Source organism: Hibiscus syriacus, unplaced genomic scaffold, assembly GCF_006381635.1.
Source record: "Hibiscus syriacus cultivar Baekdansim isolate YM2019G1 unplaced genomic scaffold, ASM638163v2 tig00001777_pilon, whole genome shotgun sequence".
NCBI classification, from domain to species: domain Eukaryota; kingdom Viridiplantae; phylum Streptophyta; class Magnoliopsida; order Malvales; family Malvaceae; genus Hibiscus; species Hibiscus syriacus.
The window spans coordinates 42,098-114,186 of NW_024061889.1; the positions used below are offsets into that span (position 1 = coordinate 42,098).

Below are 72,089 nucleotides of genomic sequence, written 5' to 3' on the forward strand. Positions count from 1 at the left end.
TAACCACACCGACCGACTCAAATTCTCAAGAAACCGCTTCAAAATTCAAACTAAAAATGCTTACCTTTCTTGCTTGAAAGTGTCGTCCCTTGGAGGAAGAAGAAGCTGAAATGTTCCCCCAATATTGTTATTCTAATATTAATTATATCTATCACATGCTAATATAATATCCTAATGGAATTTTTTATTCCATTCCATAAGAATTTCTATTTTTTCCCTTAATGAATCTCCATAATCACCATAAAACCAAGCCATCTTATCATTATTATATTACAAAGTCAAACATGAATTATTTTGACTTTTATTTCCTAAATTCACCTTGAACTTTCAAAATTTGTGTTTTAGTCACTAAATTACACTATTTCGATTAAATCTGAAAAATTGCATATTTCCAAACCAAATTTCTCTGATCCAAAATATTAAAATAATATTTCCAACCATATTATAACATCCTTCAAATTTTCGTAAAATTCCAACTCGATCTGAAATACCGATTTTCTTAATGGCTTTGTCCCTTTTAATTTTTCTTTACTAAAAATTCCAAATCCAAAAATATGATTTCTATAAAAACTCCATTCTCAAGAGTAAACCATCTATTTATGGAATAAAATTCTTTTTAGGAAATTATCACTTAATTCCCTAAAAGTTTTCCAAAATTTCTACTTTGACCATCAAACTTTCCAAATTTTCATTTTGGTCATTGTCTAAATTTTTTGGGGTATTACAATTCTCCCCTCCTTAAGAAAATTCGTCCTCGAATTTATAACTTTCCATGAAAACACTAACTCCCGTTTTATAAAGAAGTTTATCCAATATGAATCCCACCAAAATAGGAATTTTTTTAAACTCTCATCTTTCTCTAAAGATAAGAATAATTCAATAGTCTTTTAATCATCACTAAATTATTTTTCCCTTGAAAATTCATAACCTTAACATTATAATTTTGCTAAATCACTATGACTAGTGAAATCGTCTTGTTATGCAATTCTTTGATTTCTCGAGCTAAGATCTAAATTGATTATTCTTCATAAATCAAATATATTCAAATCCTAATTTCCTCTATTGAAATGACATATAAAAGCTCTGGTCGATACTTTCCAAGAATCGACACATGAAAAATATTGTGTACTTTTTCCAACTCTAGATCTCAATTACCTCCATAGTTAATGCTAACTGATAAGCCATCAGTCCAATTCTTTTTAATATCTCATAAGGTCCAATAAATCTTAAACTTATTTTTCCTTAGCGTTTTGGGCGCAAAATATTTTTTTTCAAGGAAATACTTTAAGAAAATTTTATCACCTCTATAAAATTCAATCTCTTTTCACTTCAAGTCTGCATAAGACTTTTGTCGATCAGATATCATCTTGAGATTATCTTTACTTTATCTTCAACCTATTTCAATAAATCTGGCCAACAAGATTTCGATCTTTTAACTCGAACCAATTTAATGGTGTTTGACATCTTCTCCCATATAAAGCTTCATACGGATCCATCTTATTACTCAATTGATAACCATCATTATAGAAATATTTTACCAAAATCAAATATTTTTTCCATGATTCCTTGGAATCCATCACAACTGCACTCAACATATCTTCTAATACCAGAATAGTACTTTTTGATTTACCATCCGTCTATGGTTGAAAAATCGTACTGAAATTTAATCAAGTACCCAAAACTTTATGCAAATATTTCCAAAATCTTAAAGTGAACTTTGGATCCCTGTCAGATATAATGGATATTGATACTCCTTGTAATCGAACTATTTTCTTGATATACAACTCTATGTATTTATCCAATACATAATCTATTCACCTCTGAATGAAATATATCGATTTAATTAACTGGGCACTGTCACCTTACTGGAATCCTTTTTATTTGATGTCAAAGGTAGTCTAGTAACAAAATCCATAGTAACTCTTTACTATTTCCACTCTGGAATAGAAATCAATTGCAACAATTACGAAAGCACTTTATGCTCAGCTTTTACTTGTTGACATGTCAAACATGTAGCAACAACTCAGCAATGTTTCTTTTCATTCCTGACCACCAAAATGACTCTTTACATTCTGATACATTTTATCCCCACTTGTATGCATAGTTAGTGGACAATAATGTGCCTGGGAAAGAATATCTATCTTCAACTCATCATTATGAGGAATACACACTCTTCCTCGATAAAATAGACATTCATCAGACTTGACTTCAAAGTCTATAGTCTCACAAAGCTACAAAAATTTTTCGACTAAGTGCATTTGCTATAACATTTGTCTTACCTGAATTATAATCAATGATCAAATCAAAGTCCTTTAAAAGTTCTATCCATCTTCGTTGTCTCAAATTGAGCTCTTTTTGAGTCAACAAATATTTCAAACTCTTATGATTTATGTAGATGTGGCATCTCTCACCATACAAATAATGCCGCCAAATCTTTAAAGCAAAAACAACCGATGCTAACTCAAGATCATGAGTAGGATAATTCCTCTCATGCATCTTTAATTGTTACAAAAACATATGATACCACCTTACCTTTTTGCAAAAGTACACAACCCAAACCATTATGAGATGTATCATTATACACCACATACTCTTTGTCCGATTCCGGTTATACCAACATTGGTGCTTCCGTTAAAAACTTCTTTAAAGTTTCAAAATTCTCTTGACATTTCTCAGTCCAAGTAAATGAAACATTCTTTCGCAAGAGCTTGGTCAAAGGAGAAGCAACCATCGAAAAGTTTTTTTTCACAAACCTTCGATAATAACCAACAAGTCCCAAAAACTTCGGAATTCTCTGGAGGTTTTCACTCCAATATTGCTTGATTGTTTTTCATACCTTCTATCGAGACAACATAACTAAGAAAAGCAACTTCTGATAGCCAAAATTCACACTTTGACATTTTGGCATATAATCATTTTACCTTTAAGTATCTCGAGCACAATACGAATATGAACATCATGCTCTATCGTTGTATTCGAGTATACTCGAATGTCATCAATACAAACCACCTCAAATTGATCTAAGTAAGGTTGAAATACTCGATTCATCAAAATCCATGAATGCTACCTGAGCATTTTTCAAACCAAACGACATTACTACGAACTCGTAGTGTCTATACCGTGTTCTGAAAACTATCCTTGGAACATCTTCCACTTTAATCATTAATTGATGATATCCCATTCGAATATCAATTTTAGAGAACATTGCTTCTCCTTTTTAAGTTGATCAAACAAGTCATAAATCCTCAAAATAGGATATTTGTTCTTGATAGTTATTCTATTTAACCATCGATAATTTATGCATAATCGCACATATCCAATTTTTTTAAACAATACCGGTTTACCCCAATGTGAACTAGTCGGTCTAATGTGTCCTCAATCTTTCAATTCTTACAATTGGTTCTTTATTCTCTTATCTCAATTGCAACCATTCGATACGAACCCATAGATACATGATTAATGCCTTGATAATCATTAATATTGAATTCCACCTCTCAATCTGGAGGTAACCCATAATAATAAATCTAAAAAGACATATGGAAATTCCCAAGTTATGGAAATATCATTTGATCTTACTTCAGATACTTAAGTATCTCTCACCTTAGCTACAAAAGCTATTCTTCCTTTTTATATCATCTAAATCGCAACCATTGCTTATATCACGTTAGTGATAATTTCACTTTTTCATCAATTATTAAAATTATTAACTTCTCCGCATTTTTATAAATTAATCGCTTCTTGTGACCATTAACCCAACCTTAATGAAGAGACAACCAACTCATGATTAAAATGATCCTAAAACTTTTTAATGATAATCCCATTGGATTCATCAGAAACATAAGCTCTTGAATCTTTATCGAACCTTTACTATTTGTCCGTCTAACACTTGTATCATGACCGTGACCTATAGGTCTTCCGCTATAATATCACTCGATATCAAGTAGAATTGAATATTTCTCCTTTAGAATTCCTTATTTTCTTCTTAAGGAAATCTATATAAGTTTTCCAGATCCATAGAAATTATTCTCAAGCAATTGAAACATTTTTCATCTCAAATAAAAGTCTAAATGTCCATGTCATTTAAAGAAGACTTGAGAAAATGTAGCAATAAATTCATATTAGTTAATGCTAAATTCACACTAGTAAACAAATTTACTCTTTTTTTTTCTTATCATTTCGGAATCGACAATTTTCAAGTTCTTGAGAATCCATCTCAATCTATACAATAATTCATTGCAGCATGAAATGGTTAGACAACTCATTTCCGCATATTTACCTTTCCAAGATAACTTTATCCAATTTTATGGAATTGATATCCATTCTCAAACCAACTCATAACCATTTGATTCACTAATAATTCAACTTTCTTTAAACTTTTAGCGGAAATCATATTTACCGCTTACTCAATTTCTCGTACTCAATCAACAATGCTTTAAACAATTTAATGCTTAGCTTAAATATTTCTCACTTATTTAAGCTTACCTGGAGAAACCTTAAAATCGTCACTAGATTTATTAATCTCCTCTGGATTCGTATCCGATTCGACTTTTCTTGTAAGTCGTTCAAACTTTTTAATCAATTCTTCCACAAAATGGAGAAATATCCCTTACAACAATCCACCCTTCTAAGGTGTTTTACATAAGTCATATCAGGTCCCTTTTTGTCGATTTCAATCTGAACCTTCTTTTCAACAATTTTGACTTTCTTACCTTTGTCTTTAATTCCAACATCTGAACATAGTCAGAATCATCATACTTTAGTAAAGAGTAACTTTACTCCCTATAACATCATCACAGTATATATACAAATATCAGTAACTCTTGACATCCTAGTGGCATGTATACACTTTTTAACTCAAAATAACCTCGGTTTAGTCCTAGAATCGGCTAAACCTGTAGCTATGATGCCAATAAATGTAACACCCATAACCCGTATAATTATACCTATACAGATTATAGATGTCACCCGAATTATTAAAACCCATTTTCCAAATCAAAAGCGAGTTAATTTTTTTTTAAAAATAGTAAATGATATTATAAAAATATCAAATCATATAAATTATGTTTCGTTGTAACCAATTTAATTCAAAAGATTTTTTTAAATGAATAGTGAACAGTATCCGTTAATAGTGAATAGTGTACAGTGGAGATGAACAGTAGGGAATCAGTTCCCTGTTGGGGGAATCGGAACCCCAAATGCATTCTAGAAAATTTTGCTTAAAACCGTGTTTACTGTTCATGCTACAGTATTGGTACAGCAACTTCCAAAAATACATATAAATTCATAAAAATTAACCTTTCATCACTATAAAAATTTCCAAAATTTATTCAATAAATAAATTGAACATTTTCAAATTACATGCCACTATCTAAAATCAAATTCCATTGTAGGATGTCTTACTGATATTGAAATATACCTCTCAATGCTTGATGTCACTTTGAACACTTTAATCCAATATTGGCTTTTTACCTACGCGTGAAAATCATCACACGCTAAGTATATACTTAGTGAGGTAATTAAAACAATAACAATGCAATACAACTCATGCATGATTTTCAATGTCAAAAATCGAGTTTCCATAAAATCAATTTACTAACATAAACAATATTTTACCATGATCAAAATAATATAAAATCCCTTACCATTTATCCCATAAGCTCGTAAGCTTATTTTACCAAAATACTTACCATTTAAATCCCATAAGCTCATAAGATTATTTTATCAATATACTTGCCATTATTCCATAACCATATACCATAGAAAATAATCATAAACAATAGACAATAGCCCAATACACAACCCTGAGGACCCTGGGTACACGAGTCAAATATAAACACCGTAGTGATATCCCGAGTATGACACATAAGGTCGTGTCCACCATCTGTACTAGGTATCCTTAAGTACATTCACGTATGGCACATAAGGTCGTACCCACCATATACACTAGGTATCCTTTAGTGTATTCCCGAATATGCAGTCTGCTGTTGGACTCTATGGCATGCCAACTATACCTTGTCCCTCAATGACTTACTTGGACATACAGTCTATTTTATTTGATCCATCCATGGCAAAGTATATTATCAATATTTAACAATGGGACAGTTCATAACCGAAATAACATTCATGGTAAAAATCATATGCAAAAATCAGTGATCAATGCATTTTAATTTCATACTCTGACATATCAATCTCAATTTATAAAAAAATGATATAAAATCATGCCGATATAAACAATGTCGACGTATCGCAAATCTTCCTGATGATGTATAAAACATCCATGTATAATTTCATTCATGTATTGCACTCACCTTGACACTTTATAATTTTTCCAAATTTGTGCCTCACTATTGTCCACAATAAACCTTTCCTTCTATACTCAAATCGCTTTGAACACCGAGTAAATCATGATCTGTACAAAATATAGATTCATACCTATATATATGTTAGTATTGTACTAACATAAATATATTTCTAAAATAAATTCCATAATCATACTTCAAACTATTCACCACCAAATACTTTAACACTTATTAATTCTTTTTAGTATTGGAATTAACTTTTCCAATTTACTCAAAATAATCCTTCACCATTTTACCACTTAAATTCTTAATACCAATAATTCCCTCATTGAAATTATTTCCATTCAAATGCTTTCACAAAAGCCTAATTATCTTTAAGTACCCCAACTATACAAATGTTGTACTTAAACCACAAATCTTTTTAAACTTCCAAAACATTCATATATCACATCTAACTCTCATTTTAATTCCAAAACAACATTTTCCAGCATAGTATATCAATTATACAACACTTACACAACAACCTATCAATTTTTCATATTCAGACAATTCGCACTACCTTTAAAGAATCAATACTCTGTATTGATATACACACTGGAATTCAATTCCGTTTTTTTCATTAGAAACTAGACTCGAATATGAATCTATCCATATAAATAACTTCTTCTAATTCATTCTGTACAATTTATGGTGAATTTTCAAAGTTGACCAACAGAATCTGTTTTGCAGAATCTGCTGTCCGATTTTTCTGACCTTTCCTTGGTTAAAAATTCATATTTTTTGTGTACAACTTGAAATTGATCCCCGTTTATTTTAAACAAAACTAGATCGATATATGAAAATAATAAATACAAATAATCCCCAAATTATTTTTATATAATTTCTGGTGAATTTTCGAACCTACTGCCAGATTCAAAATCCAAACTGTTTTCTTTAACTTCATTCTTAGTGATACGATCCAAACAAGCTCCAACTTTCTCCATGACTTGAACACACCATGGATGTTCTTCAAAGCTGTTTCTAAGGGAGTTCTTCATTACCCTATCTTATACTATATCATTTATACATTCTATTCTATCATAAGCATGCATTCACATGTTAGTATAAATTATCATATTATTATCCTATGCTTATTCGATCATGTTTTTCATATTATTCAAATATATGTTATGATTACATATCATTTCTTAGGATATTATTATTACATGTTTCCATTTATCATTTATGAATACCATATTATATGATATTCATGCATTCACATCTTTATAATTGATGCACAATGTTATTTCAAGTATGTTAAGTATGTTATATTAGTCTTGCATTCATTTAAGCATGATTAAATTCATTCGTGAAATGGCAGAATGCTTAATCATTCATTTGTTAGCTCACGTGCATTCATTCTAGCTCCTAGGTCTTATACATTAGCTTACATATGTTATATCATTATGTACTTAGCTCATGACATGCATTCATAGCTCATATCACTCAAACACCTCAAGGCAACATGCATTTTACCTTAAATGAGCTCACACATTGCTTATTTTATTTGTTTGGTGATTCCTATAGGTGAAACACAAAACAAGGCATATTATGGTAGCTTGGCTAGATAAAAGGACAAGCACATCAGCTCACACTAGCTCATGAACATTATGGCAGCTCATTTCATCACATAAGGAGCTTAAACTTAGCTAGAGGAGCTAGCATGTAGCTAAACTTAGCTGGAGGAGAGCTTTAGACCAAATTACTGAAAAGTGGACTAGAGGTAGCTTGAAGTAGCTGGGAGAGTAGCTAAGGAGTTGAGAAGACCAAAGCTAACTAGCTTGCGTTCATCAAGCTATAACTCACCTAGTTAGCTACCAAGACACTCACCTAGCTTACCTTGAAGCTAGTTCATCTCTAGGCTGCCCAATGGATGCCATGTCACCTAGATGCATGTTGGAAGCTAATTGACGCCTAGTTGTTGCCTATCTTCATTCCATGGACTTCAAGACATCATCCTATGGTTGCAACCTCATCAAAGCATAGTAAGAAGACCCATGTGCAGGCTGCCATGTGCATCATTCAAGCATGTGCACTCCATGTGACATCAAATTGGCGCCAAAACACCAAGGGATGCTTCCTATTCGGCCAAAGACTCTTTCCTCTTCATTTTGGCACCCCAAATAACTTCCAAATACATTCAAATCATCCTTAGGGCCGAACCAACACATAACCATTCGGCCAAGAGCATGTATTTTCATTAAAGTCTTGTTTTTTCATTAAAAATCATGTAATTTTAGGAAGGTACAAGGGCTGGCCGAACCAACATGTACCTATTCGGCCAAGTCTTTTCAAAAACTATAAATAGGCCATTATATTTCATTTGTAATCAGACCTTTTATTTTAATTGAAGTGAGATTATTCTCTTTCTTAAGTCCTGATGACTTTTTATCGACTTATCAAGTATTTTATACTTGTGGCGTCAAACCTCTTCTTTCATCTTGATACTTCTGGTTCCTAGTTCATATAACTAGTGGGTCAAAGTACTTAACACCACCCCTTGAAGAAACAATATAAAGATTGGGTCTTTGCTCTCTATAGCATTGGTTCTTCTTTGAGCATTCTTCAAGATACTATCCTCACCACCATCCTTTTGTTTCATCGCCATAACCATAACCATTCAATCATCTTCTGTTTCCATCTCTCATTTATTAAATAGCCTACCTATTAAACCATACGTTTACCACCCTTATCCATTCTGCTTTGAGCCATTCACTTGTGCAGGTTGTTTTGCTTCCTTCCTAGATCCACAATCAAACGAGAAGGTAGAATTACCTTACATCACTTAGGTTCTTCATCAATTCTTACAACCAATTCTTTAAAATCACTTAACTCATCAAAACCCATAAAACACAAGAATCAAAAGCCCCTTCATCAACTCAAGATGAACTTGAACATGAAACCCTAGTAATATTCATGTCAAAATGTAGAGAATTGAACGTAGAACATTTTTCCTAACCACACCGACTCAAATTCTCAAGAAATCGCTTCAAAATTCAAACTAAAAATGCTTACCTTTCTTGCTTGAAAGTGTCGGCCCTTGGAGGAAGAAGAAGCTGAAATATTCCCCCAATATTGTTATTCTAATATTAATTATATCTTTCACATGCTAATATAATATCCTAATGGAATTTTTTATTCCATTCCATAAGAATTTCTATTTTTACCCTTAATGAATCTCCATAATCACCATAAAACCAAGCCAACTGATCATTATCATATTACAAAGTCAAACTTGAATTATTTTTACTTTTATTTCCGAAATTCACCTTGAATTTTCAAAATTTGTGTTTTAGTCACTAAATTCCACTGTTTCGATTAAATCTGAAAAATTGCATATTTCCAAACCAAATTTCTCTGATCCAAAATATTAAAATAATATTTATAACCATATTGTAACATCCTTCAAATTTTCTTAACGGCTTTGTCCCTTTTAATTTTTCTTTACCAAAATGTCAAATCCAAAAATATGATTTCTATAAAAACTCCATTCTCAAGAGTAAACCATCTATTTATGGAATAAAATTCTTTTTAGGAAATTATCACTTAATTCCCTAAACTTTTTCCAAATTTTCTACTTTGAAAATCAAACTTTCCAAATTTTCATTTTGGTCATTGTCTAAATTTTTGGGGTATTACACTCAAAGTCATCGCTCCCACTCGAATCTAGCTTCTTTTGAATCGCTTATGACAATTTACGAGAACCACCGTGTATTAGAACCCCTCCGTCGACAAATTCGTATCGCCGACCAAATTTCACTATTCACGTGAATAGTGACCTCAAAGAAAAATTGACAAAATTCACAATCAAAAGCTCTAATATCAGTTGTTGGGAAATGACCGAGTAATTTCCTTATAACCAGATTAGTGAGAATGCGAAATAAAAGCGGAAAAATAATACTCGAAATTGATAACGGAGTTCAGCCAATTTTGCCTACGTCTCCGGACTGCTGCAGATCTTTTACTAAAGAGAGAAAATTTACAGGTGTTTACAAAACACTCACAACTCACAAGAAAGCTCTCTAGTATTGGGTGAAAGAAATGATTTGGGATGATTTTGAAGCTAAATGAGTAAGGATATTTATAGTTGAAGCTTAAGGACTAACTTTGTAAATACTCTAAAAATATAGGGACTAAAGTACAATATTCCTATTTTTATTTTCAACAAAAATAACACCGAAATCGGTTCATTAATTTACCGAACATTTTCAGCCAAAATTGTTGAAAGTTTTGGCTCATGCTTGACTTTTCAACAGTTTGTCACCTCTTCGTCCATGCAGATTTTCTAGAATGGATCTCCGACAGAAAAAATTTAAACCTTCTAGAGGAATCCGACAGTGATGCCCCCACTCACCTTATATCTTTGTTCTCTGCATGGAGAGATTGGTCCACAGTATTCATAACACCATGGACTCTGGTTTATGGGAACCAATGGGGAATGGAATTTCAACATGATGCCTCAAGCCCTTGATGAGGACCTCGTCAATTAGATAGCTAGCATACCCAAGCCTTGTGATGGCATAGGAGAAGATATACCGAATTGGCGTTGGAATCCGAATGGAACCTACACTGTCAAGTCAACCTTCAATGTTTTTCAACAAGATCGATGGGAACCGCAAGCAAAACCTGGTCTTTGGCTTGGAATTTCGATGGCCCTCAACGTATTAAACAATTTATTTGGATTGTGCTTCGCCAACGTATAATGACCAATGTGGAACACACTAGAAGGGGAACCACTTTAGAAAACGCTGTCATCTTTGTGGCTTGGAGGACGAAACTATTATCCATGCTCATCGAGATTGCCACCATTCCCGTTTGATTTGGACTCACATAATCCCTACTCATTTGCATTCGGGTTTTTTTTTCTCTACCCCTTTAATGGAATAGTTGGAGTCTAATCTTGTCAATAATGCAGGTCTTAATCAGACAGACTATTTATGGCACCACTTGTTTGACGTTCTTATCTGGAAGCTGTGGAAACATCAGAACAATTTCATAATTAACAGTTGAATATGGTCCTCGATGGAAATCATCCTAGTGGCAAAAGCTTGGGCGAGCTCCATCAAGGCTAATCAACAAAACACTCGGACACACCTCACTACTAAACGCTTTACCCAACGCTGGAGATCCCCCAGCAATGGAGTCATTAAGCTTAACACTGATGGTGCAGTTAATTCCGTGACAATGCTGGTTTCAAGTGGTGGAGCTATCAGAGACAAGAAGGGCGATTGGATTATTGGCCACACTAGGAAAATAGGATGTTTCTCCGATCTTCAAGCTGAATATTGGATCATTCTGGATGGCCTCGAGATAACATGGAACCGATGGATTCACGACCTTACAATGGAAGTGGACAACAATGAAGTTGTTCGATGTCTAACTATCCCCCAATATTATGAATCAGCTTTGGTCAGGAGAATCCACGAGCTTCTTAGCCGGTTCTGGCATCTCATGATCAACTACACTCCAAGGGAAACCAACAACTGGCAGACATCCTCACGAAGCTAGAACGCCACCCTAGCCTGGGATTTTCCCTGATCTAGCATCCCCCTCATGTTGCTCAGGATATTGTCAATCTGGATCAAGCTCCCCTGAAAGCTCGGCCTATCCACTGTTAATCAGTGTTTTAATTGTAACCAAGAAATAAGAATGATAAGATTTGATCAACCATATTTAATCGACTAGTCAATTTGGTCATTTTTATTTCCTCATATTCTCTTAAGTCGTAAGTCCTAAAACTACTAGTAGTACTCCCCTTCCTTCAGCAGGAATTCTCCATTTCTCTTATATAGTATTAGGATTTTATTTAAAATTTGTAAAAAGAAAAAGAATAATAAAACATTTATTAGGAAAGAATAATATTAAAGATATTAAAGATGTGTTTATTTTGGACAGTTTTGAACTATATTCATAAAAGTTTCGTTTGAACTGATACTGAATCCAAACGATATTAAAACTTACATAAACCAATATATTTTGAACTTGCAATTCGTCCACAACTTAATTCAAAATCATGCAACTAGTGACGGAACTGTGAAGGAATCGATGGGGTCGTGACGCCCTCTCGAAAAAAAATAATATTATATATATATATGGTTTCCTTCAATACATACACACATTTGGTTTCCTTCAATAATAAATTGGTAATGATAATTAATGCCAACATAGGAAAGAAAACTCTTTATTAAATTGAATCTTAGGGTCAAATTACCTCGCATCATCTTTATGTTTTGAGGCCGCACTCCAAAATGCATTTTACATGATCATAAAATAAGATTATATTTTACAAGTGTTCTCATCAAGTTCCAATGTTACCTGTAGTCAGCTCAGCGGGTTTTTCATCTGAACCAGCATCAGTTCCGTCATGGCCAACGTGTTTTCCAGCAATCACGGGTGCAGTAGTGGTCGAGCCACGAATCTGCCATTTCCAGTCCACAAGCACAAGGCTTTGTAAGGTTAGAGAAACGAGAGATTTCTTCAAGCTCAAAGGAAAACGAGTGACAGGCAAATGCTTACCGTCCCATGAGACTTTAAAGATGTTGTTTTGGTAGCAGGCCTTAGAGATGGATCCGAAGGCCGGTGAAATAGCAAGTGTGCTATGGATCTATCTATAGGGTTTGTGTCAGTTTCTATATCCATAAATCTAGTGCACCTGAAAAAGAAAACAAACAAAATATTCGAGATGTAACAGTTCGAAAACGGATTCTTATCATGTTTACATCTATATGGTCCTTTCTACAGAGGAACAAAAACATACTTGCTTGTTTCTTCGGCCTCAAAAGGTCCACTTGCATCTTTATCATCTCTACTTTCCCTTGTATTTGCACAGTTATGCCTCTGTTCAGAACTCCTAGCCAGACGATACAGACTATCCCGTATGCACAGTTTTGTCCTGATATCCAACTGAAAATTCGATAACTTGATCAATTACCTGTTTACTGATTATCTATAAGGAACATGTGATTCTGCGCATCACAAAATCTTGTCATCTACCATACCTTTTCCATGACTTGTTGAAGCTGTCGAAAACTAGATGCTTCTAGTGAGACTTCAGCCAATGTCGAACTTACACTAGAGCTTTCCTGCCCGTTTGAAGAACCTAGTTCTGCTTGCTTTCCTACACTAAATCCTTCACCTTCACTATGACCTTCATCCCGTTCCGACTGACAGATCTGCTTTTGAGAAGTGAATGGATCATTAAATGCAACCTGTCTTTCCATTCTTGCTTGGTCGACAACACTATTGAGTGGGACTTGTGTAACCTGTTGGTGGTTCAGCTTTCCTCTCTTCTCATTCGTTACATTGTCAGGAACCTCAAATGAATGACCACGATCTATGGACTGTACCTGATTTGATGCATAAGATGAACCATTTGTCAAAGTAGGATGTCCGTCTCTTTCAGATTTGTTACTAGCTAGAGTTGGACATCTTGAAATTTGGTTCGAAGGACTGCTGTAGTTGAGATGCATAAAAGGAACATTTGCCTGTACATAACTTACAGAATCAGGTCCGATGTTTTGCTTCAGCTGCTGAAGATCCAGTGAGGAAAAGAGCTGACAGGATGCATCACTAGAGAGATGCTTCACGTCTGCAAACTGCTTGATGTTACCATATTGGTGACAATAGTCTCCATTTTTAAGACGATGATCTATTCTTTCTCCCGATGCACTCAGCTGCTTTGACTGATTATTTTGTGGACTAATCTGTAATTTGGAAATACAAATAGGACAACATAGCAAAAATTTCACATGGCAACAACACGTCGAAGGAAAACTTACAGCAAACCTTTTCATCTGAAACGAGCTTAAGAGTGGATTATATCAATCACTATCCAAATCTAGATTGCGGATTTTATATCCATTATGAACATGCACTATCAAAACGGAGTATTATTTCTACTTATCATCCTAATTTACTGTAGCTTGAAATATATCCTTGGAAAGAAAATGTGCCTAAAAGATACTAGGAGGATGACAAATTTCTGGGTGCCAAAATTAGATAGTGGGATATTCCTAAATAAAATGTGGATTTCAAAAGATTGAGAAAGGAGAAGAAAGATTTTACTAACCTGCTCCTTAGGTGTCAAGCCATCCTTACTTCCAGATTTGTTATTGGATGCATTCAAAGATGACATGTGAGCAAGGCCAGGATTTCTACTGCTCATACCAAGGGAACTTATTTTGTCATCAAGGAGAACACTTTTCTTGTCGGAATCAATAGTTGAAGTACCTGCATCTGGACTAGAAGTTGCACAATTCTCTGGTAAACTATTTAATTTAGCATCAGCCTTGAACACATCTTGAGATCCTTCAGTTGCTTGTGAAGATGAAACCCAGCACAAATCATCTTCATTACTGCAACTCCCCAATCCAAACGTTGAATCACAATTTCTGTGTGACCAATAAGAAAAGCTAAGTACTGATAGTACTTGGTAAACCCCATGTACATGCACGGATACAAATATGGTGCAGTTACATTATGTGGATACTTATGGATGTTTGAATGTATATACTTGAAGTTATAATCAAAGCAAAGGTCCCAGTGAACCTCAGGTTTTACATGGTAGAGCATAACATGAAAGTTATAAAGGGATTTCAAGAACTACCTGAACATCCTGTCAACATCCTCAAAATTCCCAATGTCCCCCCAACCATAACATAGAAGATCACCGTTTTCTTTGTCTTCATGGTTATTATTAAAAAATCTGATATCATCATTGGCTTCAGATATATGATTTAGTGGAAAAAGGTAGATGTTATTGTACACTGTAGCACAGTTGTCAACCAAGACAGGATCATCTGCACAGAAATCATTGCTAACTGAATCTATATCGCCAGTTTTGAGACCATGGCTAGACATCATTGGATCATCAGAAACCATGCCTGTTACTTCTTTGAGTGAGTCATTGTCACCTGAAGTGGGAAATATTCCATCAGGTCTGTCAGACCATGAATCCTTTTCTAACATTCTGTTCTTGGTCAGAATATGAAAGCTTTTTCCCTTCTCCCCGAAAATACCATATTTAATCGAATTATCTGCATTTCTAGCAACTCCAGTCACTTCATGTTGTGGTTTCGTTTGACCATCCCTTTGAACTTTGAATTGAGCCCCATATTCATCAACAGGATGAGGAACTATATGATCATCGGTAGTACTAGCACTGAATTCATCCCAAACATTATCTTCAAGCTGTAACATCAATTACTTAAAGTTTAGTCATACTCATTCATTCATTCATTATCAAAGGAAATGAAAACAGAGTAGATCAAGTAAAAGATACTTCTAGAAGGATGAACTGAGTTACATCCCTTAACTAGCACAAAGCATTCCATAAAAAGGTACTGCAACCAAAAACAAGGTGGTCGCTAAGGCGGTTCAAGGCGAATCTGAACAGCAATCTTCAAAAGAATACCCATCCAATTATTATCCCACTAGCATAAATACCATTACAAGGTATTTTTTTATAAAGCAGTCATCTCGTGCCTATGCCTTTGCTCATGCTCCTGCACACTTCAACCCCAAAGATTTTTTACCATCGCACTAGATGGTAATGGCTCTATTGTACCAAAAATCGGCATTAATCTAACATTGGCCTATCAAGTCTGTAAAATGAATAAAATCATATATATAAAACAACTCACCAAGAAGACAGAACAATGATTCCTGCTAACAAAATCCAGTTTGGGTTGAATCATTGAAAACAACTTAAACTAAAAGAATAAACTCCATTTTAGGGTTAAATTCATCGAAGCTTATCAGGATGTCCAACTTCTAATGAAAAGAGGAGAATTGCACAATCATTCCTAGAACACAGATGTAATATATAATATGATATAACCTAACTTGACAACCAGACTTAACAAATACACACAGAAAGTACCACCTCCATCGCTAACAGAGAAAGAAATACCAAAATATGACTTGAGCTTAGCATGTTCCAATATAGACAATGGGAAAACTGACCCATAATCCTAACTTATAAACAGAATCCAAAAAGAAACAGAAAACCCACAAAAAATGGAACAACAAGCTTCAAACTACAGTACTTGAGATTTTCTTCAAAACAAATCCATCACCCTCAAGTTTTCAATAAATCCCTCCACTATTATCATAACCAAAGAGTTGTTATTCCATGTTCTAAAACTTCAAGTTGACACGGGATATTATATTATTATAATATTTATTTATTCTCAGTTTTATTAAATATTAGATATATTTTGGATGACTAGGATTATAAATTTCCTTTATGCTTTAAATCTAGGGCTAAGATTAACTTATCTTTGTAACCCTAGCATAAATAAAGTAGTAAAAATATTACATCAACTTATTATTATTTTCTTTGAATAAAACGAAAACTAGAGGTTTCCTTAACCCTAAGTTTTTTCTTGAGTCACATCTTCTTTCCTACTTGTTTGTTTGGCCTTATTTCTTTTGATTACTGTTGTTTTTCTTCTTACCCACAACACAAGTTCTATTGGCTTGAAAAATCTAGTGAACAACTGAGTAAAACCAATCTCAAGTTGAATTAATAAGCAAAAAAATATTCCATCCTACGAGATCCTAAAAAATATTCCATTACTAGAAAATGGAAGTAAACTGAAACAAAAGTAAAAGATAAACAAGAGACACTTACCTCATACATAAGGTCAGACATTCCTATGAGATCCTTATCCACCACTAAACTCAAATTCCATCCTTTAGTCGGTTGTCGCGTTTATGGAAGACGGTTATTGTCTGGTTAAGCTTTCTGACCGAGAAAACAGAAAAATTGACAAATTAGAAAAATCCTAAAGAAAAAATAAACTTCAATTTCTTTAACAATAACCAAATCTAAAACTTAAAACTATGAATACACATAAAACAAAAAGTATTTACTTTTCAGCATCAAAGCACGAAACGCAATCCGCATCTATTTACCAGTAAACAAATAGCGAAAAAATTATTATTCTCTAGTGTAAATCTAGGTCCAAATCATTTTGTTCTCATCAACCAAACAACAGAATAACCCTATTAACAGCAAAAATACTATTGCAATCGGAAATAATAGTATCAGATTTAACTTAACTTCTAGTCTGCAGTTTACAATTTAAAAAAAAAAATCTAAAGTTCTGTTTCATTTCAAGAATTTGTCAGCAACTAAACAAAAATAAAAATCAACGACCAAGCGGAATCTAAACAGATAGACTAAAACAAAACTTCCGCAGAAAAAAAAATAAAACAAAAACGATCTGCAAACAAAATCTCACCTGAAACTGACAAATTTCACCAAAGAAATCAAATTCTCCAGAGACAAACAATTTGTTTACAAGTAAACGCACAACTTCACAAACAAAAGAAAGCTCCAAAATCTACAGTACAAAGTTATTCACCAGCCCTAAATCCAAAAGATGATATTTCAAAAAATAAAAAGTCCAAAAGATGAGATTCCGGGACTGTAGAGAGAACAAATAGATCAATGAATTTTAATATTTTATTAATTATTAAGAGTGCGTGGCGAGGAGGTGAAAACAACGGCGGAGCTAAAAGGGATGTGCATCAGAATTCGTGGATGAGAGTGGGGGCGATGAGATCCGATCTGTTTCGTTTACGTGATTGGTCCACGTCCTTAATATCGACACGTGTCCCTAGAATCTTCAGACATGGTTAACCCCACCCCCCCCCCCCACCAAACCCACTTGTAGGAGCTTCTGGTTTTCTTTTTTATTTTATTCCGTTCGCCCACCCCCTTAAAGGTTGCTTTGTAACTTTTGGATCCTTTTTCTTTTTCAAGTTGATAAAGTATTTATGTAGACTCACAATTTGTACTAAAAATTAGACTATTTATGATATTTAGTATGAATATACGTAGGATTATATATTAGAAATGTAAATTTTTAAAAAATTATATTAAAATTTTAAAAATACAAATTTTAAGAAATTATATTAAAATTTTAGAAGATATAAAGTTAAATCATTACTATAAAATATAAAAAAATACATACACTATATGAGAATTTGAAATTTTCAAAATTGTGACTACCGTAATACCTCTCAACCCATTCATGAGTTTGAATATTATTATTATCATCGGAATTCCAATACATTTTGTAAGACGCGATATCTTAGAAAATGTTTTCTAACACCATGATCAACGGGATGATCATTTCACTCAAACCCGACAAGTTTCAATTTGATTCGATTCGATTAGATCAACTATTTATTTTAACAATTCAAGTTTAGATTAAGTTTTTTGAAAGATGTGATCGAATTGGAATGAATTTGATTTTAATTTTAGGTTAAAAACTCAACCTAACATAATGTTATAATTATCCTTTATATACTTTATAGACAATTACAACAAGACCTCTTTCTATATTATTTTTTTACAATTAGACCCTCCGAAACCCGAGTAGGGTTAAGTGCAAATAAAGAGATTTAATTTAATTCGGGTGGGGCAAAAACCCAACCCAGCATGCTGTTTAAAATGGCATCCACCCACGGACCACATTGGGGGAACCCTAACAACTTGTATACATTGCACAATGTTCAAAATAAACAAAGATATTTTGATATACAATGAATGCATAGATACAAATAAAGACAACAGAATAATACAATGCTCAAAACTTAAAGCAACTCTGAAACAAAATTGCTTTATTCTTTACAGTCTCTTCAGAGAAGATGGGCGACAACACATGTTCACCGTGCCTTTTTATGGTTAAATCCACCAGAACAACAAAAACAAGGAAAAAGCATTGCTTCTTACAGAGAGAGACAAGGGGCATTTACATCACTTCTTCATAAGCTTCTGAGAGAAAATCCTCTTGGAATATGGGCTGCTCCGCGAGATTGCTTTCCTGGATCCGATTGCATCGACGAGTGAGTTGTGCATAGGTCCCTGACATAGAAAACAAGAGGCGAATCATTGACGGAGACGCCGAAAGAAACCAATGAGAACATTAACCCTGTCTCTAATATGAATATTTACTAAGACATGATCCTAACGTGGAATCGAGTTTGCACTATTGTATGAGCATATATTTTCAACCAAAACTATGTGTTGTACATGTTGCAGGTACTCGGTAGTCGGTACCAAAAAAACTGAGTGTGGTTCTCTTTTGCGGTATCGATCATTGTTATGCAGAAAAATATCTATGCTTTAAGTGCCACAGGGACGCAAAATAATGTTCATTGAGGGATTATTCCGTTAATGAAAGGAAAAGTATTGACTTTAGAACCTCGGACACACGGAGAGCAGTTTGCACAACATAGTTTGCATGCGGATCTTGTAGTAATCGTTCGAAGTGAGTAGCAGAAAGCAATTCACGAATGATTCTTGCCCGGCTTTCGTCATTTAATACCACAAGACACCTTTCAACCACATGACTGCTGAACTTTTGCGATGAGAGGTGCACATAGTTCCCTTCGAATTGAGAAATCAAAGTTGAAGTGGCAGATGGGATTTTTAACTCCAAGATAAACTGAACAACATAATTTCTGCAAAATGAAAAAACATAAATCTTCTGTGAAAAGAATGTGATAAATTTTATACCATAAAAGAAAAAGTATCTATCATAAACTTCATTGCAGGGGCCACTGGTCCCCAATTATACATAATAGACAAACCAGTCTTATGCCAATGAAGTATTCCACAAATGATAAAAGCAGCAAACCAGATCCCATTTCAACAAATACAAAGCTTTCACAGTTTCTACGACTTATTTTTGCCATCTTTTTTGTAATGTTGACAAACAAAAGATGGCACCCGTGGACCAAACCAACTGTTTAGGCCACCTAGAGGCGAAAAAGAAAAAGTTTCCTTGAGATGCCAAAAAAAGGGGAAAGGAAGAAGTGATTCATTAACATTAGTGATCAACATTGAAGGACCTAGAGATGATAAAAAATTGTTTTTGAACTTCAATATGAGCACTAGACCAATTGGCAACAGCTTATTCAGCATGCTTCAAGCCTGAATTTTAAATAACTCTTAACTAGCCGCTAATTCGCTTTATGAAATCAATCTTTGCCATCAGCACATTCTAATATCACACAAGGACCAAATAGCAAAGGATTACCACCATCCCACATGCCAAAACGATTTTTTAGCTTCCACGCCTTCTGTATTTCCAGTTGACCAATAAGTTTGGCTATTCGGCAAACTAGAAATTCTTATAATTACGTACATATCTATACATCCCTTATAAGATTTTTTTTCCAGAATTAATCAATTATAGACTAAGAATATAGTACTAATACTTACCCATATGCATCCTGTGCAAGTAGAAGCCCATTGGTGGATATTTCTTCAACCAACTTTTCTCGATATTCCCCAGTTGAGTGGCTAATGCATCGTTGCAAGACGCAACAGCCATGTTGATGGGTTGCAATATCAACACAGTACTTTGCAGCGTCAACAAAGATAAACTGTCACAGTTGGAAGATAATTGTGAAATATCTGTAGAGTAACGAGACCGGGAAAAAGCTGAACGGTCAAAATGCAACGAGCACTTGTGCATCATTATCTTAATTGAATTTTAGATAAAACTACCAAGTTACATAAAAGGACACCCTAATAAATCAAGTAGTTTGGCACCAACTACAACATCTGCAAGAAATAGCTAACAAGCAGCACGATGTATTCTGACAGCAAAGATAAACACAGCACTATTTCGCATTAAGTTTGCACTTTTCATGGTTCCAAAGAGACTAGATGCTGTCATATTGCCAGATTAATTTTCAGCCCTCTTAAGCTTAAGACATCTAACCCTTTATCAAAAAAAGGAAAAAGCATAGTCAGATATTATCAAGGACTATTAATGTTTTGACTTCGGAGTTCAGAAACCAATTAATGATTAACCAAAGAATGCGACATCTACGGGACAGCCCACATGACTTGCAGTTATGAAGCAAGTGACTTGCAATGCATTGCCTCTAAAGGGGAAGCAAACAAATGTCCTTCTGTCAAACTAACGCTCAATCTACTTGTGATTAAAGGGATGCTATCCATTATGGCGTGTATTCATGCAGACCCCTAAAACAGACATTCCGGTATGGAACTTGTACAAGAAAAATAACACATCATAAATTAATGTTCAGCAACTCAGCATATAGAAGGCTTACCTTGTTATCTTCACTAGTAAGACATTGCAAGCAACGCTGCAGAACATGATTTCCATTAAGGTCCTTTATGAGAGATAGGAACCCAGGCTCAAGGGCTGATATAACCAGTGAAATTTGCTGCCTGGTTTTGAGACTCTCGATCAACTTTTGAACTACACGAGTGCTAAAAGAACGAAAAACAATTTGAGAACCTGTGGATATGAAAATATTATCCATACATATATATATATATATTGCAGTGTGTCAGACATACCCATGAGTGTTCAGAGATATTTTGACAAGTTGCCCTGGTTCTTCCGTAACCATTAATAGAATCTGCATTCTCTGTTCTTCATCACATACTTCTAATAACTTCTGCATGAGATAGTTCCCACAAGGGTTCATCATAAGTTCAACTACATGATCAATGATCTCCTTAAATATTATTTGCACATCCAGCTGGGAACCCTCATCAAATACCCGCTGTAAGAACCGACAGCCATGTTGATCTTTTGCTATTAAGTATATGTATCCATGAGCTTCTGCCAAAGAGTTACACTTCGGTGGCAAAGAGAAATGGCTATATAACTTAGAATTCTTAGCATTTCCACCAGCTGCTGCCATTTGAGACCAACCATCCAGCTGCGAGCTTCTCTCTTGAGGCTTACTCGCACAGATCTCCTGCAGAAAACCCTTGTTTTGCTCCCTTGGACAATCAAGTCCCTTATGGATCATATAATTTAAACTCTCCCCTTGAATAACAAAACTATCTTCTCTAGTAAAATCCTCGAGACCTTCGAGTGGGATTCTAGCATTTGAGTGTCCCCTAGCCATCCCATTGGCTTGTGGCAGCCCACGATGTAGCAGATTTTCGGCGCTTGCACGAGGGGTTGCTTGAATCAACCTGGGACAAGCATGACCTCCATTCCAATTCAGACCGTTTCGTTTTCCATGGACTAAAGCATCGTTCACCGAAAGCTTACTCATAGAAGCCCTTAAGTTCGATACAGAATCTCCATTCTGGTGGTGACAATTACATGCATGTTCGTTTTTATGCCAAGGAGATCCCATTGCACCATTCCAACAACCCATTCCCTGATCAGAAATCAAAGCATCATTTGGAAACGCCATATTCATCCTACCATTGAAATTCAATGGAGCATTCATTGGAAAAGTGGGCTGAATTCCTATAAAACCAGGAAACCCCTTCCTTATTTCGTCACCGAGCTTGTACTTCTCGACATTGATCGGATTATCGAGTAGAATCGCATCGGATTCGAATGAAAAATCTCTAAAACTGGAACCAACCTTCTCTTGATCATTGCTAATATACATTTTACTACGATTTCTACGAAGACCCAATTCACCATTCAAGCCATCACAACTGGCCCTGGTCCTAACAGCCGAATCCATGATCAGTGAAGTAGGCAAGTGCTGCGGCTTAAGGTCTTGTAATGGAGGTGATCCATTGTCAGAAAACAGACTCGAGGAAGAACCATCCGAGTGTAAAGAGAAACCGCTTACAGGGGAAACACATGTATGCTTATGATAACGACTTGATGTGCCCTCATACATAAGACCATACATGCCATGAAATGACCCATTCACATGATTATCATCACGTTTTTGATGCAGGTGATGTTGATGATGTGATGTTGCATGAGTGATCTCACCTAACAACATTTCAAACTCCTCATCATCCTTCATGTTTCCTCTCTTCTTCTTCCCAATCTCAGATATTGCTTCCAACACACATAAAAGAGAACACCAGGAAACAATCAAGACGCCCACATCAGATACAAATTGAAAAAACACTTAAATAACAAATACCCAGAAAGAATTTCGCTTCAGATTTTGAAAACAAACATCAACAGAGGAAATGGAAAACAAGTTGCAGTTCATTGATATGAAAAATAATTTAAATTTGGGTTTTGGGTTTTCTTCTTTGAAGAGTTGGTGAAGCATGCGAAGATTAAAGGAGATCACATCACCATACGGTTACTCTAACAACCGTAGAAATATATACATACACTCTCCCTATTCTACTCTCTTACGCCATTAAAGCTGGGCTTGTAGATAATAACAAAACAAAACGCTATTTATATTTTGCTCCCATTCCCCTCTCATCAACTATACATATAATATTAAAGTAATATATATGATTCTGTAAATAAAACTTATTTACAAATTTATAAATAAACAAAGACTTAATGAAAAAATACTTTTATCTTTAACCTATTAAATGGTCTCGTCGATAAAAATAAAATTATCATTTTTTAAGAAATTGTATTCAAACAATTATGTTTGTACGATATATGTATAGTCAATGACAAAAAATTATTATAAACATATATTCACTTGTAATTATACTATACTATTTAAAAAATGTATTTAATCTTTTAATCATAACAACTTTGAGTACATTAACTGAGAAATCTATTAAGTTACCCTTGTGATAAAGTTGAATGTTATTTGTTTAATAGAAAAAATGTTATTTTTTGTAAAACAGATGAATTTGAGTAAATGTGGAGTGTGAGTGTATTGTCGATAGATTAAAAAAAATTTGAATATAAAATATCTTATAATCACTCTATATTATTTAAAATAGTTAAAAAAATTAATATTTATATTATCATAAAGTCACATAAAACTATGAATTTAAGTTTAAAATATTAATATTTAATTTAAAATAATTTAAAATAATAAGTAAAATTGGTCCAATTTATTGCTTAAAATATCAGGGGCAGTTGTTTAGTTATATTTTAGTATTTTCATATATGCAATGCCTAATTTACTAATATAAATGCAACTTTTAACTTCCAAAAATAGCCTACTACCATTTTTTTAAAAAAATTGTATTAAATTTGAATTTTTTTTCTAAAAAGAATCCAAGTCATAAGATTATAAGCTACAAAATTTTAATAAAAAATTAATAAAAAAATTAATTATTTTAATAAAAATTATTATTATTGATCTACAACATAATATCTGTTTAAAGATAACTCTTAACAATTTGACATTAAACCTCACATCTTTGGTATTCTTAGTACTCGAACTTAATATATCAAAAAATAAAAATAATTCTTTTATTATTAATATCACTCGATTCATGATTTTGATAAAAATTAGAATTTAAAATTTGATATTATTTTTATTAAAAATTTTAAAATTATTATTTTTAAAACGTGAATTTAACATTAAAAAAAGAGAAAATAACCTCATTGACCAAAAATGCCTTATAATATACGATTTTAACCAACTTTGTTTGGATTTGCCAAAATGACCAACTATCGCAATGCGAACTTGGACTATCGCAATGCGAACTTTGACTATCGCAATGCGAATATGTAAATCGCAATGCGATAGTCGACAATCACAATTCGAATATGTAAATCGCAATGCGAATATGTAAATCGCAATGCGATAGTCGACTATCGCAATGCGAACTTGGACTATCGCAATGCGAATATGTAATCGCATTGTGATTTACATATTCGCATTGCGATAGTCGAAGTTCGCGTTGCGATTTATTCCAAATTCGTTGCGATAGTCCAAAATCGCAACGACTGGTGGTATTGCATTTGTTTCTTAAGAATTTTCTCTAAAAAGATAGTATTCGCGCGGACCTGTCGAAGACACGTATTACCACGACCACGACCACGACACGACACGACACGACACGACCCGACCCGACCCGACCCGACCCGAGACGAGACGGACGTCGGCGGCGACGGTGCGCGAGAGTCCCCCTTGTTCTCTATCACTCAACAAGGAAGTGGGAAAGCCAAGCCTTACATACCATTCCCAATAGTGTTTCCAATACTATGTGGGATTGAGCATTACCAACACTTGTTTCCAATACAATGTGATTATTCAGGAAACAATTAACAATCATGCACCTTAAAACAACTAAATCAACAACCAATTGCATTAGTATTATACGATTAAATATGTCATAATTAAAAGTCAATCTACAATCAATCGCGATTATTGCAATTTTAAGCAAAACATTCAAAAATAATATCACTATTTAAGGCTCAATCCCACATAGTATTGTGAACAAGTGTTGGTAATGCTCAATCCCACATAGTATTGGAAATACTATTGGAATGGTATTTAAGGCTTGGCTTTCCCACTTCCTTGTTGAGTGATAGAGAACAAGGGGGACTCTCGCGCGAATACTATCTTTTTAGAGAAAATTCTTAAGAAACAAATGCAATACCGTCATTGCGATTTTGGAATATCACAACGAACTTGGAATAAATCGCAACGCGAACTTGGACTATCGCAACGAATTTGGAATAAATCGCAACACAAACTTCGACTATCGCAACGAATTTGGAATAAATTACAACGCGAACTTCGACTATCGCAACGAATTTGGAATAAATCGCAACGTAAACTTGGAATAAATCGCAACGAATTTGGAATAAATCGCAACGCGAACTTCGACTATCGCAACGAACTCGGAATAAATCGCAACGTGAACTTGGACTATCGCAATGCGAATATGTAAATCGTAATGTGATAGTCGAAGTTCGCGTTACGAATATGGAAACTGATTTGCGATACAGGAGATCGCGTTGCGAATTATCGATCGCATTGTGATTTAGTTGGTCATTTTGGCAAATCCAAAAAAAGTTGGTTAAAATCGTATATTATAAGTCATTTTTAGTCACTGAGGTTATTTTCTCTTAAAAAAAGACATGGCATATGCTCCCAGCTCTCTCAGGCTTCTTTCTTTACAAGTAATTTTTCAGTTGAGCGACCTTTTCGCTACTACTTAAATAGGCAATAAATTACTTAGCTTACGCTCTCACTCGTTTACGTGAAGTACACGCTCTTCCCAGAACGTAATTAAAACAAATATGATTAAAGGAGAAATCATACACAGAAAAATGGCAATTTTCTCAATAAATTACCGGTGATCGGTATATTTATCGATATAACATCGGTTAGATTATATTTCTCGATCTAACACCTGTAACAGTAAAGCGCGCCCCCTGAATCGTGTTATACGCTGATTTGGCACCACGTGGGTATAGCGCGCCCCCTGCCTCACGATATACGGTGATCTGGCGCCACATTGGTATAGCGCGCCCCCAGATCCGCGCTATACCTGGGTATCTGACACATGGGGTATAGCGCGGTGCAGGGGGCGCGCTATACCCCTAAATACACGTCCCCATCTTCCCTATAAATACCCCCATCCTCAATCACTTTTATCACACCAAATTCTCTCAAATTGTCTAAATTTCTATCAAATACTCTATCTTTTTAAGGTATATTTTATAATATTTTTACTATTATGTATTTACTTTATTTAATATTTTACTAATATAATTCTTTTGCAGATATATAATAGAAGGCAGTCTACTTCGCTCGGATGAAAATCATATATCTCTACACTTTGCTGATACGGTAACATTTTAACGTTTTAATTTAATTTAAATTATTAGTAATATTTAGTTGATTTATTTAATGCATGATTATTTGATTAAGAATTAAATATCTCGACACTTTGCTGATACGGTAACATTTTAACATTTTAATTTAATTTAAATTATTAGTAATAATTAGTTGATTTATTTAATGCATGATTATTAGATTAAGAATTAAATATCTCGACACTTTGCTGATACGGTAACATTTTAACCTTTTAATTTAATTTAAATTATTAGTAATAATTAGTTGATTTATTTAATGCATGATTATTAAAGTAAAAATTAATTTTTGTAATTATTTATTTTTAGGAGAAGGACCATGTATTAGATCCTTTTATTAAGAATCTTAAGTTAGTGATACCCAGCCGTGTCTTGCCGTATTTAGTAGGTTGGATTCGGTTACATAGGTAGATATAAGGGTCACTGTAAGATAGAGCCAGACCTGATTTCTGCCTTAGTAGAGCGGTGGAGGTCGGAGACCACACATTTCATCTTATGTGCGGAGAGTGCACAATCACGCTTGAGGATGTTTCTATGCACCTAGGGCTTCCGATGGATGGAGATGTGATATCGGGGATAGCTTTCGGTTCTTGGACTACTTTGTGTCGGGATAGTCTAGGACGTGTCCCGGAAAATTTTATCGGAGGTAGGATACCGTTAAATTGGTTAGATGCCAATTTTCGGGAGTTGAGCGCAGACGCCTCTGAGGATGAGGTTAAGATGTATGCACAGGCATGCATACTGCAGTTGATAGGAGGGTTGCTGATGCCGGACAAATCGCGCAACCTAGTTCACTACATGTGGTTGCGACATCTTAGCGATTTTCGTCTCGTCGGATCATTCAGTTGGGGCTCAACAGTTTTAGCTTTGTTGTACAGGGAGATGTGTGAAGCCACTGACTACAGACGTAATGCTATCGGCGGATGTCTCCTGCTGCTGCAGTCTTGGGCATGGTATCGATTGCCCTTTTTATGTCCTGTTGTGAAGAACCCATTCGTATTTCCACTACTTCTGAGGTAATTATAAAACTGATTTTGTATATTAATAATTTTATACAGCATATAACAATTTGTTTTCCTTGAATAGGTGGTCTACTGATAGGAAAAATCATCAGGAGCTACCTGATGATTTAGAAAAAATTAGGGTGCTAATCGATCAGAAGGTTGGCACACAGGTATGAAATTTAATGTTTAAAAATCGATTTTAGATTATAGTTATATAATTAGATTATTATTTTGATAAAAATTATATATTATTTGTTTTAGTTTGAATGGGTGTCATATTCTACTGATGATGTGAGGGCGGTGATCCCACCTGAGTTGAGGGGTCCATCAGATGTTTGGATGGCGATGGTCCCTCTGATCTGTTATACGACCGTCGAGTGACACTCCACTGATCGCGTGCTCCGGCAGTTTGGTTGTTTTCAACCAATTTCGGAAACACCTCGCAATATGGACAAATTGCATAGCTTAGATAGACGCGGCAAGACAGATACAGATTGGCTGGTGAGGCATCATGAGTGGGTCGTGTTGTGGGAGGATCGACATCGGCGCCTTCCACGTAGAGAGCCCATTTTTACTGACTTCTTGATGTATGCTGAGGATTATTATGAGTGGTTCAACAGTAACGGGAAACTGTTTCTACTTCCCGAGGATGCACGAGGGCAGACCTTTCCACGACATCGACAGAGACGTTCACCGACACAACACCATCATCCCCCGACTCGTGGACGGAGAGCAGGTGCTTCCAGTTCATCCTCAGTTGTACCAGCAGGACCTTCCCAGTAGCCACCGCAGCCATATATGATGCCGTCATCGCCTTTCCATTACCAGATGTCGCCGCCGCCGCCTTCACCTGGTTTTATGACCCCGCCACCGTCACAGATGACCCCTCCTGGAGGTTATTATGGGTCTATGTTTGTAGATCCGACTTAGGGTTCATATACTGGATATTTGGCGGGTTCAGTCTCATCACCCATGGGCGCAGCACAGTCACCTCCTGTACAGTTTTCACACTCAGCGATGTATGGGTTTTCCCAGTTTTTGTAGGCCGGTGGGATAGTCAGTTTGTGCCACATTTCCTGGAACTTCATCATCATCGGAGTTGAATTGCGGTGATTCTGGGTGAATGAATAGTCCAGTCTCATCTCCGCACCAGGCTCACGAAGCGGTTCTTCTGGTGGAGATGATGGTTTCTCCACGCTCTCCACATTTAGGTCGAAGAACCTACTACTTGCACGCCTTCCCCTTGAACTGGAAGGCATATCGACATTGAGATCGAAAAAGCTCGTAGTCTAATGCCTCCCCCTGGAGCTTGAAGTCATCGTGTCAAATGGAAACTGCACAGATGGTTGCGTCGATGGCATCTCCATATGGTCAAAGAAATTTGCAGATGAATGCCTTCCCCTTGAACTGGACGCGGTGTTACCATACAGATTGTTCGTGGACCCACCTCGGTACATATCGTAAGGAGTTGCGGATGAATGTCTCCCCACTATGGCATTAAAATCATTACACATTACTGTAGTCGGGCTGTCAACTTGATCAACTTGTTCAGCCAGCCCATAGTGTGAGCTTAAAGATTGACCCCGAACAACACACACTTGAACAAAATGTGCATACATCTCAATAGCGGCGTCTGAATAATTACTTTGAGCTTCAACCATCATTTGAACATCATCATTGTTCGAAAGTTCGAACGCTGTATAAGTTAATGGCCACAATGATGTTGGAAATCTGTATTGCAACAACGACATTCTTCTGTTACTTCCAACATGAATCTTCCTCGAAATCTTCGTTATCAGCTCCTCAAGAGTTATGTTTCTCTTGAATGATATTTTAACATGCTCATTTGATACGAAAACAACGCCGGTTTCATCTTCTCGAATTTCACCATCATAATAAACAATAGCCGAAAGTCGCACCATTCTTTGAGTTTAAAAGTGCGGCAATATTATATCTGCAAAAAAATAACTTAAACAAACTTGATTAAATAAATTATATATGAACGAAAATATAACACAATTTTTTTTACACATCAACGTAAATAATTTAAATAATATAATTTTATATTATTACCTGCACCGTAAAACTATTTCGACGTATGCTCCCGCTTTTCAATTTTACAAACATAAAAATTAATTAAAAATAATTAGTATAATATTTTTTCAAATAATGATAATAAACAATAAGTATAATTAAAAACTTATAACAAAATTACCTTATAACAAAAAATCGCACGAACTTCTAAATCAAATATAAGAAGATTGGCAGAATTATTACTCGTTGACGGAATTGTTGTATTAATTTATAAGAGAGGAGAGATGCGAGGAGATGTGAGGAGAGATGCGAGGTATTTATAAACATATAAGGTGTGGTACCTGCACCGCGTTATATGTAATTATTATATAGCACGGATCAGGGACCGCGTTAAATATAATTTTGGTGCGCGCTATACTCCACGTGACGCCAAATCAGCATATAGCGCGGTTCAGGGGGGCGCTTTACTGCTACGGGTGTTAGATCGAAAAATATAATCTGACCGGTGTTAGATCGATAAATATACCGATCACCGGTGATTTTTGGGGAAAATCTCCCAGAAAAATGGCTAATTTTCTCAAATATTTCATTAAAAATTATGAATATCTCATTAAAAATATTTCTAATTTTAATTAAAGGAAAAGAGTACACTAACAACTCTTAAGGTACGTTTGGTTCACGGAATGTAAGATTACCAGTGGGAATAAAAGATTATCAGGGAATAAGATTACGGGGAATGTTACATTACTGTATTTGGTTGGTTTGGCGGGAATGTAAGATTACCATGTTTGGTTGAAGGAATAAAATATTACTGAAATGTATATTTTACCAAATTGTCCTTGTTCTATATTTTTAACAAGTAAAATTCTAAATATTTAAATAAAAATTAGTTATATAAAAATTATATATATTGATAATATATTACTTGAGTATTTAAATATATCATGTATTATTTTAATTTTAATTAATATTAAATTTTACATAATTTATCTAAAAATATATTAAAATTTTACATCAACATTTAACTAAATGTTTACATTGTGGAAACTAGCTTCAGTTCATATGTGACGCATTCACTAGGAGGTTTCTTGTATTTTTCAATCGACAAGGTTTACATTCTTCTGTATACAATAATTTATCATAGATATTCATAATAATAAAAAGATTTAAATTATTTTTGTTATCTAAGATACAACATTTATTATATCTTCTATATACAATAATTTATTTATTTATCTTTTATATTTATACTTAATTCTGCATACTTTATCATTATTATTTAGCTCATGGATTTATATTACAAAAATATAATTCAAATAAAGAAGAAAATAATAGCTACCTTGGAAGCAATTCGCGTAGCTGGGGAGGATGGTGTAACATCTCATTCAGGTCATGTTCCTGAATTGACTGCTGAAGCTGTTATTGATGATAACGTATGACCGCAGCAAGATCCTGTCTGAACTTCTTGGAGCAATGCAATGCATGCCCTTCAAGTAGGTGATATGGATTCTGCCTATGGCGAAGTTCTCTCTACAGGGGATGATCTCTTGCTTATAAAGCTAATGGATAGATCAGGCCCTATGGTTGAACAACTATCAAATGAGATAGCAAATGAAGCATTGCATGCTATTGTGCAATTTCTTATGGAGCAAGATTTGTTTGATATTTGTCTATCCTGGATTCAACATGTATGAGCTCTTCATTTTTTATGCTTTCTCTTCAAGCTGCTCTATTTAGACATTTTCTTTTGTAACTTCCCTATTAATTTCTATTTCTCCGGTAAATTTTCAGCTGGTCGAAGTGGTGTTAGAAAATGGACCTGATGCATTGGCCATTCCCATGGAGTTGAAGAAAGAGCTTCTGTTGCACTTTACATGAGGCAGCTTCCACGATGGATCCACCAGAGAATTGGGAAGGTTCAGCACCTGACCAACTTTTATTACAATTGGCAACGGCCTGGAAAATCGAGCTGCAACAGTTTGAAAAGTAAATCTGCTGGTTTTGGTTTTGGAATCCTGTGTTGTGTTTGCAAACTTCATGAAATGTTACTTTAGCTCGATAAGTCTTTTTCAATGAAGTGAATGTTAAGTGAAAGAAAAAAAAATCAAAAGGCTACTTAATGGCCGCCGATTATGCTTAACCTTGGCATCAGCAATTTCCCCCTGACTTGCAGTTTTCACTAACATGACCATGGATTACTATAAATTTTTAGGTGAAATGGTAAGACTTGCTCATAAGGTGGAAACTGTTGCTGTTGCCAAGTTTTTTGTTTTGTAAATAAATCAACTCTGCAAGTAAGTCCGTAACTAATCATAACTGTTTTCTGGTGGAATCAAAAGTGAATGCTGAAAATCTGTGTCAGATATTCCCTTGGTTTGTTGGGAAAACACTTTAACTCAGCCTTGACAGTATCTACCCCACTGCTGTACTTTACAATACCAAATATACATAAAAAGTTAAAACTCGGATTTAGTTTGAGTTGAATCTTAATAGTTGCAACTCTCTTTTGTATGTATATGTAAAGGCTTATTTCATTTCAACTCGGTTTCTATTCATCTCTAATATATCGCTTTTGAGTTGAATCTTAATTTTTGCAGTTTCCATTGCAACTCGGATTTAGTAAATCTGCTGGTTTTGGTTTTGGAATCCTGTGTTATGTTTGCAAACTTCACGAAATGTTACTTTGGCTCGATAAGTCTTTTTCAGTGAAGTGAATGTTAAGTGAAAGAAAAAAACATCAAAAGGCTACTTATACGTTTTTGTATGTCATGTATGATAGTGGTCTCTGATATAACTGTAAATGAACTTTCATTTTACATATGCTGGAAATTGCATAAAATCCTAACTAATTCATTTCTGCCTTAATCATGCTCGAGTCCCATGGAGCATTGCAGAAGATTTCTTGAAAGAACTCTTGCTAATACAGTTATCAAACATTATATTCCATTTTAGTGACACCACTAGTGTTGCTAATGGACAATGCGAAATTTGATTGAAGAACCATTTTTGTTTCGAAAACAAAACACATGAACTTTCAGTGAATCAAGAGTTGCAGAGGCATCTCAATCCAATCTCATTCTAAACTTACAAAAGTTTGTACAATGTTCAGACTTACAAAAGATAATAGCCGTAACATTCTAAACTTAATCATGTATGTTGGCTATATTATATACACAAAAAATTCTTCAAGTCAAAAGATTGACATATACTTGGCTAAGCTACACAAAAAAGTTGGGACCATATTCTAAAGTCATAATCAAAAAGAGATCGACATAATTGTAGAAGGACGACAATCAAAATGATGGTCTAAATTGACGGCATTCAACTAATTGCTTAATCACATAACGGCAGCAGTGACACCTTGTATAACAGAAGAAATAAATGAAAATCTATTGAAACCATTCACACAGGAAGAGGTTACAAGGGCAGTGAAAGCAATGAGTCCAATACGAGCATCAGGTGAAGACAGACTAGGGGCCATTTTCTATAAACGCTTCTGGCACATTGTGGGAGCCAAAGTAAGTGACTAGTACATAGGATTGCTCAATGACGATCATAATAGGGAGGACATAAACCGAACTCATATTGTGCTAATTCTGAAAGTTAAGACACCAAGTAGACTAACCCAGTTCAGACCGATTAGCTTATGCAACGTGGTGTACAAGATCATTTCAAAAATGCTGGTTCATCTAATGCAAGACTATTTACATATATGCATAGACGAGGGTCAAAGTGTGTATGTGCCAGGGAGACTGATATCAGATAACATCATCACAACCTACGAACTGTTACACTCATTCACACAAAAGAGGAAAGAGGGAAGGAAAGAAAAGGCTACTTCGCTCTAAAATTGGACATAAGCAAAGTGTATGATAGGGTAGAATGGGATTTTTTTTTTTGCACATGATGGACAGATCGGGGTTTGATGAAGAGTGGATCAGGAAAATCAAAAGATGCGTAACTACAGTCTCATATTCGGTGGCGATGAATGGTGAGACATAAGATCCTTCCTACCCCCAAAGAGGATTGCGACAAGGCAATCCATTAAGTCCATATCTCTTTCTCATTTGCGGCGAAGGCCTCTTAACCTTATTCTGAAAAACAATGAGCACTAGAACGTTCCAGGGTGTAAAATTGAACGAGTATGCCCCTCAAATCACTCACCTAATGTTTGCGGATGATTATTTAATATTTGGGGAAGCCACAACAAGTACAACAGGGAAGATAAAGAATTTACTTCTCATATATGGGAAAAGCTCAGGCTAGGCCATAAACTTGGATAAATTCGGATTAGTTTTTAGCATAAACGTGATTGATGCGAACAGAGGAGATGTGAGTAGAATATTGGAAGTATCAAGTATTTCTAATCTCGAACAGTATCTTGGGCTCCCTAGTTTGGTAGGAAGAAGGAAGAAACAAGTTTTCCTAGCGTTGAAGGAGAGGAAATCGCAAATTTAGAAAAGATGCTCTACAAAAGACTGTGGGCAAGTGAATGTCACAGAAAAATAAAAATTCAAATATGGAAATTATGTCAAGATTTAACCCCCACAAATCATATGCTCCATTACAGACGAATCATGAATAGTCTCAGATGTCAGTCATGTCCAAATCAAAGTGAGACAGGAATTCACATTATCAAGGATTGCACACCATGAAGCAGCATTTGGGAAAAGCTACAGTATCGTTGGCCAGAACAAAGCACACAGTGAAATTTTAAAGAATGGTTGAGCTGGGTATTAGAGAATTATCCAAGCAATAAGCATGCATAAATTCTAGTATGCATCTGGGCGTTGTGGTATGTCCGAAACAAAAGGGTACATGAAGAAAAAAGATTAACCAAAGACGAATTAATCACAACCATTCAAAGCCAGTGCACAGATTTCAAAATGTTGAATACAATACTTAACAACTAGAAGAAATCAAACCAAACACAGAGAAGTTCCAGTTCAATAAACAATGCATCAGTTTCAAAAACGAAGAAAAAAAGGTTCACACCTATAAAAACATACCTGGTTTCTCAATGAAAGATGGATAACTCATTTTAGATTTTGAATGGGTTTAACTGCTACAACTCAAGTGAGCTCAAATCTGGGTGCATTGAAAAATAGTTGCATCTCAATTAGTCCCATGAACCCATAAAAATTAGAAAAATAATGGGCAGATCAGTGTAGTAGTAGAGAAAATACAGAAACACGAGTGAAAACACAAACCCATAAAAATTGAACAATGAAACAAATTGAAATATCAACGCCAAGAATCAAATAAAAATGTTGAAAATATCAATGCCAGAAGCAAATACCTAAAAGGGAGATGGGACACTAATACGCCAGAAGCAAATTGAACGCCAAATCGAAGAAGCAGAAGATTTTCTTTCAACCAGAACCAAACGGGGGTATTTTAGACAACGAAACTGGGAATAAGCAAATACCTAAGAGAGACAGGGGATTACTCGGGAAAAGAGAAAAGAAATACCACTGTTGATATTCATTCTTTTCCTGCACTTGGGAATGAAGCCCATTTAAACATGGGTATCGTTACCTGAAAAAAAAAAAAATATTCCTCCCAGAAATAAAATATGACGTGAACCAAACGGGTATTAAAAAACAAAAGAACAGTAAAAAAAATGTCAGCTCAAATAGGCGACCTGACATCATCTAACCGCAATAACTTCACTACATCATGTGAAGGATTAACAATATAATCAGAGGAAATATCACGTTCGGCAGTTAAATATATTATAAGGAAATATGATACTGAAATGATATTATTTTTTTAATATTTTTGATAATATTTTTGATAAAAAATTACTTAAAATATTATTATTTTTACCGGAAATATTATTATTAGGTGTTTTATCTGGTTTGTTAACATATTCGATAAAAAATTACCTAAAACATTAATATTTTGACACTTTACTAAAAATGTTAAAAAACATTAATATTTTAAGTAAAAAAAATATTTTAAATAATTTTTTACAGAAAATATTAAAAAAAAAATAATATTTTCGATAACGTTTTCTTTAACCTTATATTTTGGGCCCTATTGCATAACTTCCCATATACTGAACCCCAAAATCAACAGCAGATGCCAAACTAGCCAAATGACCAGCTCATGATTACCTTTTCTAGAAACGCGACGAAAACGATGATACCAGTTCTGTTAAACAAGAATATGGATATGAAGATAGCGGCACATGTCCAATCCGATTAGGGATGGGCATGGACCCCAAGCCAACATATTTTGATCTGATCCGATTTAATTAGGTTGATTTTTTAAAAATAATTGAGTTCAAGTCAGATCGGGTCAGGTCAAATTTTTTAAATGTGATATTCGGGTGGAGTCGGATTCGGGTTTAAGATTTAACTCGAAAAAAATATAATTTTATCTTATATATTTAAAAATAATTATAATAATACCCTTCTATATATTATTTTTTTTCAATTAAGTTAATGTTTTTATTGAATAAAAATATTTTTTTATTATTTCAGGTCGGGGTCGGGTCGGATAGAATCTTGTTTCATGTGGGTCAGATTAGATCTCTGGTGGAGGAGTCATTATTCTCGGATTGGGTCGGTGGACCAAAAATTCGACTCATACCCATCCCTAAATCCGATCCGTTTAAAGAGGACAGAATGCTTGAAGACTGTCAACCTCAGCTTCGACATTACGAAAACCACTCCCAAGCAATTGTCAAGTCGACAAAGACTCCCCAAAGCTCCGCTTCAATAACTATATAGATGCCAATAAATTTGTTGTAACCCACCATCCAGCTTCCGTTGCAACCCCGGAGAACCCCACCACACTTGGCAGTACTATCCACTTGATTCTTACTCCCATCCGAGTTTAATTTGATCCAACCTAGGGCAGGCCGACACCATTGAACAAGGACGTTGGTACTACGTATAACAGGCGCCATCATCTCTTTAGCCCGTGCAACCTCCTATTGTGCACACAGCAAAGCCGATATAACAATGGAGTTTTGGTCAGAAGAGCTCTCATTGAAAACCCAAGAATTTCGATCTAGCCATATATACCAAAGGAAGGTTACGAAGAGAATGTCTCAATCCTTCGTTTGAATCCCAAACCTCGAAGCATCCATCAAATTAAAAAATAAACCTAGTTATCAATTCCGATGATACGAACTCATCCAGTCGATCCGCTCTCACAAAAACAGCAAAAATTACTTCGGTTCGCGGAAAACATGGGACACATCTTCCATGGCGAAGTTACAAATCGGGCACTTTTCATCCTCCGTAAAATGGTGGCGCACTCGCTGAGCATTAGTCATTAGCTTTCTGGAGCAAGCAAGCAAAGAAAGACTTTAATCTTTTGCAAACCTCGAAAACCATTTATTAACTTCCAAAGTCGGGGGTTATTTGCAGCAGCTGAACCAGTTCGAATACGATACGTAGTTTTAACTGAAAAATGAAGATCCATGCTTGCTTTCCAGCCAACAACGTCACCAGCAATCCACGAAACAGGACCCCGTGTTGCTGCAATACAAAGAAGAATATGCATCGAGAGAAGATGATGAAAATGCTTCCAGTCCCTGTATCGGCCACACGTTCACTGGAAACAACATGCGAGATGCGAAGGAACATAGGTTATCCACTACAAGAAAATTTTAAATTACCGATGGAAAATTTCCGACGGATTTAAAATCTATCACAATTTACCGATGAAAATAAATGATTTCGTCACAAAATTATGATAATATTGTAATTTTCGATCGAATGACTTTTTCCGTCAGAAAATTTATTCATTTCAATAAAAAATATCAATTTAATTTATGTCGGGACAATGATTCCGTTGAAAATTTTGTTCAACTTTAATTAAAATATACTAATTTAATTTGTGATGGAATAATCATTCTATCGGAAATAAAAAATATCAATTTAATTTATGACGGGACAATGATTCTATCGAAAATTCTGTTAAACTTTAATTAAAATCTACCAATTTAATTTATGATAGATTAGTCATTCTGTCGAAAATTAAAAAAAAAACTACATTTAATATACAACTACCTATTTCTCTTTTCAACCCCCCCCCAACAAAAATAATTATATCTAGTTAAAATCTATTAAATGTTAGAGCTGTAAATAATTTTAAATTATTTTAACAACCTATCCATTTTCTTTACCTTTCTCATTTTTCATTTCTGTGTATTCCCTCATTTCTCATTCTTTCTCAATTGGCACTAGAAATTCACTCTTCCAAATCTTCTCTACAGGACCACTCCAACAAAGTCACTCTTCTAAATCTTCTCTGGGATCACACCAACAAAGCCACACCAGAATCTTAGTTGAAGGTAAATGGGTTAGTATTTCTTTTTTTTTATTTCTCTTATATATTTCTTAGATTATTTTTCTTACAATTTTTTGTGTTTGCAGAATTTTAATATTTTATGGTGAATGAGTTTTGAATGTGTAAATTGATTCATGTAAGTATTTCTTATTACTTATTTTATATTATCTTAAATATTTAATTTTTCATTTATATGTCAATTTGAAATTATAATATACTGATTTATGGATTAATCCTTTATTTTTTTATATGCATTTATTTTTTTATTTGATATTGTAATTTTAGATTGGAGAATGTTGTTTATCTAAATGATTTAGATATTTACTTTCATGACTTATATATAGCATATTCAATCATCTTGTTATAAAAATTAAAAATTTTCTCTACAAAAGTTATTGCTTTCATATGCTCAATGATAATATATATAATGTAAATTGTTTCTTTTTTTATAGTTAATGCAAGTTACTTTTGATTAATTAATAAACTTCTTTTTAATGATATTGATAACATAGCTATTATTATTTTTATTTAAAAGAAAAAGAATATTCTAAATTTTATTTTTGGTTTTTTCTTTTGAAGAACTCTAAAATTTTCTACTGAATTTGTGAGTTGAGGGAAGTTTTAATTTAGTTTTTACAATATAATGCTACAATTTATTAGTATTAACCTTTTAATTAAAAAGGTGCAAAATATATCAAAAAGTAGAGAAAATATTTTTGCATGTAACATAGTTTAACAATATTCTTTTTTGCATGTTAATAAAAATAATAATTAAATTTTTTTACATGTAATTTACAATAATAATACCATAAGTCCTGAATTGTCTTCAGGAAATTTAAAAAATAAAAATTATTATTTAAAATTTTACTAATTTAAGTATCTTAATTTAATATTACAATATAAATAGGTTTTGGTAGTCAATATGGATCGATCTTGGATGTGCAATATTAATAGGCTGATAAATGGTCACATTATTAATCCTGATTTTGAGCGGCCAATGTTGAAATTCATCACATTTATGTTAAGTAAGCCTAGATTTACGGATCGAGGAAATATTAGGTTTTCATGTAATCGACCTAACTGCAGAGATAAAAGTTTACGAGATCCAGAAACGGTTAAAGTTCATGTGATCACTGAAGGGTTTGTTTTGCTTTATCACAATTGGGTGCATCATGGAGAGCCATTTTTTTATACTGGTTACTATAACCATATTATGGATTTTAATACTCCAGTTCCAGAGGATGCATACGATTTGTGTGGTAGTAATCATGAATCCAATGAGGTAGATGTTGTTGGTCCTGAATTAAATGCATATATGATAGAAGATGATCAACCACCAACTGCTTCGACGCAGATGTTGTACAACAAACTTGGTGTTTCTTCTGAACCGATATGGTCAGGTAGTAATCAATCCAAGTTATCAGTGGTTTCTGAATTAATACACTTGAAAGCACAATTTCATATTCCTAATGCATACTACGATAACCTTTGTTAAATAATGCAGAGGTTAATGCCCGAAGATAATGTCATGCCCAAAAACATTTACGAGACGAAGAAGTTGGTTCGTGATATGGATTTGTTGGTTCAAAAAATTCATTGTTGTATAAATGGTTGCATGATTTACTGGGGTAGTGATTTTGAATTGAGTGAACGTAAGTTTTACAATCATCCTCGGTACAAAGATAATGTTGGTGAAGGATCTAGTAACAGAAAGACGTACAAAAAGATGTATTACTTCCCCTTAACTCCTCGTTTTAAATGCTTGAGAAGTTACTGCTAAGCATATGAAGTGGCATACTGAGCATCAAACTGATGAGGTCGGTCTCATGTGTCATCCTTTTGATTCTCTTTCTTGGAAACATTTTGATCAGGAGTATCCAACATTTTCTTATGAGACTAATAATGTCAGGCTTGGGTTATGCACAGATGGTTTTCAACTTTTTGGTCAATCCAGACAATAATATTCTTTGTGGTTGGTTATAGTAACACCATACAATTTGCCTCCTTCTATGTGCATGAAGGATGAGTTTATGTTTCTGACAATAATTGTGTCAGGTCCTAGAAATCCAAAATATAATATAGATGTTTTCCTGCAACCCTTAATTGTTGAGTTGATACATTTGTGGGAAATGGGAGAGTAACATATGATTTGTCAATGAAGCAAAATTTTTTGCTTCTTATTGCCTTGTTATAGTCTATAAATGATTTTCCTGCATACGACATGATGTCTAGTTGGAGTATAGCTGAAAGAATGGTTTGTCCATATTGCATGGAGAAATCTGAAGCATTTACTCTTCAGCATGGTGGGAAACAATCTTGGTTCGATAATCATGGTAAATTTTTACCTCATAATCATCATTTCAGAAGAAATACTACATCTTTCAGAAAAGGTAAAAAGATTCTAAACAATCCTCTAGCAATTAAGTATGGAAGTGAGATACTAAACGAGATCGATAATTTGGGTTTTGTAAAAGTGATTGAGTTGGACGCCGTCAAAATTAATGGCCAATTAGCTCAATTATGTGGTTGGAAAAGACGTAGCATCTTTTGGGATCAGCCATATTGATCTTCAAATTTGATCCATCATAACAATGATGTGATGCACGTGAAGAAAAATGTTTTTGAGAATATATTCAACACAATAATAATGTTGAAGGTGAGACAAAGGATGATGCAAAATCTAGAGCAAACTTACAGCTTTATTATGATCGTACTGAGTTGGCAAATCATGATGACTCTGGTAAATATCCAAAAGCATGTTACACACTAAACAAACAAAGGCAGAAAGTGTTATGTGATTGGGTGAAAGATTTAAAATTCCCTGATGTCTTTGCATCAAATATTGGTCGATGCATTGACATAAAAAATTTAAAGTTATTTGGAATGAAAGTCATGATTGTCATGTTTTCATACAAAGGTTAATTCCTATAGCTTTTCAAGAGCTATTACCGACAGATGTTTGGCAGGCATTGACAGAGCTGAGTCCTTTTTTCAAAGACTTAACATCAACTGTAATCAAGAATGTAGACATGAGAAGATTAGAAAAGGATATCCCAATCATTTTGTACAAATTGAAGCGCTTTTTTCCTCCAAGTTTTTTTGATTCAATGGAACATCTACCGATACACGTGGCATATGAATCATGGATTTTTGGACCAATACATTATCGTTGGATGCATCCATTTGAAAGGTAATTTTTTATATAATTTAAAAGTATTGTTTCAAAGTGAATAAATATTTTTATTTACATTACAATCTTTTGTTTCCTTTTAATTTATGGTTTTTCGAAAGTTAAAAGGTTATGTCGGCAATAAAGCTCATGTTGAAGGTTCAATTTGCAATTCATATGAGACAGTAGAAGGGTCCAAATTCTTTCATTATTACTTTCCCAATCTAGCAAAAACTTCTAGTGCACAACTCATGGCAAACAATCATGAAGAACATCCAGAAATTCTTTCCATTATGCACAACATAGAGCAGAGACAGTTGGGAAATGGAATGAAAGATATATTTCTAATGAATAAATTGTAGCAACACACACCTACATATTGTTGAGTTGCACATAGGTGGAGCCATTTGTTGAGTATGTATCATAGTTACCATTATATTCTGATGTTGCTTAATTTTTTATTAATCATGGTCCACCTTTAATTGAACAGAATGTGTAGGACCTACCAGAGATTTTGTCAACCCCATTTGAGTAACACACAAATTGACGCTACACTTGATGTTGAATTCTCAAAATGATTCAATAGATTTGTAAGTCAAGTTACATTTTTTTAGTTGAATGAGCTATAGAAATATGCCAAAAAGTTTAATTTTTGGTAACTTTTTATAGGTTCAAGAACCGATGAATAACATCAAAAACATATTCTTAAAAGCACTTGCCATGGGTCCACTTCGGTTAGTGAAATCATTCTCGGGTTATAAAGTAAATGGTTTTAAATTTCGCACAATGTCTTATGGTTTAGATAAACCATCACCAAACTGTGGTGTTTGTGTTAAAGGCTCCAACTATGTAAACGGTGAAAGTGATTATTTTGGACGGCTTTTTGAGGTTATACAGATTCAATATCCAGGTTGACCAATGAAGAGCATTGTTTTGTTCAAGTGTGAATGGTTTGATCCGAGACCAGGACTCGATACAAAAATCAATCCAAAATACTCATCTCTTATATAAGTGAACGAGAAAAAAAGATATAGCGGAAACGATGTATTTGTTCTAGCGACTCAAGCAAGTTAAGTTTGTTATGTCAACTATCCTTGTCTTAGACGTGATAAGCAAGATTGGTTAGTAATTGTTAAAGTTAAAGCTAGAGAAATTATGGATATCCTAATTTCAAATGATGTTGAACCTGAATCGACTTCAGATCCATACCAAGATGACGAGTCTGAGTCTCATCCAATACAAATAATGACAAATGATGAACCGAGCTATTAGTTGACGACTCAACAATTAAATATTATGGATGTCCAAGTCGAAGATGATTCAGACGAAGATGAAAATCAAAATGAGTACTTTGACTTAACAGAAGATGATTAGGTGTAGTTTTTGCTATGTACTGAGAATCTTTTTTTCTATTTACTATCAAATTTTGATTCATTTGTGTATTTAATTTATCATTGTGAATTATACCTATAGTTATATGTTTTTCCACAAATTATGTTAGAAACTAGAGGTAGATGATTCCGTCCAACTACTCCATAGTCACCCTTTATCGGCTCCCACTCAGCAGTTGATGCTAGATCAGAGGATCCTCGTGATACTGATACGAATAATGTTTCAAGGACCATTCCGGAGACAACTCAAACCACTTCTCACGATGGCTCTACTTCGCGGACCATTTCAGACCACTTCTCATGTTAGTTCTACTACTCTGATTCCTGACTCTAGTGTGCCACCGCCCAGTACAATAGTGGACTTACATAGACGAGTGCAGGTTTTGTTGCACGATCTTTTTGCTAACTAAGTATTGGATGTATCTAATTACTAACTTTATTTGATAATTCATGATCATATAAGTATATAAATTTCTAAATTGAAAAATAAATATTGGCCTTGTACAGTGGGAAATATGAATTCCAAAAGCGTAGTTATTATAGAAACTCAATTGGAGTGGCTATAAAGAAAAATTTTCATCCACACGACTTTAATTGGAAAGTTGTTCAAGAAGTGACAAAACATATTTACTTTGATGAGTTCAAGGTAAGTGTAAAACTGCTGAATTTAATTGTACAAATTATTAGTACTACTACTGCTAATATATACTGATATTTCACTTTATTGAATTTTACAGAAAATATTTTGGTGGGAGCCTGATAAAGAGCCACATGTGATAAAATGTTGGAACAAGGTAGCTGGGGTCTCATACACTGAGGCATTATATCATTGGCGTTGTAATACCAAGACACGACCTCAATTTATATCAGAAGAGACATGTCAATGCTACTTAGATTATTGGAATTCTCCAGATTTCAAAAAAAGAAGTGAGCAAGCCAAGAAAAATCGTCGTCACTGTGATATAGAGGCAAAACCATTGGGCTCTCATATAAAAGGTTCCATTTCCTCAATAGAATGTAAGGAACAACTGATATATTTATCGTAATATATAATCTTTATATGATTAATACATTATCAATATATAATTCACTTATGTAAATGAATTTGTTTTAGGAACATCGTATTGGTGAGACAGTAGGTGCATTTCCTCTTTACAAGTTTACTCATACGAGTAAGGACAACAAAGATGATGGGTGGTTCAGTGACAATCATCGAGAATTCGTTGTATGTTATTCTCAAAATTATAATCAAAAGTTTTTCATTAACGAATGTTACTTATTTTTATTTATGGTAAACTACATAGTTGATCACTTTTATTTCAATTTTATAAACGTATTGTCATTGGATTGACAGACATTTAGACTATAAAATTACTTAATAGTTACTGTGCAGTCCAATTTTTCCCAAATTTTGGTGCTTTGTTGTTTTGAATTTACATTTGATAATAGTTGATTACTTTATTGATTGCTCCATGTATGTATTTGCATATTTTGGGTGTCTTTATTTATTTAGCAGAGCCTATTAAGTGTGAAAATATTTTGTTGTTGCTTAATATGATTGATAGGGAACAAATCAGATAGTGCAAAATGTTTACCCTTTTATTTAATATAATAAATTATCATTTTTTGTAGAACAAGTATTTACAGACACTAGCAACAACTCAAGAGGCTACAAGTGTGGATGAGTTATCTTCAGCATCAGCTGATCTAGATAAGATATTTTTGAAGGTTGCTGGTAGAGTAAGCTCGAAGGGTCGGGTGTTTGGTGTTGGATCCACAGCTCCCATATACTATAATGTCTCAAACTTCTGGTTCTTCAAAAAGGTTCATACCACGAAATCTAGAGCAACAAGAAGAGATCGATACATTAAAAGAGCAATTGAGGCAAGTCCAAGAACGTCAAGATATGCTAATGAATTTAGTAATGTCACAACAACAAGGATACTCTCATATGTTTTTCGAAGCAAACTATAATGGACAATCAGGTCGTAAAACGCTATTTCAATCAAATATTATATATCATTATAATTATTATCAATCACACGTTTGTTTTCAACTAATTATTTGTTTTTTAGGTTTCTACCCTTCAATGCATCATCCTCCACTTTATCCAGGGTTCAATGCCATACAACCACTTATGCATCAAACGAGAGGTAACACACCTTTGGCACCTTTTGTCCAGCCACCCAACAATCAAGAAGAAGCTTATTATCCGATTCCTCCATCACAAAAATGCAACGAGGATAATGCTTCTTGAATTTCATATGATATTTATTTTTAGATTTCCAACTTTACTTCAAGTTTTTTAATATTAGCTGATGTTTTGTTGAATTGTAACACTTCTATACTTTTATTTTCTTATCAATGAAAATACAACAAGTTTAATGTGCTTTTCCTCCCTTAGGATATAGAGGGAGGTTTTTAGAGACGGTTACCTTGTTTATTACAAAAAAAAAAATTAATGTCACACTTTAAACATATAATATACTACAAATACAATTTAGATAATACTTCTTAAAATTACATTTTATTGATATCTATTTTACTAAAAAAATTTAAAAAAAAATTAATATAGATATTTAGACAACTAGATTAGAGAGATGGAGTTGGTTATTCGATCCAACTTATCCACCTTCGTTTTGTTGTTTGTGGCATTAGTTACTGCATGAAACATATTTTTTAAGTGGTTAGATGATTCTTTTTTATATGATAATTTTTTAAAAAAATATCTGATTTTTAGAAGAAAAAAAAGTTTTTTAAATTTTTGATGGGATGTGTGGACCCATCAGAAATTTGTGACAGAATATGTGGATCCGTCACAAATTTATGACAGATTTACCTATTCCGTCACAAATTTCTAACGGGTCCACATGTTCCGTAGCAAAGTTTAGAGTTTTTCACCCGTTCTTCTTTTTCAGTTTTCCTCCATTGCACCATCAAATTTAAAACTTACCCGTTTTTCCCTTCTAAACTCAATCTTCTCTCATTCCCTTCATTTCATCTCTTCTTAACATTTTTTCTCTCCAAAAGTTCTCTTAATTTCATCCTCTTTTATTATCATCGTCAAATATCAATATTGATGTAATTCTAATTTTGTTTAATGTAATTTTTCTTAATACATGCTTTATTTATTATATTATTTTTAATTATTCACCAACGCCTTTCATTATATTTTGTAGGTTTCTTAAAAACTTTTAAATGATAATAATTCTTTATTGTACAAACTTTGTATTTTACTCTTTCTTTATTATTGAATTTGTATTTTTTATATATAGTGTACAATCATATATTTATATTTATTAGAAACATTATTTTGTGAAATATATGTTGAAAAATTATCTTAGTTAATATAATGAATTTAATTTTGTATAATATGTTATTATTTTTCTTATTAAATCATTATCAAAATACAGTATGAACTTGTTAGTATTATTATTATTATCTATTTTTTTAAAATTAATGTAATATTTTAATTATATTATTATTAATTTTCGGTATTTTAATTATTTAAATAAAAATATGGATTCATAATATTTTTTTTGGAGGGAATGTAATTTTTTTCGTATAGAATCCCGATAAATTCTCTCCTTTTTTTAAAAAAAATTAAGATTTAAATTTCTGACGGAAAACATGTAATCCATCATAAATTTAAAATTCAGATTTTATTTTTATATTTTTAAATATTCCAACAGAAAAAATATGTTCGTCGAAACATAAAATATAGTATTTTATTTATATATAACATTCTAATAGATTTTAAATTTTCCGCCAGTAATATACTGACGGATTTTCGTCAGTAAACTTTTGACGGGTTACTTTATTCCCTTGGAAATGTTGGTTTCGATCATCGTTTTACTAACCACTCTCTTCCCTAAAAAATTTCGTTACTAAACTTAAATTCCGTCACAAATTTCCTCGAAAATTCCATAAGTAATTACACTTTTTTTTTTGTAGTGATCATTAGATCCATCCCTAGAAACCAATTATCACGCCAGAGTCTATTAAACTTCCGTTTCCCACACTGTATGTAATGTTATCGCACACATCTCTCCAAACTATGCCGATGCCCCTCCAAACACGTGAGCAATTCCGTCACAAAGGATGCTCGGGGATCAAGTCACTACATTTATATTTCGCGCATAAAAACCGAACCCATTGAGCTTCCTTATTTGCAATAAGATTGAATGCAAGCTTCATAAGAAATGATTCATTCTGAGTATGAATGTTCCGAAATCCAAGACCGCCCTGAGATGACAGTCGGCACAAGTCCTCCCACCATACCAACACTACACCTTTCCATCCGACGAAATACCCCACATAAAACGTTTAATTAAACGTTCAAGTTCATCACAGGACTTTTTATGCAAGACCGTCACTGAACCATCCGAACCAAATAAACATACGACTCCGAAGTAACCCATTGATGTAATAGGGGAACACCCACATAACGTCCCATATCATTGACCACCCCAACATTCCACTCATGTGCTTTCTCGCATCAAGAGGAACATTTTTTTAGAAGTAAATGTTCGTCTTCTCTATGCTAACTTTATGACCAGATACTTCACAAAAATGATGCAAGATGCCGAATAATCTCACATTGAGTTATCGAAGCTTCAGCAAATAGCAAAATATAGTCAGCGAAGAAAAGATGAGAAATATCTGGTCCCTTTTAGATGTTTTAAATGGCTTCCAACCACCTATATCCATAGCGGCCGTAATAATTTGCGCAAGACGCTCCATGAAAGGACAAATAAATAAGGTAATAGTGGATTACCCTGTCTAAAACCACGCGGAGTAAAAGAATCATTCTGCTCACTGTTCCAAAGAATTTGTGTTGAAACGGATGAGACACAGTACATAATCAAATCCCGAAGTTGCATAGGAATGCCAATATCAACCAACGTATCATTAATAAAACTCCACTCAAGACGGTCGTATGCTTTTTCCAAGTCAATTTTAATTACCATTCAACCTGCCCGCCCAGCCTTCTTACGCATAGAATGTATAGCGTCCTGCATAATAACAATATTATCAGTTATGACTCATCCTGGAACAAAACTCGTCTGGTTCGCGAAAATCCACTCAGGCAAAACGGTTTAAGTCTATTAACTATGACTTTTGTTATTGTCTTGTAGACGAAATTGACTAATTCACTCAGGAGAAGCAGTCTTCGGTAATAAAACCAGAAGGGTGCGAGCATTCTTGGAAAGCCTTAACCACACATCGAGTAATAGAAGAACCAACAATATGTCAATTCTTCTGATAGAAACCCGCTTGTAGACCATCAACCCCGGGAGCTTTGAAACTAACCATCAAACACAATCTTTTTAATCTCATCAATCTTAATCGAAGCAATCATGGAATCATAATGAGCTTGAGCCAACACCTTGAAACGTCCCAGATAATAAGATTGGTTCCAATGGAACCAGAAGTGGTGAATAAATTGCAAAAATAATCACGAACCAAAGCAGTCAACTCCATAGAATCGGTACACCAGCTTCCATCGGGGCGTTTAAGTGCGGAGATTTTATTTGTCTGACGGCAAGCCATGGTTACCGCATGGAAATATTTAGTATTCATGTAACCATGCAACACCCATTTGGAACAAGCCTTTTGACATCATAAACTCTCCTCTTGTTCAAGTACAATAAGATATTCAACCTGTAGATCCGACTTTAAGTACTCCAGGAAAACGTTATAAGTTTTTTGGAGAGCCTTTTCAATACCCCGAAGGCGAGCAAACATTATTTTCTTCCTTTTACCAATATGACCAAACACATCAACATTCCATAGTTACACCATCGATTGAAAATTCGATATGTTTGCTTCAACATTTCTATCATGGGACCAGGACGACTTTAAGAGGTATTGGAAATTAGGATGATCCTGTCAAGCCGCAATAAAACGAAAAGGTCCAGAATTATTCACCAGGGGCCGATTCATCATTTTCAGAAGGAAAGGTCTATGCTCCGACCCCAACTTTCTAAATGAAAAATGTGGGAGTCCGGAAACTGCGTGAGCCATGCCGAATTAGCAAGACACCAACCAATACGATGGTATAACCTTCCTCTAGGCCAGGTGAAAGGTGATCCAACAAAACCCAAATCAAGCAAACCAACATTCTGAATAATGTCAGTAAAACTACGGCTACCACCTTGATACTTAGCCAGCCCATCAGATCTCTCATCAAAATCTAGAATGACATTAAAATCACCCCCAAGGATCCACAGAATATCACCACCTGGATCGAGATCCAAAAGTTGGTTCCGCTTAGAACTCTGGGGGTTAGCGTAGATGGCCGTAAAGTGCCACCAGTCACGACTCCCCCCAAAACACACCCTTCCATTAACAAAATGATTCAAAATTTGAAGAATTTCCAACCAAACCTAGCCATTCCATAAAATCCAAATACCACTGCTGAACCCATGAAATTCAACCCAAAATGAGTTCTCAAAACCAAACTTGGAAATGAACCTGTCCGATGCAGGACCCGAATTTCGTGGCTCAAACAAAGCCACCACATTAATCTGATTGCCCTGAACTATAGCCTTTAAGATTCTTCAAAATGTGGGGCTAAAAGCTCCTTGACAATTCCAAAAAATAAATATTATAAATCAAAAGACTGAGAGGTACAGAGCCTTACTGCTCGGCGTGAGGATCGGGAGTACCTCAACCGTTGTCTTCCACGTTGATACTCAAATCAGCACAATCCTGAGAACGTTATTCTTCCATAGAAGAAACCACATGAGTAACCGGTGGATGAATGGATTGCCCTCCCAAAACATTACCAATTTTATCAAGTTGGGCAGAGATGTTTTGAACCCAAGTAGTCAGGGTAGAACGCGAAAGAGATATGTTGTCTAGCGATTTCCGAATCTGGACTCCTTTCCGATTAACCTCCCATCGAGGGATTTAAATAGGGTTAACGGTCACGTTTTCGATCGCGTCGCATCGTGATTGTGGATATTACGGATGTCATCGTGTTTATTGCAGGTGTCGCACGATCGTGAATTTTTTAAATTTCACACAACTTATCTTAAAATATAATAACAATAATTATAATTATAATTATAAGGAATCGTTTTTAATGACTTTTAGAATTTTTTCTAACCAAAAGTGACATATTTAAAGAACGTAAAATGAATTAAAATAAAATTGTAAAATTTAAATATTAGGAATTTTGATTACTTAAAATATGACTAAATTAAATGAAAATTAAACTTTATAATTTAAATTAAGAATTAAATTATAGAATTTTAAAAAGTGAGAGATCTTAAAATTATAATTATGATATTATAAAATTTATTTAAAAAAAATATGAGGTGGGAGTGGGCCAGTAATAGCCTTCAAAAATACCCAAATCACATCCTTCATTTCATATCCTCATCAAAACAAACGTTTTCATTGTTTAACATTCACTAACAAACTCAGAACTAAGCTTCCTAACTCCCCTGCTCTCATTTCCTGCAATATCCAATCAGATGATCACGAAGATTCCTCCTGGTACTACTTCGTTTCTAGGGTATAAGTGTTGATAAGTTGTGTGAAATTTAAAAAAATTTACGACCGTGACACCTACAGTGATCGCGATGGCATCCGTAATATTTGCAATTGTGATAAACGTGACATAATCGAAATCATGATAGCTAACGCTATTTAAATCCCTGGACACCACTTCCATCGTTTTCTTCCTACTCGAAGAGCTCCTTGTCTTCTTAGATTTTTTTTCCCCAGGTTTGAAGCCACATAGGCTTCATTCTTATTGAACGTCGTTGGTTGCACGACTTTACCGCCGTTAAGCTGCGTAGAAACAACTTGTTTTCCACATGAGGAATTTTTTCCTACTGCGGGATTACTAACCGATTGATGTGAGGCTTCATCAACTTCATCCTAACCCAGCTCTGTTAAGGCTACAAATGTCGAACCAGCTGCTTGGTTCAATCGTTGCTCACTACCATTCCCACCCTTCGACTAGACAATCTTCCGGTGCCTGTTTGAGATTATCATCCATAACCCATATAACTCACCCTCTGTTCCAACATTAGATGGCATAGGTACCTACGAGACTTCCGCGGTAATAGGGTCGGAAGGTGGAGGGTGTTAAACACTACAAGTTTCCTTAGAATGCCCATAAACACCACATCCAAAACAATTTTGAATCAGACCCTGATATTCAATCTTTTGAATAAAGTCATCAATGCCTATGCATGAATGAAGCGGCTTATTCAAATTCACCATTATCGTCATTCTTGCAAACTTTCCACGCTCACCAGCTTGAGTGTTATAGTCAACCTTAATCACTTGCCCCAAAACCATTGCAATACGACGGAAAAGAGCTTTATAATAATACCGATAGGGAAGACTATGGAGACGAACCCAAACAATCACCCTTGACGAATGTTTCTCTGACGTGGAGAACGTCATACTCTATGGCTGAACAGTTAGGTAGTTACCATATATCATCAAGGGACCTTCCGTAAGGACATTGGCGTAGTCACTTTCATCTTTAAACCTCACAAGAAAATAGTTACCCAAATCCTCTAGTTGATCTCCCTTACCGATTTCCCTAATGCATGGATCCGTGTTAGCAAAGTGCTGTAACCTATCGAACGTCCAAGGAGTTGAACAATAATCACGTTACTCATGCTTTTATCAATCTGTTCATGCACTTTAGTAGAGAAAGAGATCCTCGGAAACAGATCAGAATCATCAACCACGCAGTCTTCATCCGATAATACTATCTTGTCCACATCAAACCCCTCACCAAATCTGTTGCCAAGGTTTTCCACCGTTTTGTTTTACCGCAATTGAAGCATATGAAGCTTTACTTCCACCCGCTTGCCTATGTTCTAGATTCAGAATGCCCCCATTCGAACCAACTATTCAATAATAACTTCAACTCCTTCCATGACCGTTGACTCTACAGCAGTACAGCCACAACAACAGGTATTTCAGCACTGTCATCGTTCCTACCGTTCTTCGAAATCTGCTGATCCTCGATAGCCAAAGGTGATCCCGATCATTCCAAAACCGACGGAACTCCAAATGCTCCGCCATTTCCGATGGGCAGCCACCGGCGTTACCAAAAAAGTTCAAACTAGGGTTTATCCCTTCGCTAGGGTTTTTGTCACCGTTAGAGTTTGCCATAAAATATTATTTTATCTTATACATAAAGTTTTTCTTTTTTAAATTACAAGATGTTTTAGTTATTGAGGTGAATTTAGTTTAACTTTTTAAAAGTTTGATAAAAAATATTATTAAAAGTGATTTTGAAATATTCAGTTTAAAATTAAAGTGATTAGTATTGTTATTAAGATATGTTTTAAGAAAATAAATTATTATTTTAAAATGTAAATATGATATTGTGATATATATATATATAATATTTAAATTAACATCACAATATCCACGACGCTTTTATTTAATTAAAATGTGGTTAAAAATTTAAACAAAACCACTTCAGGGAAATAATTGTTTTCTCTCACGATAGCAGGTCTATTGTTCTTGAGTTTTAGGGTTCTTCCCATGGTTTTTGCCGATTTGATTTGCTTGATTCGTTCGAGATGGATTCTAGGTGATTGTTTTGAGCTATGGATTGGAGGAGTTTCTTCTCTGGTGTCGAGGAGCAATCGTTGGACTTCTTCCCTCCAGAGTGTTGTGAGGGTTCCACGACGGTGGTTCCTCCAAATGATGTTTTTGAGGAGGGGATTTCAGAGTGGAAGTTCTCACTGGTGGGGCAATTCATTGGGTCGGCACCCAATTTTGGTTCCTGCAGAAGCTGGTAGAAATAATGTGGGGGAAATCAATTGTCAAGGTTAGTCTTGCTGGCTCTAACCTTTATTTTCTCCTTTGCTAATGGTGCTAGCCGAGACTGGGTCCTTGAGAATGATCCCTGGCATATCCAACACAAACCGTTGGTACTGAGGAAATGAGAACCTAATCTGAAGCGACTTGATTTTAACCTGGAAAGGATGCCAGTGTGGTTTCAGTTGTTCAATGTTCCACTAGAGATGTTTTCCAAGAAAGGGCTTAGCTATATAGCTAGTGCACTAGGTGTTCCTTTGTACATGGACTCGGTCACGGCTTATAAGGAACGACTGGAATTTGCTAAGGTGTGTGTTGAAGTAGAGGCTGGTGCACTGTTGCCTCGTTCGATTGCAATTAAGTTACGAGATGAGACATTATGCACGTGAAGGTGGTCATTCCTTGGTTTCCTTCATGTTGTTCTAAATGTAGGGTATTTGGTCACTTGGATAAGATATGCACTATTGGAGGCGTTGAAGGGAGGAGGGAATGAAAGTTAAGGATAAGGCTCCTGAAACATCTGATAAGATGACTGAGGTGGGAAATTCAAATCAAGGGAAAGTGGAAGCTAGTATGGGATTGCCATTGGTTGAAATTTAAGCGCAGGATCTTATGGAAAAGGGGAATGTTGGGCAAAGTACTGCTATTAAGAATATTGATAAAGATGTGCTTGGGCCAGCTCTTGTGGATGATGTGGAGGTTGGTGAGCTGTCCCTTAAGGAACAGTCAGCTGCAAGGCAGAATTTGAAGATGAATACTAAAAAAGGTAAGACCAATAACAGTGTGGTGAGAGTGGCATCTAAGGTTGATGAATCATTACCTCTAGATCATGCATCTTATCGAAGAAGTAGGGGAAAAAGGTGAAAAAGGGAAGGGATATGTTGTTGGTTCTTCTAATAAGTTTGAAGTTATGGGGTCTTTATTGGAAGAGGCTGATGGAGTGGGAAGGAAGCCTAGGCTTGCTTCTCAGGGTGTTGCCAACATACTGTAGGAAATGAAAACTAAGAAGAATGATCATCTTGATAAGACAAAGAGGCCTGGTGAGCAAGTGGAGGTACAATTCTTCTTTCTACCTCATGATTATGATATTTTGGAATGTAAGGGGATTTAATCATCCCAAAAAAAGTGTTATAATTCGTGTAGAGAAGATGCAGGCTGAGATTATTTGTTTGCTTGAAACTAGAATAAGAGAGAATAGGGCTCAGGATATTGTTGCACAGTTTGTAAAAGATTAGAATTATTGCTGGAACTATAGCTGTCTGAAAAATGGTAGGATCTAGATTCTGTGGAAGAAGAGTTTACAATTTTATGTACTGAAAGTGGCTGATCAGTCTATTACCATTCAGGGTAGCTTGGGTGGTAGGAATGTTTTTGTTTCTGATGTGCATAGAAACAACAATAGAGCTATAAGGAAGGAGCTATGGAACCAGCTTTCTAATGTAAGCACTTTGGTTGGCAGTATTGTTTGGATTGTTGGGGGAGATTTTAATGTTACTGTTGAAGCTGTGGAAAACTCAAGTTATGATGATGGGCACCTCACATCAGAAATGGAGGACTTGCAGAATTGTATGACAAATCTGGGGTTAGTGGACCACCCTTTCTTTGGGACTGTTTTCACTTGGTCAAATAAGAATGAAGTGGGATCTCTAGCTAATAGAGTGCTAGTAAATGTTCAATGGTGTGAGGCATTTTTGAACTCTCATGTGGAATTTCAAGCTCCTGGAGTTTCTGACCATTGCATGGCAGTTACTTAGTACTCCCATGAGAGCCTTACTTCAAGGCCAAAGCCTTTTAAATACTTTAATTTTTGGGCTTTGCACCCTGATTTTAAGGAGGTTGTTGGGAAGTCTTGGGATGAGGCTGTGCAGGGGGACCCTATGCAAGCTTTGTTTTACAAAATGAAGAGGTTAAAGCCTGAGTTGAAAGCTCTTAATAAAAGATGTTATTCTAATATCTCTGAGAAGGTTGCTGAAAAGAGAGAACAATTAGAGAAACATAAGGTTGTGACTCTAACTGGAGGGAATTCAGGTGATGTGGCAGATGAAAAGAAATTATACCTAGAGCTTATTGAATTAGAAAAGGCAGAAAGGTTGTTTTATCAACATAAAGCAAAAGTTGATTGGCTGCTAAATGGAGATCAGTGTACTAAGATCTTCCACTCTTAAGTTGTAGTTAAAAGGAAGAGAAATATAATAAGAGTATTTATTGATGAGAGGGGTAATAAATTAGAAACATTTGATTCTATGGCTAAAGAATTAGAGAGCTATTTTACAAGGCAGATTGGAACAGTAGATGAAAATGTGCAGGGGTGTACTGATAAATTCCTGAGGGACTTGCTGGGATATTCCCTCCCTGAAGGTGCTAATGTTGGCTTGGTTAAAGTTGTTACTAATGATGAAGTTAAAGAGGCCATTTGGAATCAAGGCAAGGATAAGGCTCCTGGCCCTGATGGATACACATCTGGTTTTTTTCAATCTGCCTGGGACATTGTTGAAGCATATTTTTTAGATGTTGTGAGGTATTTTTTTGAATCTTCTACAATGTTTTTGCCTTTAACTCTACTGCTATTGTATTAGTTCCTAAGCAACCCAACTCTTGTAAAGCTATGGATTTCAGACCTATATCTTGTTGCTCTGTATTTTACAAGACTGTCACTAAGATCTTGGTGAGTAGACTGGTAAAGTACCTTCCTAAGATGATAGCCCTTAACCAGTCAGTCTTTATGAGGGGAAGAAACATTGAAGGTAACACTCTCTTGGCACGAGAGCTTGTTAGAGGGCATGGTAGGGGTTATATCTCCCCTAGATGTTCCATAAAAGATTATCTACATAAAGCTTTTGATTCTATAAGCTGGAAGTTTCTGCTTGCTATTTTGAAAGGATTAGGACTGCCTGAACAGTTTAGATGATGGATAATAACTTGTGTTATGGACTCTAGATTCTCCATTATGTTAAATGGTAGCCTAGTGGGGTTTTTCAGAGGTAGAAGAGGAGTCAGGCAAGGGGACCCCCTATCCCTTTACCTATTTTTAGTTGTTATGAATGTCCTCTCCAAGCTGTTAGATATTGCTGCTTCTGGAAAAAATTTCCAATTTCACCCTAAGTGCAGAAGAGTGAATTTAACTCACTTATGCTTTGCAGATGATTTGCTTATTTTTTGCAAAGGTAGTTTGAATTCAATTGTAGGGGTGAAATGTGTCTTGGAAAGGTTCTATGAGTTGTCTGGGATGAGGCTTAATGCTTCTAAGACTGAAATCTTTATTGCTGGTGTGAATGATAATCAGAGGACCTTGGTGCATGAGGCTACTGGTTTTAAAATAGGCTGCATTCCTGTAAGATATCTAGGGGTACCTCTTGTCCCTAGGAAATTAACAGAGAAAGATTGTGCTAGTCTAGTGGAGAAAATCAAAGCAAAGTTAGAACTTTGGTCCAATAGATGGCTGAGTTATGCATGCATGTTGTAACTGGTGAAAGCAGTCTTGTTTAGCATTGCAAATTTCTGGCATAGGCAGCGTATTCTGCCTGCTGTTGTGGTTAGAAGGGTGGACCAACTTTGTGCTAGGTTTTTCTAGAATGGTGGAGATATTCTAGCTAAGGGAGCTTGAGTGAGTTGGGAGAGGATTTGTACCCCTAAATCTGAGGGGGGCCTAGGCCTAAAACATTAAAATGCTGGAATAAAGCTTGTGTTTTGCTACTGGTTAAGGAGTTACTTACTGCAGAGGGCTCACTTTGGGTTGCTTGGGTGAGATCATATGTTTTTAAAGGAGCTGATATCTGGTCTATTGAAAGCAAATCCTCATTCAGCTAGAGTATGCAAAAATTTTTGAAAATTAGGGAGGAAGTACAACCTCTGTTCTCAAGGATCATGGATTGGGATAAGGTTAACACTCACTGACTGTGGCAGGAGATCAGGGGGAAAGAGAAGGTTGAATGGCACAAGATTGTATGGTTTCCTATGCACATTCCTAAGCATCACTCATTGCTTGGATGGCTATCCTTGATAGATTGCCAACTGTTGATAGGCTTATTCGAATGAGAATTGAGGTGGATGATAAGTGTAGATTGTGTGGAGTTGTGGCTGAGACTCGCATCCATATCTTTTTTGAATGCCCATTCTCGAAGGTCGTATGGGAGGTGATCGCTCGGTTGTGTAATATTGACATAATTATGGGGAGTTGGGATGAGGAATTGAATTGGGTAATATCTCGGTTCAAATGTAAAACTTTCATTTTGTTTATACTTAGAGTAGCTTGGCGTGCATACGTATATTGTACATGGGAGGAGAGAAATCATAGGCAATTTAGGGACATTAGCAGAGATATTGATAATGTGGTGAATTTTATTAAAGAGGTTGTTAAGGTGAAGGCATTAGGATAGTCATAAAGAGTAGTGTAGTTAACAGGAACTTTTGTTTGGCTTGGAGGATTAACACCTTCTAGGAAGCTGATGTTGGATTTTTGCTGACTGTATTGGTTGTAGCAGTGAGATTTTCTACTGCTTCTTGGATAATAATATGAGAAATTTATCCAAAAAAAAAATTAAAATGTGGTTAATTAGAGTTAAATTAATTAAGATCACAAATTGTTGATGTGTTAGTGAATATATAAAACTAAAAAGGATAAACTACATAAATAGTCGTTAATGTTTGAGTAAATTTTCATTTTTCCACTAAAATTTCAAAAATAACAAATTATCACTAAAACATCATATATTACCAAACATTTTCAAAATTATTATGAATGCTAATAATATATTCACGCACAAGTCTTAATGGAAGCACTTCCAAGACAAGATTGGGAATCTCTTACCTTGCCCTTCTGGTTTAGAACAACATTTCTACTTTTTTGGGATCACAATCCCAGCTGCTTAGCTAATGCCATCTGTTAGTTATGGTACGGGTTATTTTTATAATTAATCTTATATATGTAATTGTAATTTAATTTTGGATTATTTGCGAATAATAAAGAGAACAACCGCTCATTGCTCTCGAGATCGTATGCACATTGTCGAACCTTGTTAAATCTTGTGTTCTTTATTTGCTTTACTGCTTGTTTATTTCTTGAGTTAATTAGCCCATTTTCACAACACCATCTTTTGTTTCTGCAAATATTTTTACGTTTGATTAATAAGAAAATATTTATTTTACAACATTCCATATCGTAAACTTTTTGTTGAAATTACTTACTGAGTTGAGAGTGTTGTTTTCGTTGAAGCTTTCTTCGAGAGTATCAGATTGATCTTTATAGAAAGTTTAAGCTTTTTCCTTGAAGTGACACCGTCTTCTTCATCACTATGCCACGAGAACAAGCACTTTTAATTAGGGTTTTAAAAAACGTTCCGTGATCATGATTTCGTCTACGATCTAGCGGTTTCGTCGCCGTCCGAGTTACCCGCGACGGCCGCAATAGCGCCCGTAACGACCGTAATCAGAATAAAAACGAAATGACCGAAAACGCGATCGCGACCGTGATTTGAAACCCTGCTTTTAATATCAATCTCATCATCATTAACGTCTGCCCTTTCACTCATTTTCTCACTCAAACTCGAGATCGTGTTGTTGGGGACGACCCGGTTCCTTCTTCACAATCAACCGTGGAAGGCAAATTATTAACGTTGATTCCTCTACGAAATGATCTTGTCCCGCCCAGAAAAGATTCTGAGTTGGGATCTGCATGCAAATAAAACTTGGTCTAAATATTGAGAGGAAAGAAAAAAAGAAATAAAGCCTGCAATGTTTCTTTGGTTCACAGAACATACTTCTTCCTGCTTTTTAAAGGTAACGGTAGTCATCGATCAACGCAACAGTTTCATCGTGCGACCGACAAGTCGTTTTGGGTTGGTGTTGCAGGAAAGGTGGTTCTCGTGAATATACAGGAGGTTGTGGAATGTTTGAAAAAATTGAAAATTAGAAAGCTTTGGATAAATTAGATATAAAATCATTGTTCAAAAGATATATTTGATGCTATTTTGAAACTTTAATGGGGTAAAAAAATTATTCAAACATTAGTAATCATTTGTATAGTTTATTCTTTTTAATTTTATATATTCAATGTGTCACGTCATTAATTTATTAAAACTGTAATGACAATTAAATTTAATGACCACATCTTAATTAAATAAAAATAAAAATACTTAAATATTATATATTTTTTAATTTAATGAGAAAAATACAAAACTTAAACGAGAATGGTCAATCATGTAGTTTATCCAATATTTTATTAATCATATAATTATATCTTGATGAAAAATATTTATAAGTTTACAAATTATGAAATAAATCTACTATAAACTAATGAACGATGGTTAAAACTATAATTTTGACTTCAAAATCATTTTTCAAATACAAAAATTATAAATTTCAGCTTTGGCGTTTTTCAAACACACTATTTCCTCATAACTTATGTATTTAGTATTTGTTTTAGCTCAAAAAATACTTTGACCCTAAAAGCACTTTTGATAAGCAATAGTCATTGAGACTAAAATCTTAAATTGTTCTCAATAAGGGTGACAAGGTTTGTGGGACTTTTAGGTAGGAATGACAATGGGGTGGGTTCGGGGAGGGATTTGTTTCCCGTCCCCGCCCCGTTCCCCGTCGGATTTTTTATCGGGGCGCTCCGTTGAGGATTTTTTTGCCCCGTCTCTAAACCCGACCCGATCCTGAGAACCCGAACCAGAATCCAACCCGATCCTAAGGAAAACATTTTCATAAAATATTATATATATATATATATATATATAATTCATATAAAAAATATAAAATATTATATATATATATATATATAATCGGGGCTGGGTAGGATACCTTGGCCCAAACCGAACCCAAAAAAATCCCTTAAATTTACCTCGATACCCGACCCGATGTTATTCAAACCCGACTCGACCCGAACTTAGCCGGATTTCAGGTTTCTCCGTCGGGTTCGGGTTTGACTAGCATTCCTACTTTTAGGTCTAATGACAGGTTCACAATTCAATTAATATGGCTCGGGTTTTCCTCTCATCGAAAACGACCACCGATAGTCGTGAATAAGCCGAAGAAGCTTCACCGGAAACACCCCTCATCGCCTCGGGTTTTCCTTGATTCCGGTTAATCTAGACACCGGCTTGCCTCACCGCCACCGTTGTTGGGCTCGTTGTTATCGTGCGCTTAAAACCCAACTGGTGGGTCACGCATTGCTGCCTTCATCACCGTCGGGGTAAGTTCCGAATGAATTTCGGCGACTTTGATTAAAGTTGTTGAAATCTTGGCTTGAAATTCGTGTAATTGGAGTGTTTAACTAAATCGGGGTAAATCGATCGTCCGAAATGAGCTACTTCGTCGCCACACACAGGCAGTGTGTATGGGGCTCTTCTGCCGGTCTAGGAGCCTTCTGGAACCGGTCTAGTCAGACCGAACCGAGTCGAGTTGAGTCAACTCAGATAGAGTCAACTCGTTGACTATGACTGACCATTGACTTGAACGTTGACTTTAACTAGAGTTGACCGTTAACTTTGACTTTGGCAAAAAAGTTTTAACACCCCAAATTATTGGTTAAATTACGAGTTTTGAAACTTATGGATAATTTAAGAAATTGCATAAAATTCAGGGACCTAGTCCTGAATTTGCCCATTTTTTTTAATGGTGAAAATTTAACTCCCTTGAGCAATCTAATTTTTCCCCAATTCAAAAACCCTAAATTCGTAACTCGTCAACCCTTTTTTGTCACTCAGATTCTCTACCATCCGACCACTGTTAGTCCTCCAATACCACCAATAGACTCACCATCGAATGGTGAACAAAACCTAACCTTTAACTCGTCGTGAATCGGCATCGTTCGCCGTAAAACTCGATGTGAAGCTTCGTCATTTTTAACCCGACCACCACATGTTTTTCATCGATTCGGGTCAATCAACCCATCCGTTCACCTCACCGCATGCACCATTGGACTCACCGTCACCGTGCGCTCAAAACCCGACCGAAATCGTTGCATCGTTGTTGCTCCGTCATCGTCACTCGCCGGCAATCCTTGAAGAAGTTTGTACATTTTAAAATTCTGAAATCTATTATGTTTTGTTGAAAAATAACACTTGAACGAGAATCCTGAGGTCTCGATCTAGCAATCTGAAAAATTTCGTGTCGAAACGACACCGAAGCCGCCACACGTGCCTCTCCTTGCGCGTCGGCGTCGTCTGCCAGCCTGGGAGTGTGCTGACCGGCTGAACTGGTCTGGACCGAGCCGTCTAACCGTTGACTTGATAGTTGACTTGAACGTTGATTTGACTAGAGTTGATCATTGACTTTGCCTTTAAAAAATAAGTCTTAACACCTCAAATTAGGGGTAAAATTATGAGTTTCTGAAACTTATGGATAGTTTTTTGAAAGTGTAGGAAATTTAGGGTCCTAGTCCTGAATTTGCCCATTTTTATGTTATTGTTGAAAATTTAACTCCCTTGAGCAATCTAATTTTCCCCAATTTAAAAACCCTAAATTCCCAACCGTCGATCCCTTTTTGTCGCTCCGATTCTCTACCATCCGGCCACCGTTCGTTACTCCGACACCACCAATAGACTCACCATCGAATGGTGAACAAAACCTTTAACTCGTCATGAATCGGTGTCGTTCGCCGTAAAACTCGATGTAAAGCTTCATCATTTTTAACCCGACCTCCGCATGTTTTCTGTCGATTCGGTCGATCAACCCATCCGTTCACCTCACCGCCTGCACCATTGGACTCAGCGTCATCGTGAGCTCAAAACCCGACCGAAATCATCGCGCCGTTGTTGCTCCATCATCGTCACTCATTAGCCATCCTTGAAGAAGTTTGTACGTTTTAAAATTCTGCAATCTATTATGTTTCATTGAAAAATAACACTTGCACGAGAATCCCGAGGTCTCGATTTAGCAATCTGGAAAATTTTGTGCCAAAACGACAATCAGAGCCTCTGCACGCGCCTCTGCCTGCGCGTCGGCGTCGTCTGCTAACCTGGGAGTATACTAACCAGTTAAACCAGTCTGGACTGAGCCATTTGAGCTGAGCCGAATCGAGCCGCCTGGGTGAGTCGTTGACCGTTGACCAGAAGTTGGTCGTTAACCGATAGTTGACCTGTTGACCTTTTTCTAGGTACATCTATTCTGATGTTTTTCGACATCCCGAGTCCGTTTCACCAAATTCGAACTTGGTAAGCTATTTTTCACTGATTAACCACCTGATTTGATCCGTTTTTCGTAATTAAGTTTTGTTTTGATGAAATTTCTATTATTGTATATTTGAGGAATTATTGGACGTTGAATTCAAGTTGAGGGTGATCGAATGAAGTTTAAATGGTCGATCGGTATGTCACAGAAATCGAGGTAATACATTGCTACTTTATCCATGCTTTTTGGAACATGTTGGAATTTATAAATACATAGATGAATATGTTTGGTCTCATCTGTATAGTAAATTATTTCTAAACTCGATCCGAATATGGTAAAAGTTCGGTAATTGAATATGGCTTAGATAACTCGTATACGAAATTGGGGGACCGTTAAAATTAAATTACTAGTTCTGTGATTAAGTGGTAAAGTAATCAAACCTAGAAGTTGGAAAATAACTCTGAAAAGACATATTGATCCGATGAAACTACTGATGTGCATAAAAAGTGCTAGTTTTGCTTAGAAAATCTAGATAAATGATTTCTAACCCCAAGATGGCGAAAGATTTAGAAATTGTGATTTTTGGACAAAATCACCTGATAAATAAATTACTAGAATGGTGCATATGTTTGAATCGAAGAAAATAAATGAATACCCTTGAACTGTAAAATGACCAAAATACCCCTGAAGAGTAAAATAATCCAAAATATCTCTAAGCCCTGAAATGACTAAATTATATGAACTGGTTGAACTGACTGAAAGAACTGTATGTATCCGAATTTCAGAAACGACCGAATTACTCTGGAAACTTCGAAGTTACCAAGATAGACTTGATTATTAAATGACCTAAGTATCTCGATGACCTTGAATTAAGTGAATAACTTGGATAAGTCTGGAAACATTGACGATCTTATATGTTGTACCGTCCATAAGGGTTTTGAATTACAAATCAAGTATGTCGACATTTCCTAACAACGTTGTAATTTCGAATTAGAATAAAGACCATTGGAATACATGTTCATCTCCCTAAGATCCTTTCCGTGATGATTCTGAAGATGATCAATTTGACAAGAATTGTTTGTATTAAAAAGTGAATACTCTGGAAGTGCAACGATTTGACCGGTTGACAGGTATCATTAATGGGACTTGTACAGTTCGAGTTGACTTGATATTCTGATATGTCGACACAAATCGTAAATGCCCTAAATCTTCGTTTTCCCTTATCAGCTCAAATCACTTGAATCCTCCAAGAATCTAATGTCCAAAATGCTTTTGATTTTCCTGAATAATGGAATCACTCTGTTCATATATGAAAACACAAGTAACTTAGATGCAAAGGATTATGAATACCTTTCTGATTATTTAGTGCCTCCGAAAAATGTCCCAATACCATATGAGCCTGATAAGTCATATTCTGAATAACTGATGATCCCGTTAGTTAATGAACTCTTCCAATAGTGATTTTAATTTATGACATTCTATCGGTATACTGAAGATCCGTGTTTCTTTTCCCTATAAGATTATCCAGTATCTCCGAATAATATCTAGAACCTCTAGTGTGTTCCCTGATCACATGGATGTTTTCTCTCATTTCTGTTTTGATCTCTGCTTTGATTTCTTATATCTCTATTTACTAACTGAAAATGTTTTATTAGGGGTACTTTGGGATCTGTATGAAGACTCTGGCAGGTTCAGTCGCTGCTGGTAATTCCATGTATAGGTTCTGCACCACCTGATAATTCTATAATTCCTTGTATAGGTTCTATACCGACTGGTAATTCCTATCTCTGGTAGGTTCAGTCGCTGCTGGTAATTCTTTTTATAGGTTCAGCACCGACTGGTAATTTCTTATGGACCTAAGGTGACCCTTGAGTAGGCTTTGTGGCCCCGAGATCTTTCTTGGGTAGGTCCCGTGGCCCCGAGATCTTTATTGGGCAGGCTTTCAGCCCCAAGGTGTTCCCTTAGGTTATGTAATTTGGGGAACTGTATATGGCGTTCGGTTGGAGGGTTTTACTATGGCTTTTGAAAAATACGTTTTAAACTGCTAATGTTTTAAAAAGATCTGTACATTTTAACTAGTTCTGTGGGAACACACTAGATACCTTGTTCTGATCTCCTGAACCTAGTCCTCCAAATGTTTACTCTGAACTGGAAGCTTCTTGTCTTTTACTACCTGAGATATCAGTGGGACCTTAACTTAGCAAAAAAAAACATGTATACATCGGAATCAAAAATGAAATTTTATGGCTTTCCATTTATCTACATATCCTTCAGCATCATCTGGTAGTTCTGTATTATTGGGCTTTCCAAAGCTCACTATGTTACTCATCTTTTCAGGTTAAAAGGATTGAATCAGTACAACTATCAACATCAGTAGGGGAATTCCACTGGTATTGCTTGCGGAGTACGGTGCATGTATTTAGGGGGCATGTATGTTGTATTTTATTTTTATATCTAAGTCTGAAATCTATTTTATTTATGAATATTTGTAGGTTTTACTTTTTTATTTATAAATTTATTTTATGATTTTACGTATTTTAACAGAAATTTTAATTTTTCTGAGATTTTTACATGGGTCGTTCCGGTGGCCCTAATGTGACACCCCGGATAGGATCGGGCCACCCGCATCGGTCTGAGGGGGTTACAAAAGTTAAATTTTCCAAAAGTCATATTTTATGTTTTTTGACGTCCTGAATCCGAATCTGAAGTCTGTTTTGCCAAATTCAAACTCAGTAAGCTATTTTTTGGTATTTTGTATCCCGATTCAATACGAATTTTCACGTTTAAGTTTTGTTTCTAATGTAATTGGTTTTACCATGTATCTGATACATTATGGAACGTGGAATTAAAGTTCGAGGGTGATCAAATGAAGTTTAATTGGTTAACCGATGTGGCTTATAAATTGAGGTAATACTCTACTACCTATTGTATGTTTTTTTGGAACTCATTAATAATTGGTAAATGCATGAATGTAAATGATTAGTCAATTAGGTGTATTTATTTATCATTGGACTTAAATTGAATATAAATAAAGGCAGAACAATGTATAAGACTCATACGCTCGCAAAAGAAATTGGTAGACCGGTCGAAAATAATTCTAAGTTCAATGATTAGTTAGTAAATAAATTGACCTCATGATCCAAAATTTTGATTAACTTCTTTAAAGGATTAAATTCCGGGAATACTTGGTTAAGAAATTACAAAAAATAGCTCTATAGAATAAAATTACGAAAATATCCTTGTGTTGTAAAAAGATCGAAATTGCCTCTAAAGGTAAAAACAATCCAGAAAGAACATACTTGACCAAATTATCAGAAAAAGTGTATATGTTTGGATTGAAAAGAATTATTGAAATGTCATCGAGCTGCGAAATAACTAATTAACCTTTGATTTTCAAATAACTGAAATACCCCTAAACCCTAAAGGATTAGAATACCTTGAACTCTAAAATAACCGAAGTAAAATCGAGTATTGAAGTGGCATTAATATCCTAACGACTTGGAATAAGTGAATGCATTTTGATGAATTCTAGAAACACCAATAAAATTAAATGTTGTAACATCCCTAAAGATTATGGAGCATAACTCAAGTATGTTGTGTTTTCTTGATACTGATACATCACAGAAATATATAATACCATTGAATACCTTATCGTCTCCTCTAGTTATGTTCAGTGATGATTCTGAAAGTGGCCAGTTCAACCAGTGTATTCAATATTAAAAAGTGATTATTCGTTAAGTATATCAGTCCGGATTATTGACAAGTTTTTCTGGGTGAAGATCGATTAGTACGATTTGACTCGAAATCATGATAATTCGATATAAATTCAGAATAATACAAACTACCGTTTTACCCATATTGGATTAAGTTACTAAGAATCTATCAGAAACTAAAATGTCCAAAATACCCCTATTTGTCTGAAAAATAGAAATACTCATGTTATATCTAGACTTTGACTGACCATTATATTGGACTCCAAGATCATAGAGGTCTAGTGTAAGTCCTTATGAATGATGTCCTGGGGAATTTCACATGGAGTTCTGGATGGAGGGTACTACGGTGATTTTAAAAACCTTTTTTTACTGAAATAACTACTAGTGTTTTTAAACTATGATTACATTTTATTCTGGTTTTGAAGGAACACACTAGAAGTTTATTTCAATCTCTGAACCTGGTCTTCTGAATATTTCCTCTGAGCTATAAGCTACTTGTCTATTACCTGAAGAAATATCAGTGGAACCTCAGCTCATCACGAAAACCTGTATATGCTTGAATCAATAAGAAAATTTTTATGCTTTTTATTTATCTGCATGTCCTCAGCATCACTTGGTAGTTCTGTATTACTGAACATCCCAAAGCTCACTCTGTTATTTACCATTTCAGGTTTAAAGATCAATCCAGTGCATTTATCGACTTCAGTAACGGGAGTTCCTTCATCTTTGTTTATAAAGTATGATACAAGTGTAATTAGAAGACATGTATATCACATTTGATTTTTATATTGAGTCTGAAACTTTTATGATGAGAGGTATAAACAAATCCTATTTTACAAAGATTTCTACACTTGTATTTTATATATTTTAATAAAAATTTAATTTTTTTGTTATTTTTATTGTGAGCCGCTCTAGTGACCCTAATATGACACTTCAAATTGAATCATGTCACCTGTAACAATATGGGGTTGTTATATTAGCTTGAAAGATAAAACATCGACCTATGGTTCCACGGTAACCATCTATTTAACATCGACCTATGGTTCCACGGTAACCATCTATTTGCCTTTGTTGTAACAGAGAACACCATCACTTGTACCTCCATTATGGACTGAAAAATAATGCCATCAGAATTAAAAGAGAAATATTGGGCTTGTCTAATGAAAGGCGGACTAATATACGACTAATATACGGCGTTACCGGATACATTAAAAAATATTTAACAAATTCGGTTTAGCGCTATCAGAAATATCGAGTAATAATAATGTAATAGGTGGAAATCATGAAGAAATATTAAAAACTTTGGCAACCGGCAAACTTAGCTTGTCGGTTTGTGTTGATACTGTATAAAAATGTATCGATCCATAACAATATAACAGGTAAAAAAATGCCAAAATCGGTCTATAAATGACAAAACTGACAAAGCGCTACCGGATATGTTGAAAGTGTCGATACATTAATATAAGTATCAACACCTTTGGAATTTAAAAGAGGAGCAGTAATGGCGCCTATAAAGTGTCAATACTTTATAAAAATGTATCGATCCATAACAATATAACAGGTAAAAAATAACAAAACTGGTCTACAAATGACAAAATCGGTAAAGCGCTATCGGATATGTGGAAGGTATCGATACATTAATATAAGTATCGACACTTTTGGAATTTAAAAGAGGAACAATAATAGCGTTTATAAAGTGTCTATACTTTATAAAAATGTATCGATCCATAACAATATAACAGGTAAAAAATGACAAAATTGTCTATAAATAACAAAACCGATAAAGCGCTACCAGATATGTTGAAAGTGTCGATACATTAATATAAGTATCGACACTTTTGGAATTTAAAAGAGGAACAATAATAGCGTTTATAAAGTGTCGATACTTTATAAAAATGTATCGATCCATAACAATATAACAGGTAAAAAAATGACAAAATTGGTCTATAAATAACAAAACCGATAAAGCGCTACCAGATATGTTGAAAGTGTCGATACATTAATATAAGTATCGACACCTTTAGAATTTAAAAGAGGAGCAGTAATGGCGCCTATAAAGTATCGATACTTTATAAAATTGTATCAATCCATAACAATATAACAGGCAAAAAAATGACAAAACCGGTAAAGCGCTATCAGATATGTTGAAGGTGTCGATACATTAATATAAGTATCGACACTTTTGGAATTTAAAAGGGGAACAATAATAGCGCCTATAAAGTGTCGATACTTTATAAAAATATATCGATCCATAATAATATAACAGGTAAACAAAATGCCAAAATCGGTCTATAAATGACAAAACCGGCAAAGCGCTACCAGATATGTTAAAAGTGTTGATACATTAATATAAGTATCGACACCTTTGGAATTTAAAAGAGGAGCAGTAATGGCGCCTATAGTGTCGACAATTTATAAAAATGTATCAATCCATAACGATATAACAGGTAAAAATATGACAAAACTGGTCTAAAAATGACAAAACCGGTAAAGCGCTACCGAATATATTGAAGGTGTCGATACATTAATATAAGTATCGACACTTTTGGAATTTAAAAGAGGAGCAGTAATAGCGCTTATAAAGTGTCGATACTTTATAAAAATGTATCGATCCATAACAATATAACAGGTAAAAAAATTGCAAAAACGGTCTATAAATGACAAAATCGGTAAAGCGCTATCGGATATGTTGAAAGTGTCGATACATTAATAAGTAGGCGTAATAAATTATCGATACTTTCAAAGAAATAGGTAAATAGCTTATCGAAAGTATCGACACCTGATATAAAAGTATCGACACTTGGGTAATTGTATCTATTAAATATAAATAACATATCCGGTGTAAATATAAAGGGCATAGCTAAATCTCCTCTGAAAATAGATAGAACATGGACGAGCTTTTGAAATCGAAGCGTAATTGTTGCTGCATTTCAGAAGGCGTTTCTAAAGCAAAGTTTGTTTGTTTGTTGATGCAGTCGAATCGAAAAGTACGTTGTTGAAACTCTAGTTTTTTATTATTACAGTAATCGAAAATAGGGTTTTTATGTGTTATTTGGGGTTTTTGAAGTAAAGAAGTATTTGGGACCGATTACATGTAGAAAGTAATATTATAGGTAGATCATAAATATCGATACTTTTATTTAATATTATAGGTAGAAAATGATATTATAGGTTGTATAAATGTGTCGATACTTGGAGTATTGAGTGTTCCCATTCGTTTAAAGGAAATAGGGATTAGGGTTTCTAGGTTTGGTTTGGGGATTTCGAATCGAAGCCAAGAAGGATTTGAGATCGATTATATAATATTATAGGTGGAAAATAAATATGGATACTTGTATATAATATTATAGGTAGAAATGATATTTTAGGTTGTATAAATGTGCCGACACATTTTATAGTGGCCATTCAAATTCTTTTGAAGAAAACCGTTTTACCACAAGAGTAGTTATCTATATTTGTATATTAAATAAAGTGTATGTAAAAGGTATTTGATTTGATTTGCGTAAACTGATATATGAAGGAAAAATGGAGTCAATGGATGGAAAAATTGTTGGTGGCGCAGATGACTTTGAAATTGAGGCTGAGATTCGATCCCAAAAACATCGAAACCCATAATTTTAATGTAATAGGTAATTTTGCAATGTAACCGGTATAAATATACCAGTTTAATTAGAAAACAGGTCAATATAATGTATCGACACTTTTTAAATTTGTGGCGGTACTTTTTGTCCAGAATGTATGCCCAAACTAGATGCACCCATAAAGTGTTGATACATTTATAAAAAGTATCGATCCCAAAAACATCGAAACCTATAATTTTAATGTAATAGGTAATTTTGCAATGTAACCGGTATAAATATATCGGTTTAATTAGAAAACAGGTCAACATAATGTATCGACACTTTTTAAATTTGTGTCAGTATTTCTTGTCTAGAATGTATGCCCAAACTAGGTGTACCATAAAGTGTCGATACATTTATAAAAAGTATCGATCCCAAAAACATCGAAACCCATAATTTTAATGTAATAGGTAATTTTGCAATGTAACCGGTATAAATATATCAGTTTAATTAGAAAAGCAGTCAACTTAATGTATCGACACTTTTTAATTTTGTTTCGGTACTTATTGTCTAGAATCTGTGCCCAAACTAGGTGCACCCATAAAGTGTCGATACATTTATAAAAAGTATCGATCCCAAAAACATCAAAACCCATAATTTTAATGTAATAGGTAATTTTGCAATGTAACCGGTATAAATATACCAGTTTAATTAAAAAAACGGTCAACATAATGTATCGACACATGTGTAATTTGTGTCGGTACCTTTTTAAATTTCACGTGTTTTTTCCCTTAATTATTTATTTATAGATTATAATCAATACAAACTCCAAATCGAAAAACCCTAAACCTAAACCTAAAGGCAGAAGAGAACTCTTCGACTTCGACGAATATCAGTGTTCATAATAGTTACGATCAGATATTCAGGTAAATTTATCGATATTTTGCCATAAATTATGGTTTGATTGATTTCCAGATTGGACTCTTTTTTCCCTTAATGTGTTTGTGTTCCAATGTAACAACATCCACACCCAAAATGGCTCTAAAACGTCAGCGTCAGAAGCGCACTCTTTCTCAAAGCTCTTCTCAACTACAACCTCCTTCTCAAACAATAATTTCTTCTAAGGAAATCAGGTCGTTTGAAACTCTGAACTTTAGATCCGATGCGGAGAAAAAAAGATGGCAGAGGAGTTTTAAAGTAAGGAAGATTCGTCCCGAATGTGTCATTGACCTGGGTTTCTTGCTGGATGATAAATATGCATTTAGTTTTAAATCCACATTTACATCTTGGGTTGGCTTGAATTCCTTGGTGTAGAACCAAAATATTACCCCAACCTAGTTAGAGTCTTCTACAACAATGATTCCTTACAGCACGAGCCTAATAAGACTAATATAATAGGAATTAATACCCATGTCATGGGGAATGATATATATATATATATATATATATTCGGATACTATTGCGGAGGGTCTAGGTGTTGATAATAAAGAGGATTCAGATGAAAATGATTTAGATACTACACTACAACGGGTTGCTAGAAATAGCCCAATTCACCTAGATGTAGAGTCGAGAGTGTTTCACAAAATGCTCACTTGGTATATCCGGCCTACTAGGGGAAAGCATTCAACGATTCGAGACAACGATTACTGGTGGATAGCAAAGTATAAATCCAAAACGGCTCCAAACATTGCTAAACTGATATTTAATACAATTGCATATATGGTCACAAAGGCAGCAACAATTTTAACTTCACTACCATATGGATGTGTCATCACCCATTTGTTGAATAAGAAAGAAGTTGATTTTTTGCATGACGCCCCTGTTTGATTAACCCACAAGATTGACATGTTATTTATTAAAAAAGCGGGATATGATTTTGTTGAAAATGTCAGTTGGAAGCGTGTCAAGGATGTCAGATTAGATCAAGAGAGGGAGGAAATGGACCCCATTGGCCATGAAGACGACCAACCAATGGGAGACGCAATGATGGAAGAAGCTCCAGAAGCTCTAGTTGGAGATGATGTCACAATTAAGACGGTGATGGAATACATGGTTAATTTTCGGGAGCATATTGATTCCCTTGTGAGTGGAATGCGAGCTGATATTTCATCATTGCGCGATGAAGTCTCTATGTTGCGTGATGAATTACGTCAATGACATCAAACGAGTTAGGTAATTAATTATTTATGTTTCTAAACATTTATACGTTCTGAAATGTATTTTATTTTCTTTTAACAGATGTGGACAACCAAGCTGTCAATAAAGATGAAGATGACGATGAAGATGATGATCCAAACAAGTATATCGTGTCTGTAACGTCGCCTGCAAGAAAACTTGTAATTTTTTATGTCAATGGTGTTCTTGCCTACTTCCCAAGACAGCCAAAAGGTTTTAATTATGTTCTTTTGTATCCATTATTTTAACATATAAGCATAGAACTTTAATCTCATTTTCTTCATATTGTAGATGTTGTCTTCATAACGAGATTATATGAATTTATGCATTTTTGTGTAGACAATTTTGTTGTTGTCATTTGGTCTTTCAAGATGAGGTTAAAACTGTTGAGAAATTGGATTACTGTAGCCAAAATCGTTAATATACAATTAAATGTTAACATTCAAACTTGATTACAATCTCAGTCATAACATCGACCGTGTACTTGAGAAACTACCTTAGCTGTCTGACCATTTTATATTCATTTGGGTAAGATGAATGTCATTACAGTTTGCTGACTTTTATTTGTCTATGATTCCTACATATTTATGTTTGACTGTTTGTGAACAGGATCAAGCAAAGTGAAAAACATACGATAATGTTACCTGCTATAAAGATCTCAATGATATTTGGAACGCGTTTCCTGATTTTAACAACCTAAATACACTATTGGTCGATGATTCAATGGAAAAAATGATTTATAATCTGGTAAGTTACATTTATGCAATATGTTTTTCCAGTTAAACAGGTGTTCATACATTGATTGATTAACAATTTATGTGTTTATATAGAAATACAATTACATATGTCCACATCTCTTTGACGCTGCTTCTCATTCGAACGATAATGCTCTAGGTATGACACAAATTTATTTCTGTTTATACGAATTTAGTTTATTGTTAGTAAAATTGCACCTCAT

At 34.8% G+C, this 72,089-nt stretch overlaps 4 protein-coding genes and 1 pseudogene across 6 annotated transcripts; 3 read left to right on the plus strand and 2 right to left on the minus strand.

Annotated features, from left to right (window-relative positions):
- Positions 1 to 11,894: 11,894 nt before the first annotated feature.
- On the minus strand, positions 11,895 to 17,692 carry LOC120133746 (protein LNK1-like). Of its 3 annotated transcripts, none has more exons than XM_039150276.1 (9): positions 17,585 to 17,692; positions 16,972 to 17,085; positions 14,944 to 15,527; positions 14,407 to 14,728; positions 13,337 to 14,041; positions 13,096 to 13,241; positions 12,855 to 12,990; positions 12,654 to 12,756; positions 11,895 to 11,929 (listed from the first exon to the last, which is right to left on the minus strand). In XM_039150276.1, exons 2-9 carry the CDS (start codon positions 16,990 to 16,992, stop codon positions 11,910 to 11,912), a joined length of 2,037 nt encoding a protein of 678 aa, XP_039006207.1. In that variant the 5' UTR covers positions 16,993 to 17,085; positions 17,585 to 17,692; the 3' UTR covers positions 11,895 to 11,909. The 3 variants fall into 3 exon arrangements, with proteins under 3 accessions (XP_039006207.1, XP_039006200.1, XP_039006209.1); XM_039150269.1 differs by having other exon boundaries at positions 11,905 to 11,942; XM_039150278.1 differs by lacking the exon at positions 11,895 to 11,929 and having other exon boundaries at positions 12,506 to 12,756.
- A 1,296-nt stretch (positions 17,693 to 18,988) lies between these two features.
- On the minus strand, positions 18,989 to 22,414 carry LOC120133764 (putative pumilio homolog 8, chloroplastic). The gene is made up of 5 exons (XM_039150284.1): positions 21,691 to 22,414; positions 21,438 to 21,600; positions 20,578 to 20,741; positions 19,556 to 19,814; positions 18,989 to 19,215 (listed from the first exon to the last, which is right to left on the minus strand). The coding sequence occupies exons 1-5, from the start codon at positions 22,401 to 22,403 to the stop codon at positions 19,108 to 19,110; spliced, it is 1,407 nt and encodes a 468-aa protein (XP_039006215.1). The 5' UTR covers positions 22,404 to 22,414; the 3' UTR covers positions 18,989 to 19,107.
- Positions 22,415 to 31,351: 8,937 nt separating this feature from the next.
- Positions 31,352 to 31,821, plus strand: LOC120133687 (TORTIFOLIA1-like protein 1). The gene is made up of 2 exons (XM_039150222.1): positions 31,352 to 31,586; positions 31,690 to 31,821. The coding sequence occupies exons 1-2, from the start codon at positions 31,377 to 31,379 to the stop codon at positions 31,774 to 31,776; spliced, it is 297 nt and encodes a 98-aa protein (XP_039006153.1). The 5' UTR covers positions 31,352 to 31,376; the 3' UTR covers positions 31,777 to 31,821.
- Positions 31,822 to 55,609: 23,788 nt separating this feature from the next.
- On the plus strand, positions 55,610 to 56,143 carry LOC120133717. Its single transcript, XM_039150243.1, has 2 exons — positions 55,610 to 55,986; positions 56,080 to 56,143. The coding sequence occupies exons 1-2, from the start codon at positions 55,610 to 55,612 to the stop codon at positions 56,141 to 56,143; spliced, it is 441 nt and encodes a 146-aa protein (XP_039006174.1).
- Positions 56,144 to 69,075: 12,932 nt separating this feature from the next.
- LOC120133774 overlaps positions 69,076 to 72,089 on the plus strand; it is a 19,301-nt pseudogene continuing 16,287 nt past the window's right edge.

Excerpts from the sequence above, each read along its gene's own strand:
- LOC120133687 (XM_039150222.1), top strand. The coding sequence starts at position 31,377 with ATGCATGCCCTTCAAGTAGGTGATATGGATTCTGCCTATGGCGAAGTT. Across the intron at positions 31,587-31,689 it reads GTCTATCCTGGATTCAACAT|CTGGTCGAAGTGGTGTTAGA; the intron begins GTATGAGCTCTT and ends GTAAATTTTCAG.
- LOC120133764 (XM_039150284.1), bottom strand. The coding sequence starts at position 22,403 with ATGAGTAAGCTTTCGGTGAACGATGCTTTAGTCCATGGAAAACGAAAC. Across the intron at positions 21,601-21,690 it reads ATATCTCTGAACACTCATGG|CACTCGTGTAGTTCAAAAGT; the intron begins GTATGTCTGACA and ends TCGTTCTTTTAG. Across the intron at positions 20,742-21,437 it reads TTACTAGTGAAGATAACAAG|TTTATCTTTGTTGACGCTGC; the intron begins GTAAGCCTTCTA and ends CAACTGTGACAG.
- LOC120133717 (XM_039150243.1), top strand. The coding sequence starts at position 55,610 with ATGAATGTCCTCTCCAAGCTGTTAGATATTGCTGCTTCTGGAAAAAAT. Across the intron at positions 55,987-56,079 it reads GTGGAGAAAATCAAAGCAAA|GCAGCGTATTCTGCCTGCTG; the intron begins GTTAGAACTTTG and ends TTTCTGGCATAG.
- LOC120133746 (XM_039150269.1), bottom strand. The coding sequence starts at position 16,992 with ATGTCTGACCTTATGTATGAG. Across the intron at positions 14,729-14,943 it reads GATGTTGACAGGATGTTCAG|AAATTGTGATTCAACGTTTG; the intron begins GTAGTTCTTGAA and ends TTGGTCACACAG. Across the intron at positions 11,943-12,653 it reads ACCCGCTGAGCTGACTACAG|GCCGAGCTTTCAGGGGAGCT; the intron begins GTAACATTGGAA and ends AACAGTGGATAG.